Raw genomic sequence first — 70,911 nt, forward strand, 5'->3', positions numbered from 1 at the left:
GCAGCATCTCAGAGTCTGTCCGTGCACACATCTGTCCGCCCACTCTGCTGCTGACAATGGGATATGACAGATCCACGCCGGAGGGAGTGTGAGGCTGACGTGTCTGGGAGGAGAGGCAGCTTCTGGCTGTGGGGAGGGGGGCTCTTCCTCTCCTCTCGTGGGCCCCCCAGCACTGGAGCATGCAGACTTCCATCTGTGCCGGCATCACTCATTCCTAACACAGCCTGGCAGGTGCTCTGGCTGAGGGGAAGTAGGATTAGGGTCTGAATGTGGCGTTGATTCATTTTTGTGGCAGGAGATTGATGAGATGTTTGAGGGTGACTGGATGCACTCCGGTTCGCCGCCTTCAGGAAAGGATCAAGCTGGTGGAAACGAATTCAATCATTCTGATTTAGGAAACGGTGTCTTGAGGTCTTTCTCTTTCGTTTTGTATCACTCCTGGAGTCTTAAATCCTAAATTTTTATTCAAAACAAATTTATTTCTAAAGTCTTGGCCCATTTTCGTTTTAGAAACTTTACTCAGAGTTGAATTTAAGGAGTTTGTCAGGTACCTTCTAACCACGATTTGGGACTACAAATGACATAGTGCACTGCGCACTGCTATATTTTGCTTTTAGAAAGGTGGGTTTAATTCAGACTTTAAGGGACTGTCATGCCCACTACAATTATGGATAATTATTATGTCTTGCTGAGAAATCACAGTGGGATATGGGCTATGCAGAAGACGACAAACTGACACATATGTCCCTCCTGGTACTTCAGAATCTAAATAGTCGTAGTTAGATTACAGTAATGGTGTGGAACAGGAAGAATGCTCTCATGCTGTGTGTGGGGGTTGGGGGAGAGAGGGTCACTAAAATTGCTTCTACAAGACAAAAGCCCTTTCCCAACAGTACAAGTGGAGGTAATCAGTAATCTAAAAGGAGGTAAGAAATTGGGAAAGAAATAAAGGACTGAGAAATTAGATATTTTAAGGCTGAAAACGAGGCTTTGTTTGTAACATGCTCACAAAAAGAATGTCAGTCTTTCGAGAAAGGCTGCAATTACCGGAATGATAGGCCTCTGGTTCTCTCATTCCTTAATGCAGCAAGTATTGATCAGGTGCCCACCGTGTACCAGATTCCAAGCATGCCAATTTTTTAAAGTAATAGAAATCTCAATGTCAAATTCTATTGCTATAGATGTTGCCATCACTGATTGATGAGACACATTTTTTAATTAGAAACACTCAATTTATAAAGGTTAATGTGCTTTTTCACTCAGTGATTCAGACCCTGGAAAACATTCTCATAAGAACAAACAGTTTTTGAAATATAGTGGAGGAATTTATCACATAGAATTAATCCTGGTGTTTGGCATCCTGGTGCATTTCTGATTTGGGCCACATACTCTTGCGAACCAGGGTTAAATAAGAGAGGGGCCCTGCATGGACAAATGGGGTGAGGGGGCCTGGAAAAGAGCCTGGATGGACAAGGTAAGTGAGGGAGTCAGTGGGCAAAGCAAAACAGGGCACACAGGAAGGAGAGGAGGTAGGTAGTGGGCTGAGCCAGCTAATATGAGGGAGGTGCATCTCAGGCAAGGTTTACACAGAGCTTCCAGAGCTGCTGTGGACAATGACTGACCTCTGTCCAAACTCCCATGGTGAAGCTTGACTCACAGTTCCATAGGTTCCTAGCTGTGTGACCTTGAACACCTTACTCAATTTCTTGTGCTTCGGTTTCTTGTCTTTAAAATGGAGCCCTTTCTAATAGGCCTGTTGTGAGGACTCAGTGAGTTCATCCTTTTAAAGTGCTTGGCACAATGCTCAGTAAATGTTAGCTATTATTATTCAGAGGAGCGAAGTGGAGAGTTTTCATTTTTTGACTACCCAGCATCTAAATCTCTTCCTCTTGCGTGGGTCCTGGTGGGAAGCAGGGTTTATCCCGCCCAGAAGAGGCAGAAGACGGACCTGGAGCAGCCAAACACAGAGCCCCCTCCAGAGATTTTAATCCTGAGGGTGCAAGACAGGGTGCCAGGCCATGCGTAGAGATGATCTGCAGAGCTGGTGGCCGTGATGAAGGGGTGGCTGGGCCGGCGTGGTGGGCTAGCCAGACTCCTTGTGGTAACTTGGCGTACATACCCCCGGCTGCCTAACCTTCTTGGCTCCTGCCTCCTGCTCTTGCAATAAATTCTTTTTCTGATGAGTTAGCCAGAGGCCGTCCTGTGGTTTGCAACCAAGAACTCGGAGAAGCTATGTTCAATGGTGTTATTGAACGCCATTGCCCCCTAGAAACTGGGGTGGTGCGGGGAGCACAGCCCTCTGGAATCCCTTCAGACTAGGGTAAGGAGACAGCCCTAAAATCTACCACAGAATCCAGAATGGCCTCAGAGGCACCCAGCAAGACCCTAGAGCAGAAATCTCTCATCAGGAGATCTTGGCAGACTGCCCAGAACACCAAAAGCGTTGTGACCATGGCCATGGAGGACAAGACTGGAAGAAACCACACACTATAGCTCTGAACTTAAAGATGGCAGGGGGCTGGAAGGCCAGGGGGTAGGGGAGATGAGCAAACATGTATCCAGGACCTACACCATGGTGTTTTGGTCTCTAATCCTCTATTACTGTTTTTCCGTCAATGGCTTCCTTGCAGGGAGCATGAGATTTTTCTGCAAGTGGGGCAAGGGTGTGTTTATCAGCTTGTTGTAAATTACATGGTAAACACGGATCCCCCTGGTTGAGGCAGTTACTGAGTCTCTTTGTTAAATTAATAAGATTACAACAATCTGGGCAGACTTTCAAGTATTTATTTTCAAAACACCCTTACTTCAGAGGGTGGTAGTAACTTAGTACCAGGCCTGACTGGATTCTGGGTGTTTGGATGGAGTACATTTCTAAGTGCTTATGTCTTCCCATATAGGAAAAAAAAAAAAAGTTGGTACCCTATAACTCATTTTGCGATCAATAGGTTAATTTTTATTTTAACACCTAGAGGGTGATTAGCCTTGTCCTGTAGATGGTAAAGGGCTTTGAAAGGGGTCACTATTACAGGGAATCATTTCTTGTACTCTGTAAAGCTCTTTGGCAAACTGACTGTCTTTCATTTTATAACGAAATGCATTTCCGCAAAATTTACTCTAAATGAAATTCTGTAACCCGAGCTCTGGTTTTCTGTTGACTTGTATTCACATTGTGGACATTTCAGCTCCTTGGCAGACACATGCCACCTCCACTCCTCTGTGCTGCCAGGGAGGGTTCTGGGGGACATGGGGCACAGCCAGGGTGGAGGCTGGGGCGACTCTCCTTGCTGCTCTCTAGAGCTTCCCATCACCGTCTGCTTCCGGACTCACTGCGCAGCACTGTGCCCACGTTCCGTGCGGATTTAGGAGGGATGAGACATGACCGAAAAACTTCTCTGCCTTCAAGGAGCTTTCAGCCCATCTGGGGCCACAGAACTCTCGGCACCTCCTAAGCACACAGGCACCGAGAACCGTCACTCCAGGCCCCATCTGCCTTTCCAACCTCTTCGGCTGCTTGGTCTTACACTGCCGTTCTCCCACGCACTAAGCAGCCTCACAGCCCCTGGCCCAAGTTGACCCAGGTCCCTCGACCTGCCACCCCTTTCCCCACCCGGTCACATCCTTCCAGACTCAAGCTCAGGGCTGCTCTTCTGGAACTCATCCCTAAGTTCTCAGCCTTCCCTTATTGCACAGCACTCAACTTGGTCCTAGGGTTCCCCATCTGGCTTTGGACTTGACTCCTTTCCTGTCTGATTCTCTCATAGGCCTGTGTTCTTCTGGGGCATTACAAATTCATCTTTATATCTTCCATGCTGAGGTTAGAATACACCAAATATTGGGAATTTAATCAGTGTAAAATGAATAAATTGATGAGTAAATAAATATTATTAGAGATACAAATAATATCATACTTAATTTATATGATCCTCATGGCAAGTTAAGAAAGGTAGTTACTATGCCTGAATTTCATTGGGATAAAATTATAACAATAATAATAGCTCTAATGTCTGAGGACTGGCTATGTGTCAAGCACTTAATTAACCTGCTCTGTTAATCCGAGAACAACTGTGCAAGATAGGCAGTCATCTTCTACAGTTGGGAAAACTGAATCTCAGGAACTTGTCTAAAGCCAGAGCCAGGATTAGAACCTACATCTTGGGTTCCGTTCCAGCCAAAGAGTGCCCGATCTAAAGCTTGAAGGACTGACGTGAAGATAAGTAAAGGCGGGACAGCCTGGTCGGTGGGACTGACATGGGCAAAGGAGGAGAGGTAGAAGTAGGCAGGCCTGGCTTGGGGCCTGAGACCCGAGGTGTGGGCAGTGGAGCAGGAAATGATCAATGCCAGTGGCCAGGAGGCACCGAGTCAATAAGAGGCCTCAAATACTCTGGGGTAAGGTGCTTGGACTTTATTTTGTCCACAGTAGTATCGATGTGGGGAGAGAAAAGATGAATACTGCAGGGGCCTTTGACGTATTCTTCTAGGTTAGTGGGGGAAGAGGTGGGCGGCAACAAGACCAGTATAGACTATGGCAATAATCTGAAGTGGAATTCAAATAAAAAAAGAGATACGTGAGATGTTGAGGATATTTTCCATTCCTCTCCCCTTTTTCTGTTCTTAGGCCAAAGAAATTTCTCCGATGAAAAACATCTTCCTCCTTCGCAGGTTCAGGCCTCTTGTGCCTGTGTACTTATGCTCCCTCTGCCTCAAGTTCTATTGCCTCCTCACACCCCACCTGTGTAGAGAACACCTACGCATCCTTCAAAACCTTACTCAGATACAACTCCTCCAGAAAGTCTTTCCTTACTACAAGCATGATGGAGTTAGTGACCTAAGCTTTGCACCACCTTTATACCTTGTACCTACTTCTGCTGAGACCTCAGTGTAATTTGTTTACACATCTGCTTCCCCTGACAGATAATGAACTCCTCCATTCTCTCTTGGGTGAGGAACTGTGTTTCGAAAAGTGCCTTCAATTTAAGCTTTGTTTTCGTAAAATTAAAGAGTTACTCATTGGGCAAGTTTGAAACACCTAAAATAAGCAAAAAATGCTGGGGTGGAAGGAAAAGGGGAAGAGGAGGAGAGAGGGAGAGCATGGTGGAGCCACTGGCTTACAGCTGCTGTTTTTCCTGAGCATGATCTATAAAAACAAAAAACTCAGGCCTGGGGTTCCTCTGTTACAAGTGACCTCAGACAAAGTTTTTACTTCACCTCCTTCCATAAGTTCACAAGAGAAGTCGATAGGAAAATATTTTGAAAAAGATTTTGAAAATGGTAAGGAACACAAAAACAAAAAACTCAGGCCTGGGGTTCCTCTGTTACAAGTGACCTCAGACAAAGTTTTTACTTCACCTCTTTCCATAAGTTCACAAGAGAAGTCAATCGGAAAATATTTTGAAAAAGATTTTGAAAATGGTAAGGAACGCCATGAAAGGGACGTATTATTATTTATTCTTCATGGATGGTAAATATGGCCTTTTGAATTAAGCGCTAGCTTCTCATGCTCACCCCCAAAAAGAATGATTTTAATATGAAATGTATCCCTTTCATTTACTAAGACATACATTAATTAAGGAGAAAATGTTTTTCTAAAATATAAACATAAATCTGTTAATAAGCACAAATCTTCACAGAAAAGTAGAAAGTATACGGAGACTAGCAGCCTAACCTTAGATGGGAAGCCATCTGTGACTTCCAAGAAAGCGTTTTTACTAACTGAAGGTGGCATACTGTTGTGAAATGCTAAATTAAATACCACTAAACATTATTATGGCTTGAAAAAAGTAGTTACAAGCTTCAATAAGCACACTTTTATCACAAGAACACACAATCTAAAGCCAAAATAGTTTAGTTTAATGTGCCAAAAATATGCTCACCCCATACATTGTTAGGAAAAGAAATCTAAAATTTGCTGCTAATTTATTTAATGGCAGCCAACATCTCCTATCTTCCTTGGCAAGAGGGCCATTTATTCTATGCTGTATTTTGCACACAGAAATCTGCATAGAGTGATTTGCATACCAAAAACACATTTGTAAAAGAAACTGTTTGCATAGAAGCCAGGGAGAGATGGGGTTGCCACTGTTGGCTTTTATACACACAACACCCCCAGGCTACTTGCTTTTCATTTCCTATGCACTGCATTTCCCACAAAGGGTTATGTACTTTATAATGTATTAAAAATTAAAGCAAATATAGCTTGTATATATTCAACAACAACCTTAACAATAATATTGGCTAAATCTTTCCACACTAACAGTCTTCAATTTTTTACTAAAGGGTTGGTAATAATAAATACGATAATATATTGAGCTTTTATTTTATATCATATGTTTTATGTAAATTATTGCTAATTCTTACAATTAGCCTCCAAGGTAGGCGCTTTGGGTCCCCATTTTACATGAGGAAACCAGGCTTGGGAAGGGAAGGTAACTTGACCAAGCCATGCAAGCCAGCAGCTGTGAAGCCTGGTTTGGAAGCCTAGTCTGACGGTTCAGCCCTTTCCTTCCCCTCACCGTCCCCCGCCCCCAACCGCCCTCCACTGCCTCTCTTTTCTCCCAGTTTTGCCAAATACTATTGTTTCATTTCCAAGGGCCTAGTCTACCAGTCCTGGGGTAGCGGGGAGTCATGCTGTGAGAGGTGTACCACTTCGGTTTCCTGGCATTCTTTCTGACCAGAGCCTGGAAGCAAGACAGCCAGTCTCGAGGCTCAGTGAAGGTGCCCAATAAACTAGCTCAGTGACAGACATGGGGTGAATGGGCAATGGCCTGTGATTCAGAGGGTGTCAGGGGAGAGAGACGGATTGGTCGCTGAACAAAGAAGGTACATGGTAGTTGAGATGCAATGGGACCCCCGCTCTCAGTGCCCATACGATATCGCCAATTCATTGCCAGCCCAGCTGTATTCTTGGAAACACAGAATGGTTTTGTGTGTGCTTAATTATAATGCTACTTACAGAGAATTTATCAGCAGCAAATCAGATGCTTGATGCATTTCTTAAGGAAAAAAATTGGTAGTGGCTCTTTGAAATTTGTTCATCTGATGAATCCTTTAGATTTTTCCAGTATACAGCTTTGAAAGAAATCAGCCATTTCTGGAAAATCAATGAGGGGAAAAGTGTACAATGAAAAGGCTGAAGATGACTGCAAAAAAGGATTAGAAACATTTGCTTTCTTTTAAGGTGTTTCTGTGTGTGTGCGTGCGTGCGTGTGTGTGTGTGTGTGTTTTCTCACTTAGTTTCTCTTTTTTTAGGGCATGATAGCAAAATTTATATCTAATTATATCTTGTTATCCATGGATCACCATTGTCCAGAGATTCCTGGCTATGAGACTTATGTATTAGTCACTGTTATGAAGCAGTTTTTCTAACACTTTTAGTAATAAATCCCTTTTGATATGATCTATAGTAGTTCTGCGTCATAGCAAGATTCAGGCTAAGTAAGTGATGTGACAGCAAACTGCTTTTGAGGCAGACAGATCCAGTTTGAATCTTGGTTTTACTACTACAGCTTTACCTTACTTAATTTCTTTGAACCTCAGTTTCCTCATCTGCAAAATAAAGAACAGAATATAAAGGCAGACCCTGGTTGCCTACTCGACAGCCATTTCCCTCTTTCGTCTTGCTACCAACAACAACAGACTCTGATATTGTTCAGGTCCTATTGCGCCTAATCCCAGCAGATACATTACATGGATCTAAATCCTCCATTTCTGTTGTCAGTGATTGGTTTACAGGGTCTATAAGAGAGCATGTGACCTAATTCTGGCCTATGAGGCAGAAGGGAAAATCTGCCAGAAGCTTCTGAGATTCTCTTCTCTAATAAGAGAGATACATGAAAAGAAAGCCCTCTTGCCTTTGCCCCACCACCACCCTCCTTGCTTTCCAATCTGCATACTGTTGCTGAGACATGATGTTTGATGTTGTGGCAGCCATCTCTTGAATACGAGGAGGAACATCACTGATACATTAAAAGATGGCAGAGTAGAAGGACCAAAAGAGCCTAGGTCCCTGGGGACAATACTGATCTATTGAACAACCTTGGTCCACCTATCTCCAGATTTCTCGTTAACAATAAATGTCTGTGGTTTAACCAGTTGTATATTGGGTTTTATGTTACTTGCAGCCAAAAAAAAAAAAAAAAATCTAACTTATACACATATGAACCTCACAAATGGTTGTAAATATTACACACTATATATAAAGTATTTAGTGCAATACCTGGCCCAGTATATGGTTGTCATAAATATTGGTAACCGTTATCAGACATAGATAGGTAATGATCTAAAATATCAAAAGCTTTAAAACACAGGTAATAAGATGAATGGTACAGATTCAGCATGATAAAAAGCTTTACGATCTTGGTAAGGGTGGGAGGAGACATTGAGATATAAGACAATGATCACAGAAAAAAACCCTCATATCTGGGAATAAGATGTAACTACAGCCAGAGTACAAACGCTATTGGAGATGAAAGGACTGTGGTTCTTTGCCAGGTTTCCATCTATCCTCTTACAAACGGACAATCACCCTGTCAGCAGCTCCAATTCATGTCTGAAGACTAACAATTACCAGCCCTGCAAAGGGGCAGAATTCTTTCAACCCTCAGAGTCTCTTTCTAGAATACCAAATTTTACTAGTATTTTCTAAAAACATGTTTTATTTCTTTATGGCAGGGAAGATATATATTAAAAAATATAATATACTAATATACTAATTTAGGAATACTAATTTATATACTAATATATAATATACTATATATTATGTACTAATATATAATACTAATTTATATAATAATATATAATATATTAATTTAGGAATATCATTTCTTTAGATATAGCCTACCATTTCGAAGCACTGTAGTAACTCACAAGACGACATATACAGGACTACACATAATTTACAGATGAAATCACCAATTTTCGAAAGAACCTACTATGTATGACACAAAATACAGTAAGAAAGTATGTGAAAGTACCTAGCATAATAGAGGTAATACCATATAGCAGATACTCAATAAATAATCTTTAAACTAGATTTTTTTCTTCACTGTTTTAGCAGAGCCATATGATGAGATTTCAGACTATCCCGAAGATTAAGCGCACACACACACACACACATCCATATCCACTAGGATCAGTGTGCATCCATCCAAAACCCCTACACCTTCTATGGATATACGACAAGCATTGATTTTCTGATGGCCATGAGGCTTTACACATCCTGCATTAGTAATCATATTCGGTATATTATAGAAGAGAAATAACCGGACATATAGACAAAAATTCATCAAGAATTGCAAACAAAAGAAGATTTCTGGTTACCTTGCAGTTAAATAAAATCACCTATTCCTGAACATTTTGGTTAACTGAGATTTTTCTTGAATGCTGTTCACACACCTACTTTTCTCAAAATCTATTGGCTTCCCTTTCTTTACAATAAAGGGTAAAATTGTTGGCAGCTCAACACCTCACTTTGTGAAGTGATTCTCCCAAATTAATGATCTCTGCATCTCTAAAGACTAAGATATCATTCATTCCTTAGAGATAACTTCCAGCCTTTTTCAACACAATGGATGGATTTTTTCCCTACTCATTCGTATGGAATTTAATATGACAATGTCACAGCCAGAAGTTTACTTTTGTAGCTATAGTCCTAACTGGCACTACAAATCCTGTTTATCTTTCCTATTTCATTTCATATCACCATCCCTGCAACTGAATGGTTCCAGCCAAACAGAACTTTTCTCAGTTTCTTGAAACTATCAGGCTTTCTCTTCAGGGCAGGTGCACGTACTATATACCACAGCCATGTATGCCTCTGCTTGTCTACACTCTTGCTTATCCTCTAGGTCTAATCTCAAACATCACTTGGATGTACAATCTTACCATACCCTATCCTTGCATCACTTTGTATAAATTGTAATTTGTTTTTCCTACTAGTCTGTAAGCTCCATAGGCGCAGGGCCATACACAGTTGACCCTCGAACAACACAGGTTGAAATGCAAGGGTCCACTTGAACACAAGATTTTTTTTTCAATAAATACTGTAAATGTATTTTCTCCTATGATTTTCTTAACATTTTCTTTTCTCTAGCTTACTTTATTATAAGAATACAGTATATTAATACACATAATATACAAAATATGTGTTAACTTTATGTTATCGCTAAGGCTTCCGGTCAACAGTAGGTTATTAGTAATTAAGTTTTAAGAGAGTCAAAGTTATATGTTGATTTTTGACTGTGCAAGAAGTCAGCACTCCTGAACCCCATTGTTTGAGGATCAACTGTATTATGCTCATCACAAAAGCGCTTCTGCACAGTATAATGCTTGGCATGTAGTAGATGTTGACCTGTAGTGTTATAGACTGGGGTATGGGTAGAATTACCAAATTGCCTCTAAAATTTTAGATATTCACTGAAGGTCTCAAAATGTGGTAACCAGAATGGACACACACATACATACAAACCTTAGTTATAATTACACTGGTAGTATCCTCCCTACTCATCTACCTGCCCAAATAGTAGCATTCCTTTAAAACAGTTTTCCTTTAAAACAGTGCTTTGCTCATGATTTAAAAAAAATAATTGATCTTTAAGACCACATAAAATGAGCATACATAATTGAATGGCTGCCTATCAAAATGTGATCTGACTTCAGTTAATTATTCTTGCCTTTGAAAGGCTCAAAAGAAATATTTTCTAAAGACACACTTGTACATCAAGAAAAAAATATTCATAACATTAATATCTTGATTCTTTCCAATTTTTATCAGTGTAGTATTAACATGTAAATATGGCCTTTGCTTTTCAAGATTTTGCCTACTCTCTTTATTCACTTCTCAAAGGACAGATCAATGGATGAAATTACAGAGCCCTATCATGAAATTAATTTAATATACTTGAAAAGGCTACTTTAATCACCAGATAAAGGCTATTTTATCTGGGGGAACAGATAAATAGCCTAAGCCAGCATTTTTATCTGTGAGAACTAAAGATTAGAGGGAAAAATTAGAAAATGTGATAGAATAAAACCTTTTGTTGTAATTGCAATACTAAAAATTTTTTTAAAAAATTAAAAAGCACTGTTTTTATGATCATCACTCCCTTCAAGTTAGGACTGAGGCACTGACCTGGTGTGGAAAATAACTGAAATATTAAATTAAATGTATTTAAGTATTTTGCAGTTTACTTCTAAGCAATTATGCTATAGGTTTTTCACAATTGAGACACGTTACAAACTTTCCATTAGTGCAAAATTAGGAAATTTTAGAGTATATACAAATAGAAAAAAATTTTTAAAATATTTTTGAGGTAATATAAAGAGCAATTTATGAAAAGGATAATCATCGGTTATTCAACATGCTGGGTTAGAGTAATGATAAAAATGTGGACTCTGATTAAGACTGTATCACTTGGCTATATGACTTTGAGCTAGCTACCTATCCTCTGAGTCTGTTTCTTTATACATAAAATGGACTACTGCAAAGACTGAGATTATCAGAAAATGAATATAAAATGTCTAACTATACCAGACGTATACTACAGCTTTTCTAATTTTAACAGATATGCATGATTTCACAGAGTGATTATTACAAAGTAAAATACTGAATAGAAATTTAAATTGTTCCAAAGGAGTAGTAACTAGGAAAAAATCTCTAATGATTCTGAGCTCACATTATCTTTATTTAAATAACCTTTATTATTCATTGTGAGCTACCCTGGCCTTTATTTATTCAGACAAACTTTTGTAAACTACCACCAACAAAACATGGTGAATAGAAATCTAGAGACTGAATATGAAAACAGCTGACCCAAACAAAGTAAATCTATTTTCTTGACCATTTCCATGACAGTCAGAATCATGGCAAACAGTTTTCCTTAGATTATACTTCTCTACGCATGAGAATATATATTACAGAAATTATCTGGTATTGTCAACAGAACAATCAAAATACCACAGACCAGAACAAGTGTTCTCTTACTACTTTGAAACTCCATAGATATTTCAGCAATTTCCTAAATTATATTAATGATAAAAAGTACTTAATAAATTGCTGACCAAAGAAACTTCCTACATCTTATAAGACAATACTAGATGGAAATGCGTTTGTTTTAAAGTCTGGCAAAAATCAACCTGCACAATTTAGTTCCTTGAGATTTATCATTCTCCTTTGTTGAGAACTATTATTTTCAACAAACTGGGACACTAACCTCCTAAGGAAAGCCAAAACATCTTAATAATGAGGATCCTTCACCGATAATAATAAAAAACACATTAATATAAATTTCATTCTATCTCACTCACAAGTTCCGACATTTTTCCTCCAAGCTCTTTATTATCCAACCAGGACAGTTCAAACATATTTATTAAATCTAGACTTTTTTAACTTTCATTAACCATTAAACCATTCATTACATAGTTAAAACATTAACATATTCTAAGTTTATAGTCTTTAATACAAATTGTTAAGGCAATCATGTAACATTTTGGTAAATTATATCAAATATAATGACATTTAGTTCTTACATTTTACAAATTATCTCTAATTCACAGAATTTCACTCATTTTATAATTTCCCCAATCAGAGATGTGAAGGCTACAGAAAACTGAAAATGTGCCTTATAACTTTAATAAATTTTATGAACCTCAACCATTGTAAAGATCACTGAAACATCTACCAAATTAAATAAATGGCATTTGTTACATTAAAAGTGAGATTTTCCTTCCAAAGTCACTATAACCATTCTTTAATATTGAACAAAAAATTGTTGGAATTTGTAGGGTTTTTGTGTTTTTTAATGTCAGGGTGGTATGATCTTCTTTGGATGTATAGCTGTTGAAAGCTGAGTTATACAAAAGAAATAATAGAGAACAGAGGCTTTTCTTTACGTATTTATTCCCAGAGCCTGCCCTTCATCTCATTTTGGTTTTCCACATTGATCCAATTGTAGCGCTTCCTGGAGAGAGCTATGTTCTTACCAGCAACATCAGGAAGAGAATAGGACAAAGCAAATGAGAAAATGCTAATCTTGTCATGTCTCTTTGAAAACAATCAATACATTCTAAGTTATCAGGAATACGTCACAATTTAACTTTTAATAATTTTTACCTGTAACGGACATGAACACGAAATACTGAATGAGTCCTTCATCTATTCAATAGGTGCACGATTTCTAGTGAGATGAATACCACGTAGCAGAATTTTACTTTGTTCCCTGTCCCATATAGCTGTGCTGATCTTAAAACCTCATTAATAGGCTATTCAGGAGTGATGCTTGGATAATCTCCACCGAATGGTAAATCAAAGGAGATAAAATCTAGAGATATGAAATTACCTATTACTTCTTGTTAAGAAATTTTTTCCTTATAATTGTTGAAAAGCTATTGAGTTAAAGCAACCATGCCGACTCCCCAAAGATAATGGTTCAAAACCCCAAATGAAACGGTTGCAATCCCCTTGGATTGCCAAAAAAAGGAATCATTAAAGAGAACTCGGACTGCATATTAAGTCACCTCTCCAAAAAACGTTAACATTTTACACGCTAGTATTGTCTGAATGCAATCCGCCACTGCACAAACTACCGGCCAACGGTGGCTACAGCGCTTGACAAAGCCACGCCTATTTCTTCTTCGCGAGAGATTCCGGCAGTTGAGCAACCGGAGGGCGAGGCAGGTTTAAATAGACCTTGACTGAGTCATAGATGAACCACTGCAGTGCAGTCAGGGTGCCAATCATGATGATCCGGGCGAACAGACCCTTCCACACGCCCCCAAACCCCAGCTTGCGGAGAACTCCAAAGGCCGTGCTGCCTTTCTCCTTGTTCAAAACGGACACGACGGAATCGGCCGGGTGGGACACGACGGCGCAGAAGACACCAGCAATGTAGCCGGCCATGAAGGTCACGGCGAGCTGCTCGGCTTTGGTGCACTGGCTCTGGGGCTTTGGAATGACGTACTTGTAGAGGGCTTCCACGGTGCGCTCGAAGCAAGCGAACTTCATCATGGTGTAGGGGATCTGCCTCATCCAGAGCGGCGCCACGCCTTTGTAGAAGGCCCACAGGCCCTCCTCGCCGTACATCCTGGGGGCCGCGGTCCGCAGCGTACTGGAGTAGCCCGGCTGCGTTTGGATGCGGACCTTCACCGCCTCCATGGGGGCCAGGGCCACGTCGGCAAAGAACTCGGCGCTGGCCGAGGCGGCCAGGTACAGGCTGGTTCTCCACTGGTAGGCCTTCTCCTGGCCCAGGAGCTGCGCGTAGCGGATCTTGAAGACCTCGTAGAAGCCGAACTTGAAGAGGCCCTGCATGGAGTAGCCAAGGAAGGTCGGGGCCCACCCTCGGACCAGGCCGCGCAGCCCGTCGTCCCGCACTGTCACGCCAAAGCCGCTCAGGATGCCCCTGTACTTGCCGGGGTCCACCTGCATGCGGCACTTGATCAGGTCCAGTGGCACGATGACTGTGTGCGTCAGCCCGCAGCTCAACATCCCGCCCAGGCCGCACAGCAGCAGGTATCTCGTTGAGCCGTATTCGTAACTGTGTTTCTCCGCAGCCGCCGCCCACGGCCTGCCCTTGCTTTCACCTGCGCTTCTAGCCTGCGGGGCTCGGTAACCGCCAGCGTCACACATGGCGGTGCTCGTCTAGTCGCACAAGGCCCTCAGCCCGGGCTCTTTCCTCCCTCAGGAGCCACAGAGCAGGTGCACATGCGTTGTGAGCTTCCTTCGCGAGCCCACCAATCCAACGGTCAAGGTGAGCGGAACGCCCAGCCCGTTCCTACAGGGCTTCTGCCAATACCTCACCCGCGCCTGCGCAACCCCTACTGAGGGGCTTATCGTGAGGTCCGAAGCCCACAGCGGACGGTTTAAGTGAGAAAATCGCCCTGCCCCTCACCTCCAGGACTGCCTTCCCCCCGCGCTCACACCTTCCAGCAAATGGGCTTCTGGTAACAGCAGGAACCCCCCACCCCCACCCCAGCCCTCTTCAGTTAATGGTCGGTGGTCCCTAGGTCTCACCTTCGGCGGTGCGTAAGGCTTTGCTTGCCCAAGTGGCTGCCGTCCAGCTCTGCTGCCTAGTCCTCTACGAAGATGCTAAAAAAATAAATCAACAAGTACAAACACGAGTAAACACAGGAATAGGCGAGTAAATAGATGAATAGGTGGGCGAGGGGCCGAAGAGTTGCCATGCACTGTCGCCTTCCTGAGAGGCTTTTCTGGAGTCCTCACCCAATTGTGCCCATTTAAGTAATTGTCATCTCCATGGCAACAAAGTATTCTAGGGAGGGAATGGGCAGGCGTTGGAGGCCCAGTTTCCAGGCTTCCAGGCATATATAACCTTATCTGACAGGTGGAGGTGACATTTCCCTCCCCCCACTCCTCAAACTCCATTCCTCTTCCCTTCCAAGATTTGTAGTGAGGGCTTAGGAAGCATGGAGGTAAGTTGAAAGGAAAGGGTGCTAATTATTTTCATTCATTCGGTATTTTTTCATTACTAAATGATTTTGGTGATTACAAAAATGAGTCAGAAATCCTCTCTTCTCATGGGGAGCTCATTGTCTCATTGCCCTGGAAAATGAGAACTTAAATAACTCCATGTGTAAATCAGTAACATTCATTCATTCATTCATTCATTCACTGATCCACTGTGTGCCGGGTCCTATACAGGGCTGCAGATTTAGGAAAGAGCTAGACATATTCCTACTTACTTCTAAACAAGAAGATTTCAAAAGTAAATATTGGGTGATAAGTATAACAGGAGTTTGAATAAAGTTCTGGATAAACAATGAGGGGGCAACTGATTCTGCCTGATGAGGTGAAGATGACTTCCCAGAGGAGATGACACTATAGCTAGGTCTTGAAGTATGAATAGGAATGTAAAAAAAGAATGGTAAAGTGATTCTAGATTAAAGGCAAACATGAGCACATGACTTGTTGAGGAGAGGTGAGTAATTTGACATGCTGGAAACTAGCAAGGGTTGAGTCTGGAAAAAAAAGAATTGAGTCGAATTAGAAAAAGCCTTAATGCCATCTTGGGGTCTTCGACTTTTATCCTGTAGGGAGACCATTGTTTCTCAGAAGTGTGATTCATAGACCACCGGCATCAGAATCACCTGGGGTGCTTAATTTAAAATCCTAGATTACATTCCAGATCCTCTCAATTAGACTCTGAGTGTAAGGATATACAATTTTAATAAGCTCTTTTGGGTGGATTCTTCATTAAATGTCACTAAAGTTTGAAAACCACAGTATGTAGTTAATAGGAGGTTAAAGATGTTTTTTAAAGGCTCTCTGATCAAGAATTCAGTACTTATATCCTGACCTGGGTGTGTATACAACTCTAAAAATTCATCAAGCTGTACAGTTAAGATTAGTGTACACTGTACATGTTTTAACATAATTTTTTTTAAAAAATGGCGGGTTTAAAATTCTAACCACAAACTAAGGTTGATGACCAGAGGGACAGCAGAGGCAGATACAAATTTTCTCAAATCAACAAGTTTATTGAACTCCTGTCCTTATTACAGTCTTATACCAGTGTTAAATTAATTAAATGAGGAGGCCATTAGACTGGGGTGGTTCTGATGCCTTAATGGCCTACATGATTTAGCTAAGCCTGTAAATCCCTCAAGGTTTAGAAATTGAAACCTAAGGACAACCAACTAAGACAATCAAACACAAACAGCCAACCGGGCTTTCTGAAATATGGCAACCACTTAAGGTATAATTAATCAAATAATTTCCTTGCTTTCCTTCAGCATCTTCGGTGCAGTGCTTCTAACTACTTCCTGTTTGGTGCTGTCTGATTGGAATCAATTTTTGCTCAAATAAATTCTTAAAATTTTTAATATGCTTCAGTTTATCTTTTAATACCAGGAACTTCAGTATTAAAGACTCTCTTCTTGAGTCATAAAAAAACAACATAGTGTTAAAATATTCCATGCTGACTAAATCAGGGCTTCCCAAAGCATGTTTCTGGAAATATTGGTCCACTTGAAAAAAGTCAGTGGTCAAACAAGTTTGAGGAGCACTTCATACTAGACATGCATTTGCAACTGAGGAGATAAACCCAAGGAGGTGAAAATTGGTTTTAAGGGGCAAAAAAAAAAAAAAAAAAAATCTTAGTACAATGGTTTGCAGCCCTCCAAAGCTCAACTCCACCTAACAAAATTCTATTGCTTAGTATTTAATTTGGGGCAGGGGAAGGGGAAGGGGGACAGAAAGGGTGATTAGGAAAAAGTCTTAAAAGGCTCCTGGGGAGGGAGAGCTAATAATAAATAAAAGGTTGAGAAACACTGTGCTAGTGCTTCCTCTTGGAGATTCACAGGGCTCATGCACATATTAAAGATAAGTGCCATAGTAAAGAACTTTAACTGTATTAATTTGGGGTTTCTTAATTTTACTGGATCTCAAACCTCTTTTTTACATGATACCTATTTCTGTTTCACATAGTCTTCCTTGGAGCATATTTTGAGAAATGCCAAACTCTTATCAAAAATGAAGTTTAGAGAAAATAAAGAGTAAAGAGGGCCTTTTAAAATTGTTATAAGAAGAGAAAATGTGCACAAAATGCCTAGTCCAGTGCCCTGTGTACATAATGAGCATTCCATGAATACCAGTTCTGTCACTCACCCCCTTTTCTGGTCCTCCTTAATCCTCACAGGACTCATGTTTCTGTGATGCACAGTCTCAGCTCTTTCTCCACTTGAGTGGTTGACTTATTCGGTTAACTAAATTCCAACTGACTTTGATAATTTAGGGCAGAACTGAAGACATTATAACTGGCAGAAATGTGAACTTCTTTGACAATGTCCCAAATGTGTCATGACATAATACAAATAGGACAGAAATTGCCCACCTGTGGCACAGAGAGGAACAGGACAGATAATCCAGCAGCCTTCCTCTTTTTTCAAACTACCCTTCCAGCCTGGTGCCTTATTCAGTTGAATTCTAGCTATGGGGACCAACTCAACCATGTTTGCCCCCGACTCTCCCGGTTATAGCACTGACAGTAAAGTATCCCTGAACCCTCTCAATCCCAGGCAAATCAGAATGATTAGTCATCATACTTTTAAGATTCTGAACTGTATCCACAGTCTCCAGCCACTGCCAGCGTGCTGCAGTATAAGAATCACTGGCTTTGGAGCCAGGCATACCTGGGTCCAAATCCTGGCTCATCCCACTTCTAGCTATGAATCTTGTAAAGGTTGCCTAACCTTCTTGAACCTCAGTTTCTATATCTATAAGCTTTATCCTAGTCTTTCCTGAATTTGTAATGAATTATTAAATTAAATGACATCACAGTGCTTGCAATGTTGTAGGCCCTCAATGACTGTTAGTTCTTTCCTTCCTGACTTCTTTATACTTAAGAAAGTTTCATTATCCCCTGGGGTACCATGTCTCTAAGAATCCTTGAAACTTGTTTCAGGGAAGGGAGGTGGCCATCAGGCAGCAGGGGGCACTGTTGCTACCATCTCTCTCTTTCTACCCTCTTCTCTATGCTCCCTTATCCTCACATCAAAGCAATAAAGCTTTAGTAAACCAATGATCGAAGATGGCTAAACTCTAAACCTAAACTTGGTTTTAACTTATCTAAATGTGTCGCACATGCCTGCAATAATGTTCAGGGTGTATCAGGACCATTTTAAATCTTGTACATTTAATTTATAATCCTTCTCACTCCAGGAGGTTTATGATGTGCCAGGGGGTCAAATGTTTACTCTTAGAAATATTTAATCTCAATCAGCCAATTATTCTGATGAATTGTGTGTGGCACAGAGAGGAACAGAACAGACAATCCGGCAGCCTTCCTCTTTTTCCAAAGTACCCTTCCAGCCTTGTGCCTTATTCAATTGAATTCTAGCTACGGTGTCCAACTCAACTAGATTTGCCCCTGACTTACTTTTTTTTTTTTTTTTTTTTTTGCTTGACCAGATCTTGGAAACAATGACAGACATTCAACTGAGATTTATTTGTAAAACTCTGACAGATTGGGAATTATCGAGTTCCTTAAACCATCTCTTAAAATTAATATTTCTGATTTATCTGTCAAGTTAAAGGGGAAAAAGCACCAATCATTAAAACTCATTAAACTAAGTCTAAACTTTTTTTAAAAAAACGTCGTGGGAGGGAATGATCCCTATACGCTTAGATAAAAACTGTTCATAATAAACCTTCATGCCTTTTTGTTTGTTTAAGGAATTATTTGTGCAAAGCAACATTAGTGCTCCTAGTGGTAGTAATTGTTTACCTGGAGTGGGTTCTGGGGGAGAAGGGCATAAATTGAATAATTTTTAATTACATTTCCAGAGTTCTTAACAATGTTAAATGCCCAAAAGACTACATTTTTTTAAGCAGCATGTAAATAATCAACCCATGCCCTTGGATTGGGATTTTAGGAGAATCTGATGGATTATGTATCACAGGAATGATATAACCTTAGTATATAATGACACTCTTCTTTTCTTGTTTACACAGTATTTTACTGGTAATTTTCTTAACAAGATAAATATGAAAATATTCCTACAGAAATAACATCAATGCATTTGAAGATTCAAAATGCAAAGCGAGTTTCCTCAGACTCTTCTAGCTAACATATTTAAGTAGTCAGATAAATATCTCCAATTCTAAAGCATGAGACAGTGTTTTGATGCCTTTAGAAAGGCCCTAAAAAACAGAGTACATTCAAGTTAGTGAAGGTAATCTGACCGACATTAGGAAAAGACTGATGAAAGTGGTTGTTCCCCATGACAACGGTGTAACAACTGGAATTTGAGCTGCGTTTGAAAACCTGGTCTTTGCAAGTGGAAGGAGGACTGAACAAACAGTTCACTCGTTCATTACTGTCCAATAAAAATGTAATGCAAAATGTGTATGTAAATTAAAATTTTTCTGGTAGCCAATTTAAAATGTAAAACAAACCCCACACATTAAAATGTTATTTAACTCAATGTATCCAAAACCTCATTACTTCAATATGTAATCTATATAAAATTATTATTTCTTATTCTTTTTTCATACTATGTCTTTCAAATCTGATGTGTATTTTATAATTTCAGCACATCTTAATTTGAACTGGCCACACTTCAAGTGCTCAATAGCCACATGGGGGTAACGACTATGGTATTGAACAGTTTGGGATTTAATCTCTGCTTGGAGAGCCTGACACCACCCAGAGAGGTTGTGCAGCTGAATCAAAACATCTGGTTTGAGGTGGCCTTGGGTAAGTCAGAGGTACTACTTTTTTCTCTTTATTCCCCATTCCTTTGCCCCTTCCTCCTTGATATCATGTAATGTATGCTAACTATGTACCAGATACTGGATACTGTGCTGGGCATTCTAAATACATTATCTCATTAATACTGCAAGAATCAGAGATCTTTATAGTTAAAGTAAATGAAATAACTAAATGATGGCAATACAGTGTAGTGGTTAAGAGTACAGACTTGGAGGCTATTCGTACATGTTTCTGCCATGTCCTGTGTACCTTAGGTAAGAAATTTCTTCTTTAAGCTTCAGTTTCATCAATTGTCAAATGGACACAATAAAAGATGTTGTTCTTTGGTTTAAATGAGACCATGCCTGAAAAGCTGTAAGTACCCGTGAAATATTAAATGGGATAAATGTGGGACACTTTGGAATTTGCAGTACATTATACAAATATTATTACTACTGCTACTACTACTGAGGCGCAAAGAAGTTAAATGATGTAGCCAAGGTAACACAGTTAATAAGTAGTGATCAGGTTCTCACTCAATTTGCCTGTTTCTAGAGCAGTTTTTTTTTTTGCCATCTCTTTATAGTTACAACATGAACTGAATTTGACTGTGTCAGAAAATGAAAAGGTGTCTGGAAAAATAAATTCATGATATCTGTTTGCCATTATCATAGGAGCGGAATTCAGGGGGGAATTCTGTTTTTTTAATAGGAATTTACTGTTCTAAGAAACTAGACGGAACATACATAGAAAAAGGAAATTTCAATTTAATTTTTTTCACTCCTTTGTTCTTTTTGACTCTGATTTTAGTAGGGAACAGTGCCCTGAATATACTGGCATTAAATTCATGCATGTTGTGTTAAATTAAATAAAGGACAGAGATATTAAAGCTATCATTCCCTTTTAACAATGTATTTATAGGGACATGTGCCTCTCATCTTTTAAGACAAAATTTCTTGGAACTTATAGAAATTTGATAGTACTATCAAAAGTACATGTAATCAGTTTATACACTGTGAAAGTTTCTATGTATGTAAAATACTTTTTTTCATTAAATTAGCGAGTAAAAATAACAGCAAATGCCAGTGCTATTGGTTCTAACTAGCTAATAATGCCACTTTGACTATTCTCTCTCTGTCTGGATGTTGTACTTTTCACCTGCTGCACAGAATTGTTTTTTCCAGTCCTTATGTATACAACCTCTTTAAATGCTTTCTGTTTGATTTCATCTCACTCTTCTTTTCTCTCACTCCTTTGTCTTACATCACTGCTCCTTTGCGCAGTGATGTAAGGCTCCTAATAGAGTCATATGAATCAGTCAACAGGGCCCCAGAGTTAGGAGGAACCACCAATGCTAGTTCAGGGCCATGACTAGCTTCAAGTGTGTGCCCCACTTGAAGAAAACCCCACTCAACTCCATTTTAATCTTGCATTACCTATGCAAGTCATAGTTACTTATTGTTTTGTTTCTGAAAGAAAAACCAAGGGCAGGGACTAGATGGCTAGATATGTGGGTTTTAGTTTGGCCTGGCTCTTGCCATGTCATTTTCTCTCTTTAGCCTTAGATAGCAACGCCCATAATTTCCCCCAAGGATTCCCTCCATGACCTGGCTATTGCTTCACCCCTATATCTCGTCTTTCCGCAGTCTTCTGACCTCACTGTACTATGGCCACATTGCAGGCCTTCTAACATGCTGTTTCCTCTGTCTGGAACACACTTTTCCTGCTCCTGTTCCTGGATAATTCCTACTCATCCTTTAGGCCTGTTAGGAACCATCTCCTCAAGGAAGTCTTCCTTGATTTCCTCATCCAGATTAGGATTCTCACAGGGGTTCTCATAGCATCCTGGATCTCCCTCCTGCCTCCACTCCCCAGCTTTCATCTGGAATTAGATTTTACTGTATGGTTTCCCAGCTAGAAAGTGTGCCTAAAGTCAACGATCCTGTCTTTTTATTTATCTCTGTGTCCCTTATGCTTAGCACATAGTTGGTACTCAATAAATATTGGCTCTGGGTGGAGGAAAGCAACTAAGCAGGGCATTCAAGAAGTTTCCCAGGGTGCTACCACCTTCACCCTCCTTTGCCATACCTGTAATGGAGTAATATGGCAAACATTTCTATTCATCACCAAAGGTGTCTTGAGAACACTGTGTTTGTTTAGAAGAAATATTGAGTTAGTTGATATATGTTTAAGAACATGGACTTTTTGGTCCTTCTTGAGGACAGATTTCTTGGTTTTGAATCACTTAATGACTGTAAAACTTTGGGCAAGTTACTTAACTTTTCCTGGCCTCACTTTCTTTATGTATAAAATGGGGGGTGAAAATAATAGTACTTACCTTAGAGGGTTTTTGTGAGGATTATATGAATTAATACACATAAAGGACTTAAGAGTTACTGGCACATATACACACTTAGTGCCAGCTATTATTATTACTATTATTAAACTATTAAGGGTGGGGGATGAGCTCAAGAAATCAAAGTTGATCCCTAAATTTTGCTTGTCAGGAGAGTGGTCCTGTTCACTCTGGGCTTTCTGTTTTGTTTAGGAAATGAGGCTGAAGCCAAGGTGATTTACTGTGTTAATTAGGGAGGAGATAACTTTGACATTGGGAGGAGAGAGAAGCAAGATTCATTTATACATTCCATGAATTTTTATTGAATATCTATTTTGTGCTAGACATAAAGGAAAATAAGATAGTTGTAGCAGTTACAGAACTCTCAAAATAGCAAGAAAGGAGAGAGGAGCTAGAGAGGCTGGGTACTGGTGGGAAAAAGGGGGAGGGCAGGTCAGTTTGTCTCCAGTGGGTGTGGCACAACAGAAGATCTTGAGAGAACAGAAATGCTAAGGCAGAATTTGAAAGCATCTGCCATAGGATGTGTCACTTAAATCTTCCCCTCCATCGCCCATGAAATCTTCAATAAAGCTTTCATTGCTCACTGGAGACAGCCTGACAAAGGGGAAGACAGCAGATATCTGGGTTACAGCTGCTGGGGGAAAGATGCTATAGGCAAAAAAAGGCCTTCCTTACTCTTGTGTGCTACCAGTAAGAGAACATTACAGTGCATGCAATATTTAATGATTATAAATGATACCCTCATGCACTGCATAATACAGGCCTCTTTAAAATGAATATGAATTAAACAGTACCAACAGCAACCATATTAACCAAAGAGAAGGTATTATTTGAGGGAAAGGAGGCCATTACTGAAGCTGGGAGTCAGGTATGACCACCAACTGGCCCTTCTGTGGTTAATTAGTCAAACTGGTGATTCCTCAGCAACTCTAACTTGTTATTTTATAAACCATGGCTTATGATGATGCAGACTTTCTTAAACATAAATTTTCTAAGGTTAGGTGTGGGGAAAGAAGGGGTTCATTGTGTACTTATTGCTCCCATCCTTTTTAAACTTCTAGTTTTTCACTTTCATGCCATTACCATTATTAAAATAACAATTTAAAGAAATGTATATATATATATATTTTTTTAAAAAGCAGCAGCCTAAGAAGTAATCAGTCTTCAACTAAATAAAACAAATTGCCTGAATTTCTAAGAGTGAAATAAATAAAGCTCTGTTGGAATTTACCTACACAAATTGAGACTTTAGGAGGAAAAGAGAAATAAACTAGTCTTCCCCCCCACCTTATATTTATTTACTGTATAAACCCTGGGGTTTCTACATATTATAATGTGACCACTGATTAAAAAGATATATGGTTGTTTACTAATGTTCTCAAAGCACTATGCAAATTCCTATCACCTTGGGTATATTTTGCCGTTAAAGCTAAGAAGTAAATATGGAAGCATTTTGTAGTTAACAAGGTTAAAATGTTACTTCGAATAGTTGGCTTTGATTAAGATTTTCCTTTAAATCATTAATAGGAAAATGAGAACTTGGGTGGTTAAGCATGACATGTAAATGAGAGTTTTCTTTTTTAGGTCTTATCAGTGAAAAAATCAGATATTTTGAATTGGGTGGAGTCAGAAAATAAGATTGCTTGTCTTTTTATGCCATGTTTTTAAATAAAAAAATTAAAATAAAGGGTGTTAGAGCAAAGCAGAGACAAACCTAGGGAATACAGGAAGGATAATACACTATACTAATACAGGAAAGATATATTTTTGTCCTCTTAATAAGATAAGGAATATATATCTTTAAAGCAGAAAAAGGCTTTACAAACCTTTTTTCAGCCTTCCAGTATCTAATTGGTCTCAGAATGGCAACCATTTCTTATTCTCAGGCAGTGGGTGAGAAATGCATAGTTCAACTGCAACCAGAGGCTCAGAAAAATCAAGGTGTACACACGGCTTTAGCTTCTACCATTCGGCTTCCAGAGAGAATTTCAGGGAAAAGGCAATTTGAAATGCACATATTTTAGCCAGGTATTAATCATGCTTATCTCCTTAACTATGACTGATTCTACGATTATAAGCTTTCAACTTAAGTGTGAGAAACCCATTTTTCCCTTTTTTGAAGACCTAAAAAAAAAAAAAAAAAAAAGACCCCTGGGTGTCACAAATTTCTATCAAACAAGAAAATGAAGTAATTTAGTAGCTTTGGGACACTATTAAGTTTGCGTCAGCTTTTCAGGTGTCTCAAGATTTGCGTTGCTTTACAGTAATAACTAAATTCATGGCAAAGTTGAGCAATGATTTAAGCTCATGTTAAAATACCCTAAATCTGTTTTATTTTAAAGCATTTTAAGTATGCTTTACTTTGGAAGACATCAACAACAGCAACGCATCATCTTCCAGAATACTTTCCTATACCACCAGGACTCTCAAGAAATGGGAATTACTATAAGGGAACACACGGCACTGACCTTTTGAGAATATTCTGGAAGTATCAGTGTGAACGGCCGCTTCTCTGCGGGGGAGAGATATGAAATTTAGCAGAAGCGGCATCTTTTCTAAGTAAAAACACGGTTTGCCTCTTAGAAAGCTTTTCTACTGGAATGGGTTTGCTGAGAGCTACGTTCCTCTGGAAGTTTAAATCTGTGGACCGTTGAATATCACTCCGCCTGTTTTGAAGTTACAAAATACTGTCTATGGGGTGGCGGGAATAGAGACTTTGGAGAATTAAATGTCTAAGACCTCAGATAACCCAGATGACATACATGCAATATCATTCCACGAAGAATTTAATTCAACCCGATCCCTTGCATGTAATTAACCAAGGCACAGAAATTCCAAATTTTGCACTCCTGAAAAGGGAGGGAAAATGCAAGGGTCTTGCTGCAGTTCCTGGGAAGTACTGAGAGCCGCTTTGTTACAAGTGTATCCAATGTCCCCAGCACCAGGGACTTCTGGGGCGCTGCTCTTTCCTGCTCCACTCGCTCTGCAGCTCCCAGAGGAGGCGGCTGTGCTAGGAAGACAGACCTTACCAAGCTGCTCGACAAGATGCTGCGCACCCCCAAGTGCTCGCGGTGCCGGAACCATGGCTTTCTGGTGCCAGTCAAGGGCCATGCGGGCAAGTGTCGCTGGAAGCAGTGCACCTGCGAAAAGTGCTACCTGATTACCGAACGCCAGAAGATCATGGCCGCGCAGAAGGTTCTCAAGAAGCAGGCCTCTGAGGAGGAGCAGGAGTTGGCCTCCGGGGCCGCGGCTGCGGCCCCGGCCCCTAACCTCCAGCCGGTGCCTCCGCTTGCTGTTTCGGGAGACGCGGAGCCAGGCCCTGAGGGCCGCGCGGCCGCCTACATGCTCGAGAGACCACCGCGCGGCCCGAGCCCCGGCCCGAGCGCCTTCCAGCCAGTTCTGGGCGGCCGCGGCCACATGGGGCCGAACGAACGAGCTGCCGTGGCCATGCCCAGCTTTGTGGGGCCCCAGTTCGGGGCGGAGGCCGCAGGCATGGGTGGCCCCGGCCTCCTGGAGATACGCAGGCCCCTGCGTCCCGTGCCCAGCCCGCCGTTCGCCGACTTCGGTAAGATTCCCAGGCCTCACGCGGCCGTGCCCCGCCATAGTTCCCCCCCGGGCTGCAGCCTCCCCGCACCCCGTGCTCGCGTCCCAGATCAGCCTGGATCCCGCCACCCGGGGTGGGGGTGGGGGTGGGGGAAATGCTTTCCAGAGGTAACCTTGCTTTGAGAAACTTTTTTCTGAACGTGGATTTGGGTTGAGTGCCTTTTTTGCAAAAAGATAGAGATAGAAAGGACGGGTGGTCCGGACGGCTTTTAACAACATTTAGCTACAATTTTTGCCTTTCGATCTTACAAGAAAAAAATGGCCCCCAGCGAGCGGGATTAGCAGTGGCGCCTCCTCAAGGGGGAGATTGGCCCTACTGCGCTTGCGCGACTCTTCCCGCTCTTTTCTTGTGCTGAAGGCTCCTCCCCGGGACTTCCTTGTGGACGTGATTTCTCAACTCTGACTGCGCCTGCGCACCCTTCTTTTCTGCGTCCTGGTGACCGCCCCCCACATCCATGCTGTGGCCCAATGCGCCTGCGCACCCGTTCCCTGGGCGTGGGTGGGAATGGGACAGTCTTTCTGCTCCACTTAAAAGAAAGTTGGTTCCTTGAGATGTCTCTTTTTTCTCCTCTCCCACCATGTGCATAAATTACATTGTTCCTTATGTAACAATGTAATTTATGCTTTCATTATTAAGTACAATTCCAAGTCCTGTGTAGATCTGAGGCTTTTAAACAACGGCTCTTTTCGAGTGCAGATGTGTGTTGATTTTCCTTATGGAGTGTGGTAGGAAGAGCACAAGTCTGAGTCAGAGGCTGGGGGCTATTCACTCTGTCACCTTAGGAAAGCTTTTTCCTTCTGTGGCGCTCTCCCCTCTGCTAAGGAGATTGGCCTGGATGCTTTCTGAAGGCCATTTCTGCCTTATGGGGCATTCTAGGAAAATCTAGTTCCCCAGGGAACTAGACGGTGCCAACGGGCCTGAAACAACAATCTTGGGAGGATCCCTTTCCAGGGATATAGTGCCTTTCTTTGTTCCATCTTTCAACAAGCAGGGCGTTAGCACTTAACCATGTGTCAGACACTAGTGATGAAAAGTAAGATTCCTTGCTCTAAAAGATCTTGTCCTTGTGGGCAGGGCATTACTGATCAAGAGATCACACAAATCCGTGTATAGATCTCTAATAATGGTTTAACTGTGGTGTGAAGGAAGAATAGGAGCTGAATATTGAGAACTTGAGGCCAAGTGGGTTAGGGGAAACAGACTTCCAAGCTGAGGGAACGGCATCTGCAAAGGCCTTGAGGTGGATGAGAAGAAACTGCTAGGTTATGGTACTGGAGGAGGCTGGAGTGGAGGCAGGAACCAGGCCACATGGGGCTTCGTGGCTGTGCCGAGGACTTTTCCTAAGAGCAGTGGGATATGGTTGAAAGGTTTAAAAAGCAGGGAGGGTCATAATGGATGTAGGAGTTCTATGTAAATGGATCTGAGTGTTTACTACCGCTATCTTTGGACAGTAATGTGATGCACTTTTTCCTAGCTCTTTGTGTTAAAACTGCCCTCATTGCTTGCATTTTCAGGGCTCTCTCTGAGCATCAGCTCAGATTGTGCAGTGGGGTCTGAGTACCTGGAGAGAGAGCCTGCCAAGCTGTATCCCAGCTGCACCAACATGCATGCCTATCGTCCGTTCTCGCTGGGCTACCAGGATGCATCCCCATCCCCGGGGATTCCCCTGCAGCGGGGCTTCCGGCATGTGTCTTGCAGCCACTACCATGGAGGAGGCTTGGTGAGTTCCACCCTGACTTCTTTCTGGGTTCTTCCTTATCCCATCTGCTCTTGCTTCCTTTACATCTTCTCAATCCCAGGAAGCCACTTGGTGTGCCCACTCTGTAGCAGGCCCATTGACCTCATACGGTGTGTGCAAGTCCAGTCATGTGTAGATAGGTTGGCCTGGACTATGTCATATGTTTTTCAGAGCTGTGGGCTTACAGGCTCTGGGAGCTTAGGAAAAAAGGTATACAGACACATCTCAGGTAAGCCTGGCAACACCAATAGAGTGGCATGCTGGTGCTAGAAGGGCCCTTCATTTTGCTGGCTACCAGAAAGGGAATACCACTCTCCTGGAGCCATATAGTTTAGGGTAGCCAGGAGAAGACGTAGATCCCCACCCAGTGGTATGGCCCACTCGAGACTGCAGAGGGCTTTTGGAAGGAACTGGTATTTAAACTTAGTCATGAAAAATATGGAAACCTTCCCCCAAACAGCCGTCACCTTAGGAAATATATGTTGAAAGAAGAAATGAAATTTAATACTTTTATAAGATCAATGGTCAGTTACTAACTGGTATGCTCTTTAAGCCCAGAGTTTTCAATATTGAGTGTGTAAGAGTCAGGCCATCCCTGTTGTGTGCCAGAGTGACCAGGTTTTGTGGTTTTGGTTACCAGCTCCTTCCAAACCGGGATGGTTAAAAGCCTTCTCCCTTTTGGCAACCCCAGAGGGCCACCAGGACTGCAAGATAGTGAAAGACCTGGGTGACCGGTCCTGACTTTGGCCCCATAAGGCTGGATCTGTGGCAGAGGTTGGCTCAAACACAGCTTAACGTTCATGGAAATGTAGGCCACCATTACTTTCACTCCCTCCTTCAGAGCTAAAAGCCTAACTGTGGGTGTTACAGAGATATTTCTCTTGGGTGGAGGGTGGAGAAGAGCGAGGAGAAAGCAGGCTTCTTTGGTTTAATGTGAAAGCGATTAAGAAGAAAGATGAAAGCTTGACATTTACATAATGAGAGTCATTAGCCACAGAGTATGGAGCCAGTATGATGGGGTTCCAGCTGTGTCCAGGCAGGTCACATTGGGTGCTGGATCCCCACTCCTGCTTCAGCCTCAGCAGCATCTCTTTTGTCTGTTTTAAATATTGTAAAGTTTTATTTATAAATCATTTCCCATTGATTCGAGGTGGAAAAGTCTGAAAACCACTGGTCTTGATGATTTCTAGGATGCCTACTGACCCTCTTGTGAGCCTTCTAGGTACAATTGTTACCCCATTATAGAGTAGAGAGAGAAGGCTCAGGGAAGTTATGTATTTGCCCAAGGTCATAGAACAGGTGAGTGAGGGACTGGGATTCAGATTACATAGCTGGTCAGTGAGAGAGCCAAAACATATACCAAGGTCATCCTGACTCTGGAGCCCAGGTGTTTTCTCCTACCCTGAGCCTTCTCTCAGAGGTAGAGTAAACATGACTCCCCTCCCCCCACCACACACACTTGAAATCCATGGGTGCTGGACACCCATTGCAGCTCAGGGAGAGCATAGCATCTCTATTCTCCACACAAAGAGAGGGGTCCTGGCCAAGTGGAGCGTGTACCCACCGTCTGCTCACACAGAAGTCTGGAGCCTGGCGTCCAGGGCAGGGCTCTGATTGACAGGTCTGCCAGACGGCCTTTGTTAAGAGTGTGATCTCAGTTGGTTTATCTGGGCCTGAGCTGCCACCACAGGCCCCAGGCAGGAGCTGTGATCCAGGGAGAAACTTGGCTGAGCAGCTTGGAATTAAAGCACTAATAATCACCCCTCCCACCCACTTCACGTCTGGATAGGGGATCCAGCATTTATTTGTAAAGCTACTTCAAACCCAAGAGACTATGAATTGCTTTCATCCTTGTCCTGCTGCCCCCTGCCCAGGCTCTAAGATGTTCCCCAGAGACATCTTCCACCTTCTATTCTTGTTCCTGTCGTACCTGCTGCTTCTTTGCTTCCTCTGTTCTCTTCCTACAGAAGAGTACAGAACTGGAGTTGGACAGATAGGGTCCAGTCCTACCTCTGTTCATTAGTCATATGGCCTGAGGAAGTCACCTAACCTCTGAGAGCCTCACTCAGGTTCTTCAGCGGAGTTAAGAGTACCTATCTCTTAGGGCTGTTGACGAATTAAATAAGGTGTAATGCATGTAAAGTAAAGTGCCTGGCACAGGGTCTGGCACATAGTAGGTACATAAAAGTGGGATTTCTCCTCCGTGGTCAAATTAAGTTAGGAAATGCTGGGTTAATCTAAGATATTTGAGGACTGCCTTGAGGCTTTAATATGCTCACGCAAGACTCACCAATGTGGGGGCAGTATTTGGGGTTTCTCAAACTCCCTTGACAAAGAACACTTTTAAGAGCACTTAAAAATATCTCATAGGATGCTAGCATTCCCCAGAACACAGCTTGTGAAGTGCTGCTATGAAGTATCTGGATGCAGAAGTAAATAACAGGAACTACATATGAAATTCATTATTTTTTTTATTACATTCATGTCTTTCTCAGTTAAGCTCTGAGCTGTGCAGTCATCACCCCTCCAGATCCCTTCCTTCCATCCCTGGGGTCCTGTGGTATGCATTAGTTTCCATCTTCTGAAGAAGGAACAGAAGCATAGAAGGGTTGATAGCTAAAGCCACTTTCCTGAGGTCAGCCAGCTTCTCTGACCCAGTACAGCTGCAGTACACCCAGGTCTTCTGTTAGAATTGGGCTCCCAAAGGCACCCTGACCCTTGAGTCTAAGTCATTACATGTGCTAGAAAATGGGACCACAAATGGTTGGTATACAGTAGGACCTTTTCCCAGTGGGGAGCAGTAGAGTAAGACAGACTTGGGACTCAGTTCTGCCTCAGCCACTTAACCAGCTCTGTGACCCTGGGCCTGTAGCTTCATCCTGCTGATGCTATTTTTCATCATTACAGTGAGGATGGAAAGAGAAACTCCTTCCCAGGGTTGTAAGGATGGAATAAGGTAATGGATCTAAGCATAGACAGAAGGGCTCAGTCATTATGACTGTGCAGCTATTCCCTAGGCTTTCCTGAGATGTGCCTGTATTCCTTCTTGCCTTCAATCATTTGGCTTGTGTTTGCTGGATACCTGTTCCAGGTGCCCTATGCCCAGGTGTTTAGGCCATACAGGTGAATCTACTCCATGAGGAGCCTCCCCTTCAGGGGAAAGAGACCTATTTGATCAGCCCATCTGGCTAACCCTCTCCCCTCTTCGACTTCTCTGCTGAGTGTTCTGTGCAGGTGTCAGAGCCAATGGGAGACTTCCAGCCAAGCTACTACCCACCACCGCCGCCACCACCACCGCCGCAGCCGCTGCAGCCGCTGCAGCCCCAGTTTCTCCCTCCAGGCTTCCTCTCTGCGCTCCACTTCCTCCCACCGCTGCCGCCGCCGCCACCACCATCATCTTTCTCACTGACCATCCTGTCTGATACGGATAAGGAGACCACTGGTAAGTGAACACCAGTCTTCCAGCTTCCAGGGGAGCCAGGAAGATTTTCTGGAGGAAAGGGGGCCTAATCTGAAGTAGATGTGGAGAGAAGAAAATGGAGAATAGAATTAAAATGTGCTAGGCCCTGGGATAAGCTCTTTCCTTATACCCCTCTCTTAAATTCCATACATAAGCATCAAAGGAGGAGGGCCCCTGTTCTCAGGTGAGGAAACCAACAGAACCCTGAGAGGTTCATGGGTGTAAATGGCAGAGCTCGGATTTCAACAGATTTCTTTGTCCGGCTCCAGATCCCTCACCAGTAGGCAAAGATGTGGAGGACTGCATGCGTGTGGTGTGCTCAAAACAGAGGCTGGGGAAGCAGCAAATGCTGGGCCTGGAGCTACAGCAGGAGCTAGTTGAGAGCTGGTAGAGAAAATGCCTCTGCTCAGGCCACCCTGGAGAGAGAATGTGACCAGGAGCTAGAGACTGTCCTTTGCAGCTCTGCCACTGGGTGATCTTGGCACTCACACCCTCTTCTAGGCTTCAGTCTTCTCATCTGTAAAATGGGCCCATCACAGGGTTACTGTGAGGGTCAACTGAAATTTTGAATGTGGAAATGCTTTGGGTTTTCTCATGAGGGCCTTTTGCAGCTTTAAAAGTTCAAAGATTTTTTTCCCCTTCAACCCTCCCCTGAGGCTCTTAAGGAAATCATTTTCCTTTGGAAAGAGTTGGCAAACTCAGCAAAGTCTTTAAAATGACTGTCAGGAAAACCTCATGAGCTAGCTTAGTTGGGCGGTATCATTCCCATTTTACTGAAAAGGAAACGGGCCTGTTGCACACCTGCTGTGTATGAGATGCCTAGATCTGTTAGCTGGAGAGATGGTCCAGTGTGGCTTGAAGCACACTTTTCTTGGTGCTGGACAGCCTGAGTATAAGTCCTGGCTCCAGCTCTTACCAGTTCTGTGCCCTTGGGAGAGTTAATTCACTCCTTAGTGCCTCAGTTTCAGTGTCTGCAAAAGTGAACTCATGATGGTCTCTACCTCATAAGGTTATTTTGAAGATTAAACAAAACCTGAAACAATAAAGGCATTAAGTGAGATTTGGCTCTGTTTCACCTCATACGCGTGCTGACTTGATGTTGCAAGGTAGGTTTTATCTCATTTGACAGAAAGAGAAGTTGAGATTCAGAGCTTTGGGATAGCTTCATGCCACACAGCCTGTGACAAGCAGAGCTGGAGTTTGAACCTGAGCCTGTATCATGTGGTGAGGGCTAGAATTCTAGCCTCTTGACACCTAACAATTTAAAGGCAAAATTGGGCTTGGGAACAATGAAAATGGCTTGTAGAAAATTTACATCTGAAAATAAGTAATTTTCCCTCTTTCTAAATTCAGTTCCTCTTCTTTGTCTTTACAGATGACCAAGATGTGGAGGTGCCATGTGAGCCCAGCCAGGCATCATCTCAGGAGCAGTCCGACTAGGCCCGGGCCCTCGGGCCAGCAGAGTGGGGCATTGGGGGTGTGACAGCAGTGATTTTCTTGTCTGTGTTCAGTGATGTGTAGGGAGGGAGGATGGTGATAGGCATAAGATGGAGTTAATTCCCATTTCAAGATAGGAGGAAGGAGGGTGATTTCTATGTTTCTCTCAATCCTGAGATGTGAGCTTGAACGGAAGAATGGAGGATGAAGTTAGCAGGGGGTGGGCCAGAGCTCTGAGGAGCGGGAGCCTGGTGGAAGCTCACGTTTAGGAATGAATTTAACCATCTCTGGGTTTGCTGCTGTTTATCAGACTTGCCCCCAGAGGCGTTCTTTGATTTCCTCAGGCCCTGCTCCAGGACAGGAGATACCATCTATTTCAGCCTTCTGTCTCTGCTTGGTCCCCACCTGGGGGCAGCACAAACACCCTGCTCCCAGCACATCCAGGTGACTAGTGCAAGCAGCCAGGACCATGGCACTGAAAGCAGGTTCTGCAGCGTTCTTCCTTGCTGCCCAGTTTCTCACTACCTCCCTGACCACTGCCCCTCGCCCTTTACCCAAGGGGCTTTACTAAGTAAGCATCGTGACCACTGGGGCTGCTTCCCCTCCCCTCCATAAAGTTTAAGCCATTTCAGGCATCATTTCTGGTTTTAAAAAATCTATTGAAGTTTGACTGTTTGATGTTTTTATAGTGATTGCCAACTTAAAAAAGTAGGCTGTTTGTAAGCACTGATGCAGTTCTCAGAGAATAGAATGGTGCTTCCAAAGCACCTATGATGTCAACCGATTCTTCTCTGGGGACATTTGACTGTTGAAATAAAATGAGCAGCAGAAATCTTTGTGGAAGGTTTATTCTCTCCTTAAATCCTTATGGAAGGCAATATTGGGTCGGGGAGCTGGGGGCCTGGGTTTGTGGCCTGTTGTCTTGCCTCTATGATGTCCTGGCTTAGGCGAGTCCCTCCCCACTCCTCCTCCAACCTTTACCTCAGTTAAGTGAGGTGCAGCGCAGGCCAGGCTAGTAGATTTTTTTACTTCCATTGTTATTGTTGTTTTAAGAAACAGAGGCCTCTTAAGGAAATCTGCTTCAGACACAAAATGTAAATATTTCACTTCCCTTCCCCAGCTCCTTTCTTGGTCCCTGCAAAGGGACATGGTTTTGAAAAACAGCTTGGTCCCATTCTGCTGTTTTAGGGTCTTGGAGGCTCTTCCCTTGGTTTCATTTGCTCCTTTATTTAAAAATTATCCTATGTCTCTACTAGAGTCAGCCTGGCAATCACCAGCTCTGCCTGTGAGGAGTGTGGAATCTAGTAGGAGAAACAGACAAATAACAATGGGATTGGGATTGGGACTGGGACGGAGAGAGAGCTACCTAGAGTGGCTGTGGGGATGGTCTGAGAAAGCCTGGGAGAAGTCATGGCCTCAACTATATCTTAAAGGGTAAGAATGAGGTGATGATAGGCACTCGCAGTAGGGAGCGTAAAGAGCGTAGGAGACCTGGAGTGAAGGATTCCATGGCAAGAAGTAGGATCCTGTTCTCTGTCCAGGAAAAGACCGGCACCTAGGAGAACAGGCTGACCTGCTTCCTGTCTTGCCTGTGGGCAAGAATGCCCAAGCATCCTCCTAGTACAGGTGGCAAGAGAATCATTGAGACGTGATACTTCGTTCTCTCCACATCAGTGTGGTGACTGGGGGTCCAGGGCCTGGGCTTGCTCTGTTAGAAGGCATTGGGGCACAGTTATGGGAATTTTTCAGTTACTGCTTTACAAACTTCTTGAAGCAGGTCAAAAGTAGGCATGCTGAGGCCCGCAGGTCTGCACTGACTTCGGTCTTGATGCAGTGATTTTGGACTAGCCTGGCTTAGAGGCTGAAGCCATCAGCCACCCCAATGCTGGTCTTACCCCTGGGGCCACAATGCTGAAGCGCTGGGGTGCGTGGGGTAGAAGACCTGGCATCTGGTTCCACTTAGCCTCACTCACCCTGCTCTCCTTGGACCCCTGACCAGTCAGTATGGTTAGGTGGGGCTGGATCAGCCCCCTTTTTTAAAAAAAAAATTTTAATCACTTTGTTTTATCCTAGACTCCCATGTTTTTGAAAGATATTTTTTTTAAATTAAGCTGCATTAATAAAGCAGCTTTTCCATTTTTGATCACACAGGTATGATACAGTCTGTGACCATTCCAGACCAATGTAAGGAAACAGGATGTTTAGCCTGTGGGGTTTGAGATAGGAAGCTCTGGCCTGCTGAGAAGAGCAATGTCCTGTTGCCCTGTTGTAAGGGTCTATCTCCACAGGACTCCAGGAAGGGGAGGATCGCTCAGTTTTCCAAAAGGCCTATGATCCGATGAATCTCCAGAGACTGATCTGCATCTTTTCTAAACTCTTGAAGGTTCCTGCTGAAGAGGAAAAACGAACTCTGGGTCAGGGTGGGAGGCTTGCCTTCTTTCTTTACCCCTGGCGAGAACCCCAAGTTCTGTCCTTTCCTATGGGCTCTCGAATCCAAACTGCTCCCTGAATGCCCTGTTCTTCCAAGCTGTTCTCCAGTGGCAGCATGAGCATAGAAAACGGATTTGCATGTTATTGCCCTGCTTACATTCCTTCATGGCTCCCTCCTGCTTAAGAATAAAGACCCATAGCTTCAACCCAAACTGCCTGCCCACCTTTCTAGCCTCCTCTCCCTCACTGGCTGGCCCAGCCTAGGTTCTGCAGGGGTGGAGTCAGCCAGGTTCAGGCAGAAAGGATGGGAGGCAGTGACCAGAACCGGGGCAGGACTGCTCATCCTAAATGGCAGACCGTTATCTTGGCTGTGAGCCAGGATAACGTTCTGGAAGGTTTGCATTTCCTGACGCCGGATGTACTTGCAGTATGCCGCCAGGGGAGGGCGTGCGAGCAGCAGTTGTGGGCGGGGCCGGCGGAGTTCAGACGACCGCGGGAGTGGGGCCTGTTGCCTAACAACAGGCCTCCACAGGGAAGCGCGCATTTCCATGCGGGTGTCCGCTGGAGGACTAGGTTTTTGCAGTGCCAGATACCTAGGATCTCCTGGGAAATCAAAATGAGCTGTAGTCTAGGGTAGATGGTCACCAGCCTCTCGGCAATCATCTTTGTGCTGCCCTGCATGTGAAATAGACGCCTTCCTGTCTTTGTCTTCAGACACCAGCCGCAACCCCAACCCCGTGTCCCATGACCTATTCTCTTGCCTCTCTCATTTCTGCACGTTTGCACATGCTGAGTCTTCTACCTAGACTCCTAGTTTCACCTACTCATCTACTTATCCTTCCAGATTTAGGCCAGGCGTCCCCCTCCTCCAGACCACCTTAATCTGGATTAAGAATCTCTCTAGGGTTTGCCCAGGGCTCTGCCGCCCTCTATCACACTGATCCCATCGAGTAGAATTCCCTCCTACAAGTCTCCGAGCTTCCTGGAGGCAGGCAGTGACGGATCACATTTTTCTCTGTGTCCTCAGACCCCAATGTGGAGCTCAGCATTGGTTAGACCAGGAGTTATTGAGTTCCTGTGACAGAATAAATGGCTGAATTTCTGGTCCATCTTGTGGATTTTTGGCTGGAGGGCTGAATTGCTCTGCCTCTGGCCACTCACGGGTGACATCTTTTGCCATGCATTTGTGCTCTGTCTGCTGCGACCCCACACAAGGGATGAAGAACAGGGAATCAGCCTTCACTGAAACTACGCTGGGTGCCAAGCCCTGCACCCTTCCCTCATTTAATCCTCATAACAGTCCAGGTAGGATATGCATTGTCATCTCTATTTTATTTAGGAAAGTGAGACATAGAGAGGGATAGTAATTTGCCCCAAGTCACATAACTTATAAGTGGCCGAGGGTGTGCAGAGGGCAACTTATCCTCCTGGGCACTAGTTCTAGAGTTTTAAACATCTATTTTGTCCTGAGTTTCCGCCTTGAGATTTTTTTGAACATGGACCTTGTGGATGCATCCTAGATGCTGGGCATATACTAGTACAGCATAGGGAGAGCAGCCTAAGGACATTTGCCTCCTGAAACCACTGCCTATTTCACAGACTGCAGCACAAAAAGCCTCCTGAGAGAATGCTAAAGTAACATGAACAGAGGGAAGGAACCTCAGGGTCTCAGGCCCCACACTAGGCCACAAGGCAGTCAACATCTCCTATTGCCTGAGCTCCACCACAAGCCCCATTGTGCAAGCTGGAACTAACAGATTGCTCGTTCTTGTGGCCGGAATGAAGCAAGGAGGTGGGTCTTCTAAGGCTCCACCTCTAGGTTTTGGTCCTCCAAATTCTACTGAGAGAAGCCTTCCTACCATGATAGCTCCAGTTTTTCTGGAAAGTGGAGTAGGGGTGCTCTGCGTCCTCTTGAGAACAGAAACACATCCCTCTGGGCCTAAGGAAGAGGATAAGTTTCTCTTTCTGCAGCCTCGAGGATTCCCAAAGCCCCTTCCACTCCTGGGTGCTGTGGTCTTGGGGGCCTGGGCCAAGGACCTTCTTACTGGAGAACTGCTCAGAAACCTTGGAAAGAGCCATGGCCTCTTTTCCTTGGCAAAAGCTCAGGAGCCTGGGCCCTGCTCTTCCTCTTTGCCTCCTCCTACCTGTGTGCTCTTGGGCACATCATACAACCTCTCTGAGCCTGCCTTTGCCCCGGTAACACTGACTTAGGGATGTGCAGAAGGTGCGGGAAACTCTTATGTGAAACACCACCTCTGATGCCACCTCTCGGTGAACAGAATATGGTACCTTTGTTGTCATCATCAGATGATTGAAGGCAGCCTCCTCTTTGAGACCATGTCAGGAGGCTAAAGCCAGCACTATGGTCTTTACTTCCTGGTGTTTCCCACATGCCAGGCACTTTGCTGAGCGCTTTCCATAAATTCTCTCTGCGAATCCTCATAGTGACTGGTTCAGGCAGGTACCATAATAACCCCATCTTACAGATGACAAGACTGAGGCCTACAGAGGTTAGGTTCTTACACTTGGTCATACTTTCTATAACTGGCAGAGATGGGATTAAATCCAAGTTCCATCTGAGTCCGGAGCTAAATTCCTGACCACATTGTGCTCTCCTTCTTAGGGAAGGGGAGTCGTGGTCACCCCAGGACTTGCTGCCCAATTGCAGTGCACCCAGCCCAGCTGTGTTTTAAGGCATGTGGACAGACTGAATACAAAGAACAACCTAGCTCAGGTCTTACACAAGCAATGAAATTATTATTATTTATTTAGTTTCAAATCCTTTGATTTTGTTTTGAAAATGAACAAAGCACGAAGTCAATTTTTTTTTTAAAAAAATGAGCATTAATAGAGTATTAAAATTTTAAACTAAACCCTTTCACAGGGCAGGTTGGAAATTTATCGTTCATAATGCTTTTAATTCAAATGTAACCTAGAGACAGTTTTGATTTTTACTAGGATAATTTATTTTCCCACTCACTTCTTCCTCTTTCTCTGGACTTTTTGTTTTTGTTTTAACATAATTAATTAATTGGGAATATAAGTAATACATGGAAATGGTAAACAATTTAAAAGGGTAACTCACCTGTGTTTCTCTCCTCGGAGATGTCCCCGCCATTTTTGTGTCTTTTTCCAGTGATGATTTGTACAAGATTAACTTGTTTAACTCATCTTTAATTATGAGATAATTATAGATTCTCATGCTGTTGTAAGAAATAATACAGAGAAATCTTCTGTACCCTTTTACTCAGTTTCCCCTAATGATAACATTGTACAAAATAACAGTACAATATCACAACTGGAATATTGACATTGATGCAGTCCACTGGATTTATTCAGATTCAGTTTTACATCTTGCATTTAAGTTCATTCTTGTATAAGATGTTAGGTTTAGGTTTAGGCTCTTTTTTTTTTTCTTTTTTTGGCCTCTGGATGTTCAATTGCTGCAGCACCACATGCTGCAAAGGCTTTCTTTTCTTCACTGAATCGTTTTGTACCTTTGTCAAAATCAATTAAGCCTGTTTGTGTGAGTCTATTTTTGAGTTTCTAATCTGTTCCATTGATCCGTTGTTGTTGTCGTTTAAAACACACAGAGGGTAGCATGTGATCCACACTGTTCTGAACATTTATCTTTTCATTAATACTAGACTAGGGTTTTTGAGCCTTTTTTGTGCCATGAACCACTTTGCTAGTCTGGGAAAGCCTATGACCTGTTCTCACAGTGCTTTAAGTGGATAAAGTAAAACACGTAAGGTCACAGAGGAAACCAATTTTGTTTAATACATTTGGCGGAATAGAGAACTACATTTGTGGGTTAGCAATACGTGTACTTCTTTACAAACACATTAAATAACAAGATCTAGTAGTGGGTGTAATCCCTATTAATAGTTTCAAAGTAGTGATCTCATTGATATTTTGAGATACCTGTAACAACTATGAAGTGGTTATGAGAAAATCTGTAATTTCTATCAGTGACCAAGTTGCTGCTAACGCTACTGGGATTCGTGGCCTACATTTATAATTGAAGGAAACGCTGAATTATAGTGAGAGGTTAGTGAAAATTAAGATGTGGTTTTCCTCTAGTCAGGTTCACAGAGCCCTCCATTCTCTCTAGGACCCCGGTTACAAACTTCTGCATCGAGCTTGGGAATCCGCATATCTTCCTCATTCTTCTTAACTACTAATAGTATTTAACTTAACTGCTGTATAGTATTTCACTGGATGGATGCACTTTAATTTATTTAACCAGTGCCTCACTGTGAGACTTTAATCTTTTGCTCTTACTACTAACTTGATTTTTAAAAGATTTCTCCTGTTCAGACTTTTTTCTCCAGCAGGGCCACCAAGCCGGCCCCTCCATATTCAGAGAGACCCTTGGTTGGTGATAAATACACAGACAATGTGCAGAGGGCATCTTGGAGAGCAGGCTCCAGCCCGGCTCCCCTTCCTTCTGGGTCCTGCACACCATGACATCCTTTGCCCCTGCTCCAAGCCCAGGCTTGGGATTTCACACCAGCCCTTGTGAGTGAGCAGTAGGCAGGCTGAGCAGGGTTCCCCAAGCTGTGCAGCATCCTGTGAGCAGATGTACAGCTTCTCTGTGCCTTTGTGCTACATTTTATTAACAGCAGATTGCAAGATGCTAACATTCTATCATGTCAGCCCTTGCATTTGAGCTAGCACAGGCATTGGCCTGTCGGTAATTAGCTGCTGGGTGGTGGCTTTTCTTCATCTTTTTTTCTTTTTTTAATTGGAATCAGAACATCTTTTTTCTTTCTTCCTTTCTTCTTGGTAGTAGATGCAGTCCATGGAACACTTTGTGTGGACTTGGCCTTTTTTCCACATTCATGGGCAATTAATTTCCAGCTATAATCCAGTCACCCAGCAGACTGAGTTGTCTCCCAACATTGTCAGTCATTTGCTGGAGCAGTTGTTCTCCCCACCCTCCTCTACTTGGGAAAACAAGAGATAATAACACCTCATTCTGAAATGTGTGAAACATACCTAGTTTTGAAACCCTGGCTATTTCAATTGTCAGTCTCTAATTAAGTTAGTGTTTTTGAACATCTGGCTTTTGCATTTTTTTTTTCCAATTTGGAGTAAATTTTTTACTACCATAGTATATTAACACCAGTCATAGGGTGATATCAGCCACCATCTTCAACATCAGCAGTGACCTATATTCCGTCCACAGAGTCAATTAGAATTTTATCGCGTACCTACAATGGGTCAGGCCTTGTGCTGGGCTCCTAGGATGAGGTGGATATTTCCCTCTTATATCCAGGCCTGGGTGTCCTAGCACCCCCATCTGAGTGCTCCCCTACATAAAACCCTTCTCTAGCTCCCCACTGCTCTGGGATCAAGTCCAGCTTCCCAGGCCGGCTGTTCACAACTCACAGTCCAGCTGACTGTTCCAGAGTCTTCTATGCTTCTTTGTCCCCATTACACTAGAATTTCCCCAGATGCCTCCAGTCCCTATTCCTACTGTACCCCACTTCCTGCCTCATGGTGGACCCTGCTCTGAGCCTTCCCATGAAGTCCAGCCTTGTTCTCCTTTGATGCCAGGTGAACCCAAAACTTCTTCCTCCAAGACTTTACTGTACTTGCTTGCTTTTTCTGTGAGTTCATTGTAAGGACAACATCTGACTCATCCATTGAGGCCACCATGACCTCATGGCCAAATATAGTTGTCAGTTCTCTGTCTTCTGCTCCTTGGTCTCCTAACCTGTTTCACATACATCTCTCTAGACTTCTGGGACACTCCTCTCTCCTGATTCCTGCCTCGCAGCTGCTGCTGCTCCTTCCATGCTGCTCTTGCCTCTTCTCTGCCTGACTTCCGGATGCTGGTGCACCCCAGACAGGCCCTGGACCCTCCTTTCTTCTTGTCGGTGTTCTTTCTCTGGAGTTACTCATCCAGGTCCTGACATCCCAGCTAGTAGTACGCAGAACAGGTGAGCCTCGGTTCTAGATTCGTGTTACCTTTGTCTATGCAACCTGTCTAACTGCACATGTAACAGGTGTCCTGACAGTGAGGTTTCTGGCAGGAAACAGAAGCCAGCTTGGAAGGTTCAAGGGATTGTAATGAGAAGCCTTTTCTCAGATGTGTGAGTAGGGTTAAGGAACCAACAAGAGATATTGAGGCACTGAGAGACTAGCAGCAATGGGAACCATTCTCACTCCAGGGCTGAAGGGAGGAGGGGAGAAAAGAGCATTCCTGGAGCCCAGAGTGGGCTGGAGCCTGTGGAGGAGGGCCGACCACGTAGGCGCTGCGGTCAAGGAGGGATGTGACTGCAGCCAAACTAAATGGGTCAGAGCACAGAGGGAAATGGGTAGAACCAGCCCTACACTGATCTCCTCCCACCCTCTGATTTCCTGCCTAGTGCTTCCCATTGGCCAAACCCAACAGGAAGCTGGAGGGCCAAGAAGCCAGAGGGCAAAGGATGCAATTCAGAGCTCTGGCTCGGCCCCTTGGGCACAGAATAGGGCAGAGAAGGGCAGACAGTAGGTTGGCAGGGGCAAACGGGGAGTTACTATCACAGTCTACCCCTGTGCCACTCTGCATCTTTGCCCTCGTCTCACAGCAAGAAACCCTTGTCTCCAAATCAGGGGTAGGGGATACAAAGACCATCAACTGCTGTGTTGTCATGAAGTGATATCAGTTCAGTCATGATCCCACCTGGAACCTCAACTAGAACATTAGCTAAATGGCAGGAAAAGGGAAATAAATTAATCAAGCAACATGTAGATAGCGGCTGCAGTTACCACGATGTCTGTAGTTGACTGAGAGGAATAGGTCAATAATTATTATTTCTTTTTTCTAGGGAACCCATTCTATGTTCCCTTCACACTCCATGAGCACCTTGTCTGGTGGGAGTTCTGTACCTGGTAGGGTGACTCACTTCTTCATCCTTATCGGGCCTGAGCCCTTGGTCACCCTGTCTTTGTTGCTTATTGCATTTCTCCACAACTGTGATTAGAGGACATGAAAGCATCTCTCCCTGCAAGTTCCTAGCAGAATTCTCTTTTCTCTGATGTGCAGCAGAGCCCAGTCGCCCCTTGGTAGTCAAGATCACCCACCCAGGCCACTAGAGCAACTTTTTCCCTTTCGGTTCCCTAGCACGAGGAGCTCAAAGTGGCCAGAAGGAAACCCCAACTTCTAATTGAGGGAAATCATGGCTCTGTTTCCTGGCAGAAGCCTTTGAAAAATAGCACCTCCAAACCTACTGAGCCCGTGGCTGCTGTCGTAGATTGGAGTCCTCGAAAGCAGACCCCCAAGTGAAGTTTCATGGAGAAGTGATATATGAAGGAAGTTCTCTCTGGAGGAGGAGGGGCAGGATGGGGATGGGGGAGAAGCCAGGAAGGATGCCATTTTAGGCTAGCACTCAGCCTCAGCCTGACCCCACGAGGAGCTCTGGAGTGTACGTCACACTCCGGAGTTATCTAGACTGGAGGCAAGAGACCTGGGCTTCCACACTCCTTCACCCTCCTTCACTGGTTGAAGGCCACGCCAGGCGCAATGCAAATACTCAGGCGCTTCCAACTGCCTGAGCCTGAGGACCAAGCGGGCATGAGAACCCAGGGGACATTCTCTGAAAAAGAGCCTCAGATGTGCCTGATGGAAGCAAAAACACGCTGAACCCAGGAGAGGCCCAAACATGGAGAAAAGGAATCTGAGGGAATCTGGGCAGAGTTCCAACATGATCTATTACGTTGCAGAAACGAGACCAAAATTCCTATAAGCGCATCATTAAGGTCTGAGAGGGAGTGGGCTGTGGTGATGGTCGCAGAACTCTTTGAACTAACAACCTTTGAATTGTACACCTTAAGGAAGTGAATTGTACAGCACATGCTATTAGGCTGCTATTTTTTAAAAAGTGAGTGGGGACACTCCTGGTGACTAAGGTACATACCCCATCCTATGGGACAGATCCTCTAGCTCACAGGATGCTCTTTCCCAGCTGGTGCTATAACTGAACCCTCAGCAGGCTATTTTTTAAAAAATTATTATTATTATTATTTATGCCTACAGTACCTAGTCTTCCTAGGTGGTCTCCCATCCAAGTACTAACCAGGCCCGACTCTGCTTTGCTTCCAAGATCAGACGGGATCAGGCTTGTTCAGGGCACCATGGCCGTAGACCATGGTGCTCCACTGGGGCACCAACCCAGGACCTTCTGCATGTAAAGCAGACATGCTAACCACTACACTATGGAACCACGACCAACGGCAGGCTATTTTAGCATCCCCTCAAACTAGCTGCTAGGTGCAAGCTCGCTGCCACACTTTTCTCCCTAGTAATTGTATTCTTGGGTTGGAGGCACTAGGCTGAGGCAAAGCATGGTGATGGATAAAGCATCTGGATGTCCGTAGACGGCGGTACCGACAGAAGTATCCAGCAGAGAAGGCAAATCTCTACCAGATTCCATGAGGGTGGAAGACATCCAGTGTAATCCACTTGTCATCATTGTGGTTTCCTGGGGAGTGGTGCTATTTGGGCACCATTGGGCAGCACTGGCCTGTGGTATTGACAGATTGAACACTTAACAGCGGCAGTAGCCAGGTCAACTTTGGTAAGGGGAATTCCATGTTGTTGAGCCTATGAAAAGTCTCTATTTCTGCTGCTATGGACTGAATTGTTGTGCCCCACCCCCCACCCAATTCCTATGTTGAAGCCTTAACACTCAGAGTGGCTATATCTGGAGATGGGGCCCCTAAGGAAGTAACTAAGGTTAAAAGAGGTTATAAGAGTGGGGCCCTGATCTAATAGGATTGATGTCTTTATAATAAGAGACACCAGAGAGCTCCCTTTCTCTCTACCTGCATGCACACAAAGAAGTTGTGTGAGTATGCAGCAAGATTATGCCACCTACGAGCCAAGAGAAGAGGCCTCAGGATGAATCCTAACTTGCTGGCACCTTCATGTTAGACTCCTCACTCTCCAGAACTGTGAGTAATAGATGTCTGTTATTAAGCCACCCAGTCTGTGGTGTTTTTGTTATGGCAGCCTGAGCAAACTACGACACCTGCTGTCACAGTCATTTTTTTATGGGCCCATTGACCAAGAGCAGGATTCGCTGGGGAAAGAGATGAACTGATGTCCACGGGATGGGTCACTTTGTTTCCCTAGTTACTGAGAGCCTTCTCTGCATTGACTACCCCTCTGGTGCACATTTACACAGCACGTGAATATTTTGAGAGGTCCAGCTGCATACCTATCTCCTTATCGCCAGTTTTCCAATCTCATTCTTTCCAAATCCCTGAGCAGCCAGCCAACCCATAAACCCCTGCCCATGAATCAGTGTAGATCCACACCTCAAGCTGTTTCTCCTTCCACTGACTTGGGCAGTCAGACACCAGTTGAAGTTCTGCCCCATACGAGGGTATCTTTGCGCCCGCTCCTTTCAGGACAGCCCCTGACGGGGGCTGGAAGGCAGCCTCCGTCCACTTCTGGCTAGCGCTGGCATACCATATGCACCCATTTGTAAGCCAGGCTCCTAGTGGTTTCTCTTTTGCTAACCAGTTAGCAAAGGGAATTCCCCCGCAAACATGGCAAAGCCCCAGGAGCAGGCTCCATGGGTGTCTAGGCCAAGTTTTCATGATTTACTTGTGCCTTCTGGACCTGCTCCAGCCCGGTTTTGTGCATGCATTTACATGTGGGAGTGCTGCTGCTCACACCCAACTTTATGACTTGGAGGAGCAGATAAAATTCAATGTGTTCATTTTCTATGACTGGGTAATAAATTACTACAAACTTAATGGCTTAAACAACACCCATTTATTATCTCAGTCTCTGTAGGCTGGAAACTGGGTAACTGCATAAGTGGGTTCTCTGTTCAGGGTCTTGTAAGGCTGAAACCACGTTGTTGTCTAGCGCTTTGATGTTATTTGAGGCTCAGGGTTCTCTTCCAAGCTCATTCAGGTTATTGGCAGAATTCCAAGCTCATTCAGGTTATTGGCAGAATTCCTTGCAGGTGTAGGACTGTCTTCTTGCTGGCTGTTGACTGGGAATCATTTTTAGCTCCTAGAGGCCACTCTTTGGTTCTAGCTACATGGGCCTCCCGTTACATGGCAGCTACTTCTTTAAAGCCAGCAGGAGAATCTCTCTCCAGTCTGCAGTATTCACAGGAGTGACCACCCCATCAGTTTTAGACACAAGAGGATTGGTTATACAAGACATGTACACCAGGGAGCGGGACTCTTGTGGTCATTTTAGAATTCGGCTCACACACCTATTCTCATAAAGGGTCCCAGCAGTAAACAGATAGCATGCTCAAATTAAGATAATTTAAGGGGGCTCAATAAGAGAATTAACAATAAGATTTGGCAGGGAGCAGTAAACCACGGGAATAGTGCTGTACCTAGAGAGCCCCATTAGCATCCCTAGGGGTGCCTGAAAGGGTGAGGGGACAGAGCGGCTAGGGGACCTGGAAGAAGAGAGTCGGGTAGAGAAGTCTGCTATAAGAGAGCCGTCACCTCTCCCAGGGGTCTCTTGCGGGAAGGGAGCTGGGAGGATAAATGCTCTGGCCTCCTTCCCCTCTCACCATCCAGTCTCCTGCTGGTGCTCCTCAATGCTGAGCCCAGTCAGAAGCCAGAGGGCAAGGGAGCCCCTTGATACAGTCCACACAGGTTAGCCTCCCAAGGTGCAGAGTGGAGGCAAAGACATGGGCTGGGGAGGGTAGGGAGCAGGAGGACAGCCAACGGACGGCTGAGGTCACATGGCCCTTCGGTGTCCTGTGGCCTTGGGTTCCAGTCCCTCCAAGAGCCAGTAGCCAGACCGAGCTGCTTTTCTAATGTAGAAGAGCTGCCAGTGGAGAAGAGTATGCTGGGCTCCCTAACCTCAGTGGTCTATGCTCTGATTCTGTGGAGAAAAGCCAGGGAGCCCATATCCCACCCCCCATCTGCCCCAGACACTTCAGCCGCATTGGATCTGCTGGGTCATAAGGCCCCTGGCTTCCCCACTAACCAGCTGTGTGCACTTGAGCAAGGGCAGCTTGTACCACAGTCTGGACTGAATGCAGAGCTCAGTCTTACTTTGGGCCCATCCCAAACAGGCAGGCTCACCAGCTCCCCAGGAAATGGGTATAGGTTGTACCCCCAGGTGTGGCGTACGCAGCCTCCAAAATCCAAACAGTCTCCTTCAGGTCCATGCCTCTTATTTAGTGGTAGTTCGTACGAAGTGCAGCCACCTGTCTTTCATTTTAGAGGAAATATTCCACATTCTATCTCCTCCTGCCCTCTGATCGCTGACTGGAAGCCAGAGAACGAAGGAGCCCAGGGGGTTCTGTTTGCAGGGATCAGCCTGTGGACACGGAGCGGGGTGCAGAGGGGTCTGTGTGTGAGAGACAAAGGGAGAGCCACCAGCCCCACATTCCCAACCTGATACGCAAAACAGAGCTCTCGACTTTATCAGCTGCTGCTGACCCCTGCACCCCCACATTGCCTCCTGCCTGGTGGTCGTCTGTGGTTTTCTAACTGGACATCTTGCCTCTTGTCTCCTCCCCACCCCCATGGCGTTCTCCATAAACAGCTAGAATGGTCCTTATAAAATATGAATCAAATCAGGTCGTTCCCCAGCCCCAAACCCTGCAGTGGCTCCCATTGCTCTTCCGGTAAAACCCCAATCCCTTGGCTGGATCTCCGAAGTTCTGGAGGAAGCGGACCCCATCCAAGCTGGCACAGGAGACAAATTCATCATTGGTCTTTAGACAGCCCACTTTCATTTGCTTCTTTGTTTGTTTTAATAATATGATAAGCACCCATGAATCCCCTGCTCCAGACGAAGGCCAGGTCCTTGACAATTTCCTACATATAGCCATCTCGTCCCCAATTCTTCCTCTCACCAGCCCTACCCATGGCAACCAGCATCCTGAATCCTGGTGCCTCATTCGTTTGCTTTCCTTTTTTTATGCTGTTCCATCTCTATCTATTTCTAAATTTTTTAAGTTATTTTATGCTGTGGTCTTGGGGGCTAACTTTTTTCACTGACTTTTACGTCGTCGTGGGCTGCCGTCGTCCGTTCGTCTCGCCCGCTGCGTGATAGTCCCACGTGGCATCTCAGGTTTCCCGCACTATCTCGCTCGCTGTCACTCGGTGTTCTGGGTTGGCTGTGGGGAGCGGCGCTGCTGTGGACATCACTGCCCAGGCCCCTGTTGGCCCACCTTCTACCACTCTTCTTTCGCCCACCACACATCAGTCAAGTTGCCCTCTTTGTATACACGCTGCGCCCATCCCTGCCCCAGGGCCTTTGCACTTGCTGTTTCTTCTTCCTGGAACGCTTTCACTGCTCTGGCTCTTCTTCATTATTCTGCTTTTGGTGCAATGTCAACCTCTCAGATGCCTGTCCTGGCCCACCTAGGTCTGCAGCCCTCCCCTCCCAGGAACTGTCCCCATGAGTCCAAAGTCTTCCTGGGGGGCTCAGGGAGGGGCTGCAGTGGATGTACAGTGGTTGAAGCATGGGGAGCAAGGGCAGGGTGAGAGATAAACCACAGAAGTTGTTTGAGAGCAGATAGGATAAGGCTTCAAATGTCTTGCTGCCGAGGCCAAGCACATCACCGTCCTTAAAGGTGTGTTAGGATTAGTGCCCCAGAAGAGACGTGGTGCAGCCTGGGTGATCCTCCAGGCCTCTGAGGAGGGGCATCTATATAGTATATGCTCAAGTATAGGCAAGTGGGGTTTCCTCCAAATTTATCCCGCAGAAAACGGAGTTGCCTCATTTTGAGTCTTTGCATCGTTTCATTTTATGGGGGGCACTTGTTCAATTACTTTATTTTGAAAAACAAAGTTCTGGCTGGGAATGCATGCCAGACTAAAACAACCTCTGGTGTTTTGGACACTTGTCAAGGTTACCTATAAAATTGGTAGTAAAGATAACGGAGAACCTTATCATCGACAGTCACCCTTCAGAGGTGCGTAATCTGGTAATTGTGAGGGCTGCCTGATGCCACACAGCCAGGCCATGTTGTTTCTTTGGAAGGGTGGGGGCCTGCAGTGCTCAGTGGGCCCACCCCCTTGTTCTTCAGAGGGGAAAACCAAGGTCTGCGGAGGTGAGCGACTTCCCGATGGTACAGGAGTAGGCCTAGAAAGCAATGACCCTGCTTCCTAGAGCTTCAGGTTTTTTCAAGACAGTGCGAATAGAGGCACAAGGGACACAAACTCTTTCCGTTTTCTTGACCTTGAAGACAGGGATGATATTATAGGGAAAGCTCCAGCTTTGGAGCTCAGAGGCCCGAGTTCTAATTCCTGGCTTCCCCACTAACCAGCTGTGTGAACTTGAGCAAGTCACCTTCCCTCTCTGAGCCTGTTCTCTCCTCTGCTGAGAGCCCTGTCATAGGATGTTGTGAGCCTCCAGCCTCTGTAGGGTGGGGAGTGAGTCATTCCTTGGAGTGTATGAGCCATGCATGTGAAGGGGAAGCTGTGGCGAGGGGTGGGAGCTGGGAGCTATGGAGAAGCTGCAGCCTCTCTGCAGTGCTCTGAGGAGCAGCTGGGGTGTGAGCATGCTCGAGGGTGCCTGAAGTACATGGGAGAGCAGGGCCAGAAGTGGGGCTGGGCGGCTGGGCTGCTTGTCCTCACAGCCAGCCATCTCCCCAGCAGGTCCAATAACTCTCACCATGGGAACATGTGTTTGCCACCACAGGCCTTGAACGTCTTGTAAAACTCACAATTTGTTCAAAAGAATAAACAGCATGAAAGGGGACATGGAGCCTTCATCCAGGGCTAGGGGCGGGGCGGTGGTGGGGCAGGGAGCTGCTCGAAGGCTGGTTTCCATTTAAACCAGATTTGCAGGCATCAGTTCTCAGCTCTGGGAAGCCATGCCTGGTACAGACTGTGTGCTTGGCACTGGCCTTGGATGAAAGACACAGAGCCTCACTTTCTCTATCTGTGAACAGGGATGACAATAGGAATATTCTATACAATATGCTAAGCGTTTAGAACAGTACCCAGGAAGGATTAACCATCATTCTTATAGGAGACAGACACACATGCATTTTATTATAGCCAGAGGAATCAGAGCTATAACAGAGGAAGCCTGAGACCTGAGGGCCTGGGGAGGCTTCTAGGTAGATTGAAGAGGCAGAGGTTTTCTGGAGAAGAGGACACCAGTTTTCAAGATATAAACTGAGGACAGGTCGCACAGTGTATCCAAGAGGCATGCAGGCCTCTGTCCCCTTCATCCACCCCTGGTGCGCTGTAACCTATCAGTACCTGGGTCTCCTCCCACCAACAATTCAGGCAGCAGCCTGCCAAGTGCTGATGGAGAAAGCTGAAGGAATGGCCACTGGGGGGCGCCAGGACCCAAGCCAACCAGCTACTCTGAACAGAGCATGCTCCCTAGTCTTATTGTATTTCAGAAGGGCTATTTATTAAATATAATGAGAATTTGAAGATTCGTCATGGGGTAGGGTTTTTCCCATCCTTGAGAGGAGCTGGGAAGCCCAGCTCAATCCCCAGTTCTGCCACAGACGCTGAGTAAGTCTCGGCCAGTGCTTTTTGGGCCTGTTTCCCATTGGTCAATGGTGGTGCCCTTTTTACTTGGGTGGGTGTAGGAAGCAGAGGGCTGTGGGCTGCCCAGGGGAGAGAACTGAATGCTTGCAAGCCAAACTGGCTGAAAAATGCCCACAGCACTCTGGGCCTTGGGGCCAGGGCCTTGGGCTCTTTCTTCCCTATTTACTGTGTCTCAGGGAGGCAGAAAATCCCTGGGACCTGGGTTAGGGGCCACAAATACCAGCCCAGTAGAAGGCTGCCACACTGAAGGGAAGGCGCTAAGCTCAGATGCAGGCCTGAGCACAGGCTACAAAGCCTAGAGCACCTTAGAAGGGTCTGGAGTCTGCACTTGTACCGTTTGCTCAAGCGGTTCTGAACCAGGACTCGCAGACAGTCCTATGAGAGGCTACTCTCTAGGCCAAGGTAGCTTGTCCAGGGGCACCAGCTGGATGTGTTTCAAGCTCAGCAGTCACACATTCATTCCTTTCTTCCTTCATTCAACACACATTAACGGATTCCACTCTAGACAAGGCCCTCTGTGCCTCAGATGCTCAGAGAGCAACCACATCTGGTCCAGCCTCTGAGGGGAGATGCCTCCCTACAGCAAATGATGCAGGCCAATGTGACCAGTGCCGTGACCTAGGAAGCTAAAGGAAGAGTGTTCCAGACAGAGGGAAGAGTATAGACAAAGGCATGGAAGCAAGAGGCAGAGCTAAAAAGAATGGGTTCTAGTGGGAAGGGAGGGGATGTTGGGAGGAGAGCTACAAGCCTCTGATGTAGAGGTGCATGAGGCCTCACTAAAGCCATTGAACTTTACACTGGGGGTAATGTTGCTTGGACGTCTTAATTATCCTTTTACTTGAAAGTCTCCCACCAGCCTGGGGGCTCCTGTTGCCAATTAATTGCATGAGCCCACCCCTGGCAGGGGCTCTGGCATCCCCAAAACATCACACCTTAGTACTGAGTTGCCCCACTGGCATGAAGTTTGGGAGCAGGGCAGAAGTGTGGGTTGAGTGGGAGCTGAGGCTGCAGAAGTAGAAGGTGGGAGGGTGAGAGGGGAAGGGGGAAAGGGTAGGCAGGAGCAGCTGATTTGTTTTAGAGCAAGAAGCTCTGGGCTGCTTTCTAAACTTCAGCATCAAAGGCTGTTTGGAAACGTGTACAGAATAAGGTGGAATATTATGGAAATTGTCTCCTCTGCTTTGTGGCCTGGGAATTCACGGTCATTGAGAAGAATTTCCCCTGGTCCCATATTTCCCCCTCTTTGAAAGTAAAGCTTTTGGATCAAATAAATACAAATTATGGTCATACGTTTCTTCTGAACTCAGCTGGCTTCACCAGCCATAACATAAATAGACTGAATTTTTTTCAAACCGTTCTTCCAGTTTGGAGAGTCAAGCAGCCTCACCTTTGAGATTCAATGTGGTAATGTTCCAGTTTTCATCTTTTCCTTGACCATCACTTGCAGTCATTGGCACCTGAGAGCCACCTGGCCATGGAGGACTCAGCTTCTGTCCTAACTTGGCCAAGCTGGGATCTTGGACAAGCCCCTAAGACTTAATGGAGCATCAGCGTCATCATCTACCAAGAGGAATTAATTATACCCACTGCTCACTCATTTTTATCTATCTCAAAGAAATACAAATTGTTTCAAAAAGTCAATTAGTAGACTACAGGCTGAGAACAAAAATCAACAGTCCCCAAACTATCCCAGTCTCAAACTGGCCAATCCCAGGGCCGCTTCCGAGGCAGCTACATTCAAACCGTGAAGCGGGAGCTGTCTCTTTTGCGTTCACTTTCATGCTTCAGCACAGTCTGCTAACCACTACGTCTGGGCTCTTCACTTAAAGACAGTTTCTGTCGGCTCCCTGGGAGTGATGACCTGACTTTCTTCCGATGCTCCCACCACTTTCCTCTTCCCCAGATTCTCAGCAGGTGTAGCACATCAATTTTCATTAAATAGACACTCCAGATTGTTATGTTATCTTGATTGTGTAGATACGCACTAATCTAACTACCATACTCTGATTAGTTTCTTTTTCTCATACTTTTACCATTTTCGGGAATTAATAATTGCCTTGTTTTCTCATTTGTCTAGTTTTCTGTTGCTGTTGCTAATTCTTCCCAAACCCTTCCTGCTAGCCATGTACACCACCTCTCCATGTCATTGTCCACACTGCCAAGTGTATCAGAGTCCCCGGTTTAGCCCTCTGCTCCTTCTAGCCCTGTTGTAGAGCTGTCCACTTGGCTTCACCTTGACCTTTCCTGCACTGGATTCCTTGTTGGCAAGATCCTTATTCTTGCTTTATTCCCTCAGTTTCGTGGAGCTAGTCCTCTGTTAACTTTTTGAAAATAGGGCATGGATAATACTTTTTTCCTGTAGTTTTGGCATGTCTGAACATATCTTTGCTCTTTACTCATCTTTGATTAATAGTTTAGCTGCGCATAGAATTCCAGGTTGAAAATTGTTTTCATTCAGAATTTTTAAGACTTTTGTTCTACAATTGTCTGCCTTCCAGTGTTTCTCTGAGAAGTTTGAGGACATTCTGATCCGTATCTTTGATCGGGGCCATCTATTTCCTCCCCTTCTCCTATTCCTCCTCTTTTTAGGACCCCTCCTTTATCCCTGGAATTCGGGAGTTTTCACATGACATGCCTTGGTGAGGGTCTTTCTTTCATCTATTGTACTGGGCACTCAAGTGAGCCCTTTAAAGCTGGAGGCTCATATCCTTCTGTTTTGGAAATTTTTCTTATAATACTTCATTTTTCTCTTCTCTCTTTTATGAAACTTTTATTAGTCAGATATTGACTCCCTGGATTTATACTCAATCCTTCTTATTTATTGTTTTCTAGTCTCTATTTCTTTATATTTTTGCCGACTCTGTGAGTGATTTCCTTGATGTTACCATTCACTCTTTCTGCCAAAAGTTTCAGTTATCGTGTTTGTTTGTTTGAGTTTTGCTAGGCTGCCTGCATTGTTGGTTCCTACAAGTTTTTTCTCCCTGTTCGTTCCTGGTGATTCTTACAGGCACTAAAAAACCGATGGGAAGCTGTATACCTGATTCAGGGGAGAGGCAGGGCACGAATTATTGACTATGGGTTTCACCTACAGTGATGATCTGGTGGCATGTCAGCTTTTTGGGGGGAAGTTCCATATGCCCATTTCCAGAGGCCAGTTACTCCAAAGAAGACCCTCCATTCTCTTGTCCTGGGGTGGACATGGAGGAACCCACCGCTCTGGGTTTTTGGGTCAGGACCCACGCTGGTTCTGTGTCTGTGGAGAATGAACTGTCATCTCCTGGTCTCCTGGGAGTGGAAGGGGATAGGTGGAGGAGAGCTAGTTACCTGGCTGTAAGAGCTAGGAAAGGGGGTACCAGTGTATCTCTCAGCTCCCACACTGACTTTCCCCCAGCCACCTTCTTTTTAATCCACTCCCTGCCTCATTTTCCTTAGTATTTGGTACTTTCGAGTCCTGAGCATTTCCGGGCCTCCGTGGGAGACCCCGATCACATCTGGCAGTTCCCCCTCCACAGACATCGAGCTGCTTTTGTCCTGCTAGTTCAGACTCCACTTCCTCATCAGCCCCATCTTCCATTGGCTCCTCTCCAGTTCACTTGGTCTTTTTCAGTCTGTACCATCACCTTAATGGAGTTTTAGGAGATGAGATTGATGCTTACGTCCAGTCTCTCTACCATTTCAGTTAGACTTTGCTTGTGTCAGGCAATCTGAGGAAGCCAAAGAAACATCATCATCATTCTAATAACAGCTAATAGTTATCCAGCGCTTGCTCCATTCCAAGAGCCCTGTTAAGTACGTTATAATGTATTATTTTATGAAATTTTTACAACCACCCTATGAGGGCAGTTATCGATGTGGAATTGGGCTCAGAGATATGGGTGACTTGCCCAAGGTTACTCAGACCATCTAAACTTCTCAGCCAGAGTCAGAGCCCTCAGTGGTCCTGGCCCACTGACCTTGCCAGCCTTTCTCCCTCCCCACCCCTACCCGCTGCATTGAACTAAACTCCCCTCAGTGCTCTCTGTTTCAATTCTGAGCGTTCCTCTTTGGCTTCACATTTTAATGGGTTGTCACCGAGAAGGAAACAAAGATGTTGTGGGAGAAATCTTTATTGTAAGAACAAAGATTACTCTAAGTTCCTGAAAGAAGTATTGCTGAACGACTTCCCATTAGGCCTGTGTCTGTAACACTTCTTTCCATGGTGTGGTGGTGGTGGTGGTGGTGGTGTGGTGGTTTTTCTACATCAGCCCTTCTTCCCTGCACTATCTTGTCTCTCTCTCTCTCCCTTTACAATTAGTACCTAACCTATTATCTGTCTCTGAGGTGAGAAAACTAACCAAGTAAAGGACAGGGATGCATACCAATGAGAAACACAGTGCTAGTGGGAAAAATAATTTATTAGTCATTTGGTGCTGCTGCCAAGACAGTCACTTAATTAAACTGCATGGATTCTGTCATCATAAGAATAAATGCAGCAACAGACACGCTCTCTTTTTTTTTTTAAATAATGGCTTTATTGAGATGTAATTTACATATCATGCAATTCACCCATTTAAAGTGTACAATTCAGTGGTTTTTAGCATGTTCAAGGAGTTTTGCAACCATTATCACAACTGACTTTAGAATATTTTCATGACCCCAAAAGAAATCCTAAACCCATTAGCAGTTACTCCCCACGCCCCTCAAGCTCCCACTCCTGGACAAACACTAATTTATTTTCTGTTTCTATAGATTTGCCTTTTCTAGGCATTTCATATAAAGGAAATATAATATGTGGTCTTTGCAACTGGCTTTTTTTTTCACTTAACATAGTATTTTCAAGTTTCACCCATGTTGTGGCAATATTAATACTTCATTTCTTTTTATTGCTGAATAATATTCCATTGTATGGATATACCACAATTTGTTTATCCATTTATCAGTTGAACATTTGTGTTGTTTACACTTTTTGGCTATTATGAATAATGTTGCTAATAACATTCATGTATAAGATTTTGTGTGGACATATTTTAATTTCCCTTACATTTTTATTCTACCCTATGAGTAGAATGGCTAGGTCATATGCTAAATTTATGTTTGACTTCTTAGGGAGCTGCCAAACTGTTTTCCACAGCACTATTACTTTCCCATCAGCAACGTATGAGGGTTTGATTTCTCCACATCCTCACCAGCACTTCTTATTATCTGACTTTTTGATAGTCTTTCTAGTGGTTGTGACGTGGTATCCCATTGTGGTTTTGATTTGCATTTCTGTGCTGACTAATGATGCTGAACACCTTTGCATGTGCTTTTTGGCTACCTGTAAATCTTTGGAGCAATGTTGATTCATATCTTTTGCCCTTTTTTAAATTAAGTTTTTTTTTTTTATATTGGAGTTGTAAATGTTCTTTATATAGTCTAGATACAAATCTCTTATCAGATATATGATTTGCAAATATTTTCTTCCATTCTGTGGATTCTTTTCACTTTCTTGATGGTATCCTTTGATGCACAAATTTTTAAAATTTTAGTATAATTCAATTCATCCTGTTGCAGCTCATACTTTTAGTGTCATATTTAAGAAAATATTGCCTCATCCAAGATCATGAAGATTTACTCCTCTGTTTTTTTCTCAGTTTTATAGTTTTAAATCTCATTTAGGTCTTTGGTTCATTTTACATTAATTTTTATATATGGTGAGTTAGGGGTTCAACTTCATTCATTTGCATGTGCTTATTCATGTGCTTGTCCCACACCATTTGTTAAAAAATAATTATTCTTTCCCCATTTAATTGTCTTGACATTCTTGTTGAAAATCAATTGACCATAAATGCGAAGGTCTACTTCTGAAGACTCGATTCTATTCCATTGATGTATATGTCTATCATTATGCCAGTACCACACTGTCTCAATTACTATAGCTTTGTAATTACTTTTGAAATCGGGAAGTGTGAGTCCTCCAACTTTGTTCTTTTTCAAGAGTGTTTTGACTGTTCTGGGTTTCTTGAATTTCCGAATGAGTGTTATGATCAGATTGTCAATTTCTGCAAAGAATCCAAGTGAGATTTTTATAGGGATTGTGTTGACTCTGTAGATCAACTTGGGGATATTGATATCTTAACAATATAAATCTTTTGATCAATAAACATGGGATTTCTTTCCATTTCTTTCTGCAATGTGTTGTTTTCAAAGTATAAACTTTGTACTTTTGTTAAATTTGTTACTAAGTAGTTTATTCTTTTTAATGTTATTGTAAATGGATTTTTTTGTCTTAATTTCACTTTTGGATTGTTTATTGCAAATGCATAGACATTCAATTAATTTTTGTGTATTGATCTTCTATCTTTCAACCTTGCTGTACTCGTTTATTAGTTCTAATAATTTTATTGTGGATTCCTTAAGATTTTCTATATACAAGATCCTGTCATCTACAAATAGAAATAATTTTATATCTTTTCCAAACTGGATGCCTTTTATTTAATTTCTTTGCCTAATTTCCCTGGCTAGACCCTCCCATATTCTATTGATGTCACTTAGGTCTAGTGGTTTATAGTACTGTTCAGCTCTTCCATTACCTCATGATCCTCGGCCTAGTTGTTTTATCCATTATTGAAAGTGGGGGTATTTAAAGTCTCCAGCTATTATAATTGTGTTGTCTATTTCTCCTGTAAATTGTCAGTTTTTGCTGCATGTATTTTGGGGCTCTGCTGTTAGGAGCAATATATGTTTATAAATGTTATATCTTCTTGATGGATTGACTTTTTTTTTTATCACTATAAGATGCCCCTCTTTATCTCTAACGACATTTTAAAATTTTAAAATCAACTTCGACAAACTTAACAAAAAGTCTTTATTAGGACAACTCTTCCCACAGGCTCCTGCTGGGTTCCAGGGAAGGAAACAGGGGCCCAGTCTCAGGCTTTGTCAGCTGGCCACTCTCCTCTTTTCCTTTTCCCCCAAGCAACAGTTCCAAGCCTCAGTTTTCCTACCCATAAAATGAGAGGATTCGGATCTTTAGTTGCTAAGGTTTTCTTTAGCCTTTTTTGAGTTCTGGCATTCTGTAACTAGTGTGAATCATAAGTATCATTTATTAACTGTTTACTGTATTTCTAGCACTTTTGTATGTCTTGTCCCATTTACATAACTACCGACAAGGTAGAGATTTTGGTCCCTATTTTACAGATTAGGAAACTAAGGCTGAAAAAGACTGGAGAAAATTTAGAAACTAGGAATAAACGTGAAGAAGCAATATCACCGTCACCTCATCTCTCTTAGATAAACCACTCTTAATCTTTGGAGGTACATCCTTCTAGGCTCTCTTCTAGACATGAATATGTTCTTAAATAATTATTTTCACATGGCATACGCTGCCTTAGTTCACTGAATAATGTATCCAGAGTATTGAGAGAAGGCTTTTCTCACGGTCAGTGCTAAACAGCGGTGAAAGAGGCTGCCTTGCTGTGGTGCGCGCCTTGCGGGTGGGAGGGAGCGTGAGCACCTCGCTTTGTGCACACAAGATGACAGGGGCTCTAATGGGGGCTGTTTATGAGCTTATCTTTCTCCCTGGACCGTGAGGCCATCCAGGGCTAGGACCAGGCTGAGTCATCTCACTTCCCTGTGCCCAGCTCAGAGAAGATTTAGAGATAGTTTGATGGATAGATTGGCATGAGCCAAGGGACTCGGGAGGAAGATGAGAAACACCTAAGTCTAAAGTCTTTTGGGGCTGGATCTCTTCAGGAAAAGGAATTGTGGCAGAAATGTCCTGGCCAGGGTTCTACCCTCAATGGGAAATCTCTGTCCTTCCCTATCTGTAAAATGGGATTGAACAGATTTCCCTTCGAGCACTTCTGAGATGGCCTGGGTGAAACTCTGGGCCTTGTTGACAGGAGGTCCTTGAGGTTCAGGAGTTAGGGCCATTCCCCGGGTGGGGCCCAGGAGCCACACGTGAGTCACCAGCCAACCTGTCGACATCCATGGCATGTGACACACTGAGTGCTCTGTTGTGCCTTTTTTTTTTTTTTTTTTTTTTGCATGGCTGCTTTATTTAGGGCCGCTGACCAACAGTTGACCCCAGCCCAAGCCTCTCCTTCCTCTATAAAACCAAATGCGCGTGAACAAGGGGCCACCCTGCCAGGGGCCAATAACCACAGACCATGGATCCTGGGCTTTGCATTCCTGGAGCCACCTGCAATTTGGAGAGAGCAGGAGGAGGAATGGAGCCTCCTTTTTTTTTTTTTTTTTTTTTTTTAGGGGGTGTAGGGAGGCAGTGGCTCAGGCCCGCTGGGCCCCAGGCTCTGCGGGGTGGAAGGAAGACTCTGATGACCTGGCTTTGAAGAACTGCCTACCACTGGGAGATGAGATGCCCCAAGTAAAAGGTCATGGACAGATTGTTCATCTTGGAGGGGCTATGGGAGTCCTGGAGCCCTGGCTGGGAGTCTGGAGGCCTGAGTCCAGGCTCTGCCACTCTCCCACTTGCTGAGTGATCTGAGCAGGCCCCACCCCTTCCTGTGTCTCCTCTCTGAGCCTGTGACCCTGTGAGCTCATGCAGAGCCCTTGCGTGCCATCGCGGTGGACTGCCGAGCATCCGATTCTGAGCCGGTAGCTGCAAAACTGAATAAGATAATGAAGGCCAACTGGGAGGAAGTTGGATTCAGAGGGGCAGCTTGTTCTAGGAGAAAGAAGAGTGACCTTAGAGTCCAGCAGACCTGGTCTGGTGCTCTGAACCTGGATTTCCTCGTGCTCTCTCTCTCTCTCTCTGTTGTTGAAGAGTGAATGAGTTAACATGTCGAGTGGTTGTCACACAGAGGGGCTCAGAAAATTCCTGTTGTCATGAGCAAGGCCTAAAAGTTGGGGCAACTAAGGCAAGCTCTTTCTTGGCCAATGGAGTAGGTGGCATGGATTGTAGACGCTTTGACCTTGGAGTGATGGCCTTGCTTTTAGAAAGCCTAGGCCCGTCAGCTGGCAGGGTCACATTCTATCCATTTCTGATAATGGCAGATTCCCTCCCTAATCATCAGCTTACTCAGGGAGAAGCTAAAAGCAGTGCCTTTCCTGGGCATATGTCCCATGGCCATCAAGAGAGCTCCATGGAGAGTCCGTTTCAAGAACACATTGAATACACAGAGAGACACTGAGAGAGAAGACAGATTTGCAGGCTATGGGAAGGGAGGTCATGCTGGGGGCCTTCTGGGTGCTGGGCCCTGAAACCCTTTACAGAAGCCCACCTTATTGGACTGGTGTAAGAATACTCATAGTAGCCTCAAACTCTTATTAGAATGAAGTGAGGTATAATTACTTAATTGCTGAATTGATAGACGGAGGCTCCTTTCCTTTTCCCCACCACCGAGGTTCTTCACAGGCACCAAATGCTGCCACATCTGGTTTCATATGACCTCCTTAGCACAAACTTATATGTGATCATGGGTTTCCGCTCTTCGGTTGAGGACACTAAGGCCCAGAGAGAGCATGTCGCTTGTCTAAGGCTGCATAGCCAGAATTTGAATCAAGGCCCCAGGCTCTGGGTAGACAGGCTGGGGTGTTCTGACTGATGAGACCTCTGCCCAAGACAGCAGGGGGTGATGAGAGCACTGCCCTGGGAGGCCCGAGACCAGTGCCACCATCAATTGCTATGTGTCCCCAGCTAAGTCAGACCAAGTCCCTGGGGCTCAGTTTCCCCACTTGTAACATGAACCTTAATTTAGAGTTATGGGGAAAATGCTTGGAGCATTTGTCTAAACGGGCAGAGTCCTCAGATTGAAAGGATAATAGTTACATTTCTTGAACACTTACTGTATGACAGTATCGACCTATTTATCTGCCCACCAAGGGAGGACCATTGTCCCATCTTACAGAATAGAAGCCCAGACTCAGTGAAATGACTTGCCTGCCGCCCCAATCTGAGCAGATCTGGGGACACTGGAATCCCTGCTATCAGCACTCTGGTCCTCACATCTTTTGAGAGCAACGCACTTTCTGAGCCTCAGTTTCTCCATCAGTAAAAATCAAGTGGTGTGTGCCTGTTGCGTCCTAGGCCTCTCTGGGGCATGGAACCACTTGTGAAGCCAGGCTCCAGGGAGACAGCTGCACAAAACACAGCACCTTGCTCTGGAGGGACCGTGTCCAGGCCCCAGGGAGCCAGCGCTCCTGGCAGTCTGTCCCCGCAGGGCTTAGTGACTTCACCTGGGGCTGCCCACTACCTCCCCAACCTCGCTTCCCTGGGGCTCAGGCCCCACCCCTCCCTCTGGGCCTCCACCACCTGGTGGAGGTGTGAATGACAGGGAGGAACCCTCTGGTGAGGGTAAATGCTAAACTTCTGGTGAAAATACCAGCTCGCCTGGGCACAGTGTTTCCCAGTTTGCAAACTAGATCTCCCATTCTATTAAAGCTCTCGATTCCCCAGGAGCCGGGAGGCTGGGCATATGGTTTCCATCCTCCAGATGAGGAAACTGAGCCCTGAGTGTGAAACAATCTTCCACAAGTCAGTGGTAGTGGCAGGTGGAAACCATGGTTGACACCCAATCTTGGGAATTCATTTCAACCTGGCATGTGTGCCTCACCTCAAGAGTTTGGGGACAGCAAAGTGCTGGGACTCAGAGGATGGCCAAGGGCAAGGGCTTTGCAGTCGGGAGGACATGTGTCCAAAACCTGGCTCGGCTATGTGTGATCCTGAGCAATTCAGCTCACCTCTCTGGCTGTTAAGTTTTCTGATATGTAAAATGGAGGTGATAATAGGACTGGACCTGCTGGGCTGGGTGAAGATTAGACAAGCAGCACACGTAAAGTACTGATGGCGCCTGGCCCACAGTAAGTGGTAGCCATCAATGTGGCCCCTGGGCCCGCGCCCCCAGCCCTCCCTGCGCATTGCAGCCTACTGGGGAGCTGTTCACGCAGAGAGGTCAGGCCTGCCCTCAGAGAGGCAGATTTTCTTGCTCAGAGGTGGGGTCTGTGTGCTATGGAAGCTATGGAAATTCCCAGATGACTCGGATGTGCAGCAACTGTTTCAAGTTGCTCATCGTGAAGGTGAGTAAACTGAGCCTCTGAGAGGCAAAGTGACCCATGGGTCCTCTGGGCTCCTGCTCCTCCAAGACTCCGCTGCTCTCAGGTGGCTTGTTCCTAAGTGCCACTAGGCGAGCCCCGGGGGGTTGGAGAGCTGCCCTCACTGCCAGGGATTTGCTGTGCTGCCTCAGGCACGGCCTTCTTTCTCTGGAACTTAATTGCTCTTCTTGAAAATAATAGCCACCCCACACTGCCCTGCCTTAGGGAGTAGAGGTGGTGGCCCCATAGGCATAGGGGCCAGTCTGATCTCTTGGAGCCTTGGTTTCCCCATCTGTGAAGTGAGGTTGTTGGTGAGATGCTGCCCCACTGGTGGCCTGGCTGCTTCTAAGGCTCCAAACGCTGACATAAGCTCATTCACTCCAGCCTCTGGGCCCTAGGTCTACACGGCTCTTTCCCTCCATGTTTAGTTTCCTAGTGCACAGGCTCCTTGCAGTGGAACGTGAGGCTGTGGAGAGCAGTGGCCCCCATCCTGGCCACCCCTTCTTGCTGTCCCAGGCTGCCCGGGTATGAGGTCTGCCAGCCTGGAATCTCTGAGAAAATATTTAGGCAGTAACCCAAGCCTCAGCCACCTGCTTCCCCTGTAAATGCTCAATTAATCTCCTGGACGTGTTCTGCCCTATGTCCAGCCTTAGGAATGATGCTGGGGTGGCCAACCCCACTGCTGCTTATGTGAGTGTGAGACGTTCTCTGCTGTCACAGAGACCCGATTGGGCCTGAGATGCCTTTAGAGGTTGTGCAGTCTGGCCCTTGACCCAATGACAAGGTTGCTTCATAAATTCCTGCACTCTCGCTTGTTTGTATACCTTCAGGGATGGTGAGCGCACTTCATTCCAAAGTGGTCCAATCTGCTTTAGAGGGCTCTGCCTTTTGAAATCTGAGATTTGGTCCCAGCCTGCTTGGGGGTCTCCCAGCATAGTCGGCTCCTTCTCACCAGGGCACCCTGCAGAGCTTTGGGGTTTGGGCCAAAGTCCCCCCTGAGTCTCCTGTGCTCTCAGGCACATCTCCAGCACCAGCAGCCACCCTCAGGTATGAGGTGAGCATACCTCTCCCCGTCCTGGCCCTTGTTTTGCACAGATTCTTATTTGTCTCTGGCTAATTAACCCAAACAAAGAATCATTTATTAAACCCCACTGTGTGCCAGGTCCTGTGCTGGGTACTGGGCCACCAACATGGTTCCTGCTGTGACAAGGCAGGACTCAGACCCCAGACCCTCCCTCAGTGGGGCCCTAGCCTGGGCTTGCCAAGTTGAGCCTCTTGTACCGATCTGGGCTGCCATGCCAGCGAGAAAGTCCCAGCCTGGCCACACTGGAATTGTGTTAGTTCTTCTTCTGGAAAATTTCAAACATACACGAAAGTATGGAGAATAGCATAATGAACCCTAGAAAACAGTATAATGGATCCATCCTCCAGCTTAGCAATTTCAACTCAAGGTGAAGCCTGTTTTCCACCCCTGCGTTCCCCCACCCCTTCCAACTTAAGTAGAAGCCTGGCTACTCCATTTCTTGGCTCTACCCTAGAAATCACCCACCAGACCCTAGTCTAACGCCAGGCCCTGGGCTCCCTGGCCCTGTGGGGGTCAGGCAGCCCCAGCCTCCTGCACAGACAGGACATATCTCCTTGGTGGCAAAGCCTAGCTCGGGGCTGCCTGGAGGCCTGTTTCCTTGCTGGCCTTTTGATAGTCCTTTTGCAAGGTCCGGTTGCACCACTGGGCCCCTGGGGATGAATCAGAGCTTTGGCTCTGTAGCCGCAGGGCTGACAGGGCTGGCAATTCCTTCCCTTCCACTTGTATTTCCCCCCAGAGACACAATCACTTAGAAACCTATAAATCCCTGGCAGGGCTGATGGCCCAGGCGAGTATATAAATCGGGACTTGTAAAAGTGTAATGGTCCCCTCTGGACGGCGGGGGAGAAGGGCGTGTGCCAGAACTCCTAAGGACCAGTCTTGGTCATGTAATGCAGATCAGCAGAGACAGACGGCTGGCACTGGTGCCACAGACTGCCCTGGAATTCCAGCTCTGCCCTGACTCTCCTAGTGGCCTGAGGCAAGTAACCTCTCTGAGCCTCAGTTCTTTCCTCTGTAAAATGGGGTAATCACACTTAAGTTTGCCGAGTGTCGTAACAACGTTACCTAAATTCTAGAGAAGCCATACGCACAGTTCTTTGGGTGGACCGACAAGATGCGGTGGACAGAGTGTAGCTAGGGACCGGTAGGTCTGGGTTCTCCACTGCCGGTCACTGAGCTGCTCTGTAAGTTGGGCCTGTCTCCTCAGGACAGGGCGACCAGCTCACAAATACGCTGTGGCCCTGCTGCGCACGAGGTTCTGTGCAGACAGGCTCCTGTCTCTCCTGCTCCACTGAGAGGTTTAACACACAGATACTGAGTACCTGCTGCATGCCAGGCGCTGTTCCAGGCGCTAGGCAGTGGGCAGTGAGGACAGACCAGGACCTGCCCTCACGGGGTATACATTCTAGTGGGAGACTCCCCAATCCGTTCCCTCCACAGCAGTGCGTGGGAGGGGGTGTCCTCAGTATAAATCTGATGTGTCCCTCCCAACGATTCCCTTGCTTGGCGCCCCATTCTCCATGGGTTTCTTCATCTGTGAAGTGAGAAGGGGTGAAGCTGGTGGCCTCAGGGGGCCCTCTCAGCCCTGATGGTCTGGCTCAGGGGGAACTCAAGGGCCAGCAGGAACAGAGAATTAGGAAGGAGCAGGAGTCCCTGGAGGGCGGAGCCAGGTATGGGGAATCCCTGGGCCCTGCATCAAGGGGACCCTGGGCCAGGCCACAGGGACAGAGGCGGAGGTCCTAATGCCCACTCACCCCAGACCCATGGCAGGGAGAATTCAGGTTGAGGAGGGGTCGCTTTGCCTCAAGGCCTCTCCCAGCTGCTCTCTTATAGGATGTCCCCTGCCTCAGCCACCAATGCTCTATGTTGCCTTGCGCAAGGCACTGTCTGTGTCTGGGTCACAAAGAATTAGGGAGGCTGAGGAAGGAGGTAGCAAAGAAAGGAGAGTAAGGGGAGAGAGAAGAAAGACGTTCTTATCTTGGATCAGACCTTGCACTTTAAAGAGGATAAAGGAAAGAGAAAAGGGAGGAGAGAGACAAAGAGAATGAACTGGGAGGGCTGAAGAGAAGGTGGGAAGGAGAGACTTGGGAGAGGAGAGGGAGGGACAAATGGGTACCCGCAGAGAAATGGTAAGACAGAGAGAGGGAAGGTCGAGCCAGAGAGAACTGCAGGGGGGCCAGGGCGAGCAGTGAAGGAAGGCAGAGAGGGACAGGGAGACAGAAGGCAGAGGGCCCCCGTGGAGACAGAGGTGAGGCTGTGGGGAGCTGGGCCAGTCTCAGCCTGAACTGGACAAAGGCTGGAGTGGCTGGCTTGGAAGGGCAGCATGGTCACCTGGTAGGCCGGGGCACTGTCCTTGCACCCTGGGTCCCCCTTGGGGGCCCCTAGGCAGACTCATCTCTACTCCTTTAAATGCTCTGCCAGGCCTCAAGGCTTGGCCATCCCCCAGGAGCTTGCCAGGTGAAAAATATCAACCCCTCCCACCTGACCCCCAGCCTTCCTTGTATGAACATAGACAGTCACATCTCCTGCCAATTAGGGGCAGTAATCACTATGCCCTCTGTGAAGGCATGGACTTCTGCTGCCGTCCTTGGTGATGGTCGGAGCTCAGGAGGGGCTGTGCTGTCCTCTAAATAAGGAGTCAAGAAAGCACTGGCTGAGAAGGAAGCTCAGGTCCGGTCCCTCAGCTGGTCCTACCCCAGAGGCCTCGCCCACTGCCGAGCTCACCTTAGACTAGGAGAGAGACCCAGAGGGCATCAGGGCGTCAGGGCAGGGGTGGGGGTGGGGGTCCTAAATGTGCCAAGAGGAGGAGCAGAGGCTCAGAGAGACCCCGGCAGGGAAGGGGCGCAATCACATTTACAGCTCAGGGTCACGATGAAAGCTGCTGCTTCCTGACCCCTACTGTGTGCCGGGCTCTAGGAACCTTTGTCTCCAGCTCCCTTGTCTATCTTTACTCTTTCTTTGTCTCTTTGTTTCTCTGCCTTTGTCTCCTTTTCCCCCTCTCTCTGTCTCTCTGAAATTAAATGCGATCCAACTGCCAGCTCTCTGTGTGTTCTGCTCATGGCTTGGCCCCTTTCATTATTAATAGAAATATGTCTTCATTGTACAGCTTAATTCTGCTTATCTGGAGTGGATTAAGTGCGTACAATGACATGCAGTATTGATTCCTGAGCATCCTTGTTAAAGGAATTTTGCCACGACTTAATTAGTTCCATAAAACCAGTGGGGGATGGGACGGGACAACAGGAGGGGGTCTCGGGGGCCTGGGTGGGAGTCAGAAGCCTTGGGTCCTCATCCCAGACACTGATGTTCTGGGTGACATTAGGTCAGTCCCTCCCCGCTGGGAGCTTGGACAGGGCCTGCTCTGGGAGGGTAGGGCTGGGAGAGAATGTAGGAGCCAGGTTGCCCTGAGTCTGTAAGGGGTAGGCAGTGCAGTGGGTGAGAGAGCATGTGCTCCAGAGCTGAAGGCTGCGGGTTCAAATCCCAGCTCTACCACCCGCTGGCTGTGCCATGTGGGCAAGTTACTTAACTTCACCTTCCTTCAGTCTCTGCATCTGTAAAATGGGGTAACTGTCAGGCTCTGGATCTGGCAGGAAACAGATGGCCCTTTGACTGGGGTAGTTGAGAAGAATGCAATAAAGGGACCACATACAATGGTGTAGGCAGGGAGCCAGGCCAACCAGGGACAGTGTAGTGCCCTGCCTCCCCTGAAAGCAGGAGCGATTTGCCCCCAACCCATGCCTGAAGGGGTGGACAGGAGCTGCTCTGGGGAGTGGGCTGTGTAGAGGGCCCCTTGACCTTCAGTGGAAAACACAGCCTGTCCGGGAACCCTCCCTTTCCCCGTCCATCCCATGCTAAGCTCATAATTGCCAGAGCCAGCCAGGAGCCAGAGGGAAGGAAGCCCCAGTCACAGTCCCCAAAGGTCAGCTCTGCACCTGAGGGGTGGACAGGAGTTGGAGAGCTGAGTCACATGGAGCACACGCAGGCCTGGCACAGAGCTATCTCGACATGGTTAGGTGTGATCACAGCCTCCCTAGATTATGGGGAGCGACCAGGTACGGTTCATGGGTTCTGTCACCATATGGCTCAGTGGCCTCTCTGAACCTTAGTTCACCCCCTTCTAAAGAAGGGGGTTGACTAGATCTTTCCATCTCACTTTGCCTACCTAACCCAGCCATGCGACACAAAGAGGGGATAGAAAGATCCTCCACACGGCTCTTTCCAGATCACGGGAGGGCCCGACAGACAGTAGGATGCAGTGAATTTGGTCTCCCTTGCTTTGTTTTACTTCAGCAGTGACAAGGCAGGAATTTTCCTTGAGAATTTTTTTTACCAGGTGACCTTCAGGGTGATGTAGTGAGGCACAAAACTGTCCAGGGCACCTGCGCAAGCCTGGATGGTGAGTCTGTTCCTGGTGCTGGACAATGGGGAGGGAGACAGGCAGAGGAGGGTGGCAGCCCCGCGGGAGCCTTGGTGCCCCCAGTACTGACCTCCTCTCCTCTCCCTCCCTGGCTATGGGATGCGACTCTGCACAAACGGCGTGCTCTGCACCCTGGCCGGCCTGTAGGGGCCTTGCCTCTGCCCCACGCCTTCTGGAGGCCACTTGGGCTCTGTCCCTGGAAGGCTTGGACTGCCCTCCCACAGCCTGCCCTGTTTACCCAAAGCCAGGACAGAACTGAAGTACGTTCTTCCACCCACTGGGAAGTCAGAGCAGAGAGCAAAGTTCTGGGTCAGATAGATCTGGGTTCCAATTTCAGTCCTGGCCTTAGACTGCCTTTTGGTGAGGTTCTGGGACTAGTACTGGTATCTGTGAGGCCCAGTGCATGCGGCAAGGGCTACATGACAGAGGCCATGTGACTCAGGCACCCATTCCCACTGGAGGAACCCAGGGCCCGAGCTAGTCTCCACGTGGCCTTCTGAGCCCCTCACACTGGCTCTGTTACACATTCCTCCACCGTTTTCCTGATTTCGGCCTCTAGGCTGAATCACTAAGCAGAACCAGGCCCCCAAGTCTCATTTCCAGTTTTTAATGTTTTTCTTGTAAAACCAAAAATATAAAACTCGCAGGGGAATGGAAAACAATTTCTGTACATTTTATATACACGAGGTCTGTGATTTTTAAAACCACTGGGGAGAGAAAAGGAAGACGACAGTCGAGGGAATATCACAGGTCACGGACCCTGACAGGTACCTCCGAGTGCTCGGCTCGGGCTTGGATGACTGCTTTCGGCCAGTGCTGGGCGGCCGCGGCAAACCCGGCACCCTGAGTGTGTGGAGAGCTTTGGTCTGGCTGCTCAGGCTGGGTGCTAGGAGGTTGGGAAGATGCGGTGGGTGGGCAAGGCAGCATCTGTGGTGGAGGGCGGACAGGCAGGGGCAGGGCCTTCCTTCAGGTGTCCGTGTAAATGGAGGGGATGTGACTCAGGCAGTGGTCAAAGGCTCCGTTGGGGAAGAAGCTGCAGTCCTCGGGGCCACTGGACACGATGTCTTCAGATGGCTGTGGTGGCAGCGCTGTGGGACATGGGGCCTCAGCCAGGGCCTCGTAGCCTATGGGTGTAGTGGACGGAGGGGACAGAATCCGGGCTGGAGAAATCGGGGGCTATGCCTTGTCATCTCTTTCTGGCTTCCAGATACCACCCTCTCGCCCAGGGTCCCTCCTCACTGCGTCCCTTTAGCAGGGCCTGCTCTAAACCCTCTGCCCTTCCAGGTAGGGGAGGTGGGTGGTTGGTGGGGAGAGGCTTGGGAGGAGGCACCCTAGGCCTTGCCCTTCCAAGGGGCCCAGGGCAGCTGTGAAGACAGGCACGTGCTGGCCTGGAGGGTCTTTTACCCAGTGCTGGACTGGGGCAGAATGTGTGAGAGAAGGGGTATGGAGGTAGCTTATCGCAGCTATTGCCCACAGGGGCTGGTTCCCTCCTGGCAGAAGGACACTGCCCACCCTACCCTTTCAGGTTCCTCTACCCCACCAGACATAAGAAACCCAAAGAAGGGGGCCAGCACTCACTGGGCACTTATTAAGGGCAAGCTTGGTAAAGCCATATTTCACTTAAGCTTCGTAACAATCCTAGGAGGCAGGATTCATTATCCCATTGCACAGCTAGAAGCCAGGCTCGGAGAGGGCAAGATACTTGCCCAAGGTCATATTGCTGGTAAGTGGGGGAGCTGGGCTTCGAACCCAGGTCCATCTGGTTCTGAGACCCCTGGCTCTTCCACTGGATGTGCTGTCTCTGAGTGGAGTCTCTGCACAGAGGCCCTCAACCCGGGAGGGGCCTGGAGAGGCTGCCTTGTCCATTCCTGGCCTTAGGGCTCTGTGCCTGAGCTGTTGTCATGAACTTCTGTAGCCTAAGACAGGTGGGCCTCAGTCTTCTCATCATGCAGTGGGATCAGGCTGAACTGTTCCTGAGGCCCCAAGACCCCACCTTGTCAGCCTTGTGTCTTTTCTCAGTTTGGTGTGGGCAGCAGAGTGGGACCTGGAGTAGGCACTGGATGCCGGGCTGCCATTAAGACAGCAGGAGAGAAGGGAGGCCTTCCTCATGTGGGGGCATGGAAGCTCCTTCTTATCCCCTGAGAACTATTTACTTTAGGCTTTGCTGCTAAACCAAGAAATCCTACCTTGGGCTGGCTGGGGCTGGGTGGAGGACCAGGCAGTAAGAGACAGCTGTGCTAAGGACAGCAGCCTGTGCCTAATCACACACCAATCCATGTGTGTGCAAACATAGAACACACCCACCTGTCCCTGCTCACCCTGTGACTGGGTACATATCTGTGTACCCAAAGATAGGGTCATGGAATGGGGAGCACACGTGGGTGCACATCATTGGGGTCATGGGACAGGGAACGCAGGTGTGTGCACACAGACGGCATGAACATCAGCACAAGTGCAGTGTGAGTACGTGTGTGTAGACATGAGCACATGTGCCCTGCGAACTCCTTACACTTGTGGGACTCACACTGCTTGGAACCCACCTGTGCTGGCCCCACACACACATGCACACAAAGATGTGTCCCACAGACACGTGAAGAAAGAAGAGATACACAGACATGGGAGCATGTGTGTGCACAGGAAACATGGGCCCACAGCTTTGTGTGTGCGCATCGAGACGTGTGGCCTCGATGCTTGTCCCTACATCTTTATCCCTCTACACTCAGAGCTGCCCAAGGGGCCTCTGGGACAGGGTCTCAGGCTCCCCTTTGTTTGGGGCCCTCATCCTACCCAGGCCTTGTAGCTTCCAGCTGGACCTAAGCCCTGGGGCTTGGCCTGGGGAAATCAAGGGAGTGTCCAGCCCCACCCACCTGTGCCCTGCTCTGACTAGGGCCGGCCCTGCTGATCCTAGCTTGACTCTACCATGCACAGCCCTCCTCTCTCACTGAGCTTCTCCACCCCAGCCAGAGCATTACCTGGGGAAGGCCCAGGGCCCTGTAGGGGACATAGACACAGCACAAGGAACAAGTGTGACCTCTAGGCTCTGTCCCTTCCTAGCAGTGTGGCCCCTCTGGGCCCCAGCTTCCTCATCTGTTAAATGGAAGTCAGTGTTTGTCTCATTCCCTGCTAGATCCCCAGTGTCTACAACCATGCCTGCACATAGTAGGTGCTCAGTAAGTATTCGAGGGAAACATCAACTAGACTGTGAGCTCCGGTCTGACTCCTCTGTTCTTCAGAAACCTGCCAGAGTCCAGAGATGTATAAGCCATGTGAGTGTGGAAGAAACACTGACTTTGGAGTCAGGCAGGGTGCGAATCCCCGTTCCATAGGATCCTGGGACCTGTCTGAGACTTTCATTCCCCTTCCATAAAGTGGAGATGACTCTGCCTCGTAGGGCTGTCCCAAGGCTGTGGGACAACGTGCATAAAGCACCCAGCACAGGGTTGGGCCTTCGTAGGTGCTCAGGGAAGGGAAGCATATAGAAGAGGCTTACCTGTGGCAGGTAAAGGTGCAGTGAGGCTGTGATAGCCATTGGGCCGCAGGGGGTTGAAGCCGTGGGCCTCCCCGGCCAGGCCGTCCCCGCTGGCTGCTGGCTCGGCTGTCCGGTAGCAATCGCCATAGGGGAAGCAATTCTGGATGGAGTGGAAACTGCCCTGGTACCCTGCCGAGGGAGGCCGCAGGGGCTGCATTTACACAGGGAAAGGCCCAGGGCAGGGAGGAGACCGTCCCCACTGTGCTGTTCACACCCCCCCATTCTGTCCTGTCCAGGCATGGTGGGTGTGACCGAGAGAAGGAAGCCCCCAGGTTGGAAGGGGACAAAGGTCCTGGGCCCCTCCTCCCAGTTGTGCCCTGCACGGGGAGGGGTCTGAGGAGGCGGCTTCATAAGGCTGTGCCTGACTCAAGCGATTTGTGGCAGTTGAGAGTGAGTGCCCTGAGGGAAGGGACTGCTGGCCCTCTACCCGCTCCCCCTCTTAGATAACCATTCACTGGCTGCTCTGCCAAGCAGCAGGTTGTTTCCTGCCTCTGCCAACGCTGCTTCCCCTGCTGTTCCCCCTGCAGGGAGAGCCCTTTGATGCCCTATCGATGAGACAAACTCTTTTTCACTGCTCAGAACAAATTTCCTCCAGAAAGTGCTCCTGACGAGGTGAGTTGGGTCACCTGACTCTGTCTTCCTCAGTGTGGCCCTCAGTGCTCGCTGTCATTCTGTTCCCCATCTGCCTCCCCTTGGTTGGTGTCCCATTCCTCTTGGGGACCCTAGCAGGAGCTGGTGTGTGTATAGGAGAGGGCCCCTGGCCAGAGCTTACCTTGCGGGCTGGGCAGAGGTGGGGGTGGAGGGTTCTGGAAGGGTGGATAGGGTGGCTTGCTGGGGAGCGTAGGGAAGGGCTGGCCCCCTGGAGAATGGCTCTGGGAGGATGGTGGCAGCGGTGGTGGCCCAAGCCCCTTCAGTGGGCTGACCATGGGTGAGAGGAGGCCGGATCCCAACCTGAAGAGAAGAGAGACAGCCATGAGCAAGATGGGCTCTGGGGGCTGCGGGGGCCAGAGGCATGGCTACCATGCTTGCTCCCCTCCAGCAGTGGTTTGCTCACTAGCTGACCTGCTCTAACTTGCAACAGTAAAGTTAGAAGAGGAAGATTTTATTTCTGATTATTTTCAAACTGGAATTAAATTTTAAAATCCTTTGGGC

General features: G+C 46.1%; 3 protein-coding genes and 1 pseudogene across 4 annotated transcripts in view; 1 reads left to right on the forward strand and 3 right to left on the reverse strand.

Moving 5' to 3' along the window:
- Positions 1–13,615: 13,615 nt before the first annotated feature.
- On the reverse strand, positions 13,616–14,943 carry LOC120619017 (phosphate carrier protein, mitochondrial-like). The gene has a single exon (XM_039883148.1). The coding sequence runs from the start codon at positions 14,615–14,617 to the stop codon at positions 13,616–13,618; it is 1,002 nt and encodes a 333-aa protein (XP_039739082.1). The 5' UTR covers positions 14,618–14,943.
- Positions 14,944–24,772: 9,829 nt separating this feature from the next.
- DMRTB1 (DMRT like family B with proline rich C-terminal 1) lies at positions 24,773–33,606 on the forward strand. Its single transcript, XM_039883160.1, has 4 exons — positions 24,773–26,119; positions 27,673–27,878; positions 31,131–31,338; positions 32,732–33,606. Exons 1-4 carry the CDS (start codon positions 25,600–25,602, stop codon positions 32,794–32,796), a joined length of 999 nt encoding a protein of 332 aa, XP_039739094.1. The 5' UTR covers positions 24,773–25,599; the 3' UTR covers positions 32,797–33,606.
- Positions 33,607–43,240: 9,634 nt separating this feature from the next.
- LOC120581114 (uncharacterized) lies at positions 43,241–43,359 on the reverse strand (annotated as a pseudogene).
- A 23,148-nt stretch (positions 43,360–66,507) lies between these two features.
- Positions 66,508–70,911, reverse strand: part of GLIS1 (GLIS family zinc finger 1) — a 213,711-nt gene continuing 209,307 nt past the window's right edge. The window contains exons 10-12 of one of the 2 annotated variants that reach the window (XM_039886593.1): positions 70,532–70,710; positions 69,721–69,888; positions 66,508–67,354 (exon numbers count right to left, since the gene is read on the reverse strand). In XM_039886593.1, coding sequence (XP_039742527.1) covers positions 67,197–67,354; positions 69,721–69,888; positions 70,532–70,710 — 505 coding nt within the window. In that variant the 3' untranslated portion in view covers positions 66,508–67,196. The remainder of the gene's footprint in view (positions 67,355–69,720; positions 69,889–70,531; positions 70,711–70,911) is intronic. The other variant, XM_039886600.1, reaches the window with a different exon arrangement.

The sequence above is a fragment of the Pteropus medius genome, unplaced genomic scaffold (genome assembly GCF_902729225.1).
Source record: "Pteropus medius unplaced genomic scaffold, Ma_sr-lr_union100, whole genome shotgun sequence".
Lineage (NCBI taxonomy): Eukaryota > Metazoa > Chordata > Mammalia > Chiroptera > Pteropodidae > Pteropus > Pteropus medius.

What these genes read in the sequence shown, in the direction of transcription:
- DMRTB1 (XM_039883160.1), top strand. Translation starts at nt 25,600, where the DNA reads ATGCTGCGCACCCCCAAGTGCTCGCGGTGCCGGAACCATGGCTTTCTG. An exon ending in CCCGCCGTTCGCCGACTTCG is followed by an intron (nt 26,120 to 27,672) that starts GTAAGATTCCCA and finishes TTGCATTTTCAG; the next exon opens with GGCTCTCTCTGAGCATCAGC. An exon ending in ACTACCATGGAGGAGGCTTG is followed by an intron (nt 27,879 to 31,130) that starts GTGAGTTCCACC and finishes TGTTCTGTGCAG; the next exon opens with GTGTCAGAGCCAATGGGAGA.
- LOC120619017 (XM_039883148.1), bottom strand. Translation starts at nt 14,617, where the DNA reads ATGTGTGACGCTGGCGGTTACCGAGCCCCGCAGGCTAGAAGCGCAGGT.